Source organism: Papio anubis, chromosome X (genome assembly GCF_008728515.1).
Source record: "Papio anubis isolate 15944 chromosome X, Panubis1.0, whole genome shotgun sequence".
In the NCBI taxonomy this organism is placed as follows: Eukaryota; Metazoa; Chordata; class Mammalia; order Primates; family Cercopithecidae; genus Papio; species Papio anubis.
Genome location: NC_044996.1, coordinates 78,449,810 through 78,521,898, shown reverse-complemented (window position 1 = coordinate 78,521,898; position 72,089 = coordinate 78,449,810). Strand labels below are relative to the sequence as shown.

At 42.1% G+C, this 72,089-nt stretch overlaps 1 long non-coding RNA gene across 5 annotated transcripts; it reads left to right on the top strand.

The window, feature by feature from the left end:
- The first annotated feature begins 38,391 nt into the window (after positions 1-38,391).
- Positions 38,392-71,261, top strand: LOC100997237. Of its 5 annotated transcripts, XR_641988.4 has the most exons (9): positions 38,392-40,583; positions 50,004-50,033; positions 51,442-51,531; positions 53,826-53,889; positions 58,268-58,404; positions 60,386-60,594; positions 60,870-61,037; positions 62,420-62,583; positions 63,679-71,261. It is a non-coding gene; the product is annotated as an uncharacterized LOC100997237 (long non-coding RNA). The 5 variants fall into 5 exon arrangements; XR_641989.4 differs by lacking the exon at positions 51,442-51,531 and having other exon boundaries at positions 38,393-40,583; XR_641987.4 differs by lacking the exons at positions 38,392-40,583; positions 50,004-50,033 and adding an exon at positions 49,591-49,943.
- The last annotated feature ends 828 nt before the right edge of the window (positions 71,262-72,089 follow it).

The window sequence follows — 72,089 nt, the reverse complement described above, 5'->3', positions numbered from 1 at the left end:
CAATTGCCAGTCTATTTTTTTAATTGGGGCCTTTAGCCCATTCACATTTAAGGTTAATATTGTTATATGTGAATTTTGGCAGTCATTAAGATGCCAGTTGGTTATTCTGGCTGTTCGTTGATGCAGTTTCTTCATAGTGTCAATGGTCTTTACAATTTGGTATGTTTTTGCAGTGGCTGGTACCAGTTGTTCCTTTCCGTGTTTAGTGCTTCTTTCAGGAGCTCTTGTAAGGCAGCTCTGGTGGTGAAAAAATCCCTCAGCATTTGCTTGTCTGTCAAGGATTTTATTTCTCCTTTGCTTATGAAGCTTAGTTTGACTGGATATGAACCATTTGAAGGTGCTGCTGGAGATTTCAGCGGTACTTGGTAATTCCGCCTATAATCAGCAGGTGAGGCGGGCGGATGAGTCAGGAGATGAGACCACGAGGTGAAACCGATGTCTACTAAAAATACAAAATTGGCAGGCTGGTTGTGGGCACCTGTAGTCCCAGCTACCGGAGAGCTGAGGCAGGAAGAATGCGGGAACCCGGGAGAGTGGGCTGCAGTGAGCTGAGATCCGGCCATAGCTGAGCCGAGACTCCGTCTCAAAAATGTTGAATATTAGCCCCCACTCTCTTCACAGCGTAGGGTTTCTGTCGAGAGATCACTGTTGATCTGATGGAAGCTTCCCTTTGTGGAGTAGCCGACCTTTCTCTCCTGGCTGCCCTTAACATTTTCCTTCCATTTCAACTTTGGTGAATCTGACAATTGTGTCTTAGGGTTGCTTTCTTCCTCAGGATATCTGTGTGAATTGTTCTGTATTTCCCTGAATTGGAATGTTGTAGCCTGTCTTGCTAGGTTGGGGGAAGTTCTCCCGAAGGATGTTTTCCAGCTTGGTTCCATTCTCCTATCCACTTTCAGGTACCTGGTCGCTTGTCGTTTAGTCTTTCACATAGTCCCATATTTCTTGGAGACTTTCTTGGTTCCTTTTCATTCTTTTTTCTCTAATCTTGTCTTCTCACTTTATTTCATTAAATTGATCTTCAGTCTCTGATAGCCTTTCTTCCACTTGATCAATTTGGCTATTGATATTTGTGTATGCTTCATGAAATTCTTGTGCTGTGTTTTTCAGCTCCATCAGGTCATTTATGTTCTTCTCTAAACTGGTTATTCTAGTTAGCATTTCCTGTAACCTTTTTTCAAGGTTCTTAGCTTCCTTGCACTGGGTTAGAACATGCTCCTTTAGCTCAGAGGAGTTTGTTATTACCCACCTTCTGAAGCCTACTTCTGTCAATTTGTCAAACTCATTCTCCATCCAGTTTTGTTCCCCTGCTGGCGAGGAGCTGTGATCCTTTGGAGGAGAAGAGGCATTCTGGTTTTTGGAATTTTCAGCCTTTTTGCACTGATTTTTCCTCATCTTTGTGGATTTATCCACCTTTGGCCTTTGATGTTGGTGACCTTCAGATGGGGTTTCTGTATGGACATCCTTTTTGTTGATGTTGATGCTAATCCTTTCTGTTTGTTAGTTTTCCTTCTGGCACTCAGGCCTCTCTGCTGCAGGTCTGCTGGAGGTTGCCTGAGGTCCACTCCAGAGCCTGTTTGCCTAGGTATCACCAGCAGAGGCTGCAGAACAGCAAAGATTGCTTCCTGTTTCTTCCTCTGGAAGCTTTGTCCCAGAGGGGCACCTGCTGGATGCCAGCTGGAGCTCTCCTGTATGCGGCGTTTGGCAACCCTTGCTGGGAGGTGTCTCCCAGTCAGGACGTATGGGGGCAGGCCGTCTGTCTTTTAGCAGAGCTAGAGCGCTGTGCTGGGAGGTTTTCTGCGCTCTTCGGAGCTGGCAGGCAGGAACGTTTAAGTCTGCTGAAGCTGCTGCCACAGTCGCTCCTTCCCCCCAGGTGCTCTGTCCCAGGGAGATGGGAGTGTTATCTATAAGCCCCTAACTGAGCTGCTGTCTTTCTTTCAGAGATGCCCTGCCTAGAGAGGAGGAATCTAGACAGGCAGTCTGGCTACAATGGCTTTGCTGAGCTGTGGTGGGCTCCGCCCAGTTTGAACTTCCTGGTGGCTTTGTTTACACTGTGAGGGGAAAACCGCCTACTCAAGTCTCAGTAATGGCGGACGCCCCTCCCCCCACCAAGTTTGAGCATTTCAGGTCGACTTCAGACTGCTGTGCTGATAGCGAGAATTCCAAACCAGTGGATCTTAGCTTGCTGGGCTCTGTGGGGGCGGGACCCGCTGAGCTAGACCACTTGGCTCCCTGGCTTCAGCCCCCTTTCCAGGGGAGTGAACAGTTCTGTCTCGCTGGCATTCCAGATACCACTGGAGTATGGAAAAAAAACTCCTGAAGCTAGCTCGGTGTCTTCCCAAATGGCCACCCAGTTTTGTGCTTGAAACCCAGGGCCATGGTGGTGTAGGCACTGGAGGGAATCTCCTGGTCTGTGGGTTGCGAAGACTGTGGGAAAAGCATAGTATCTGGGCCAGAAATCAATGTTCCTCACAGCACAGTCCCTCCATGGTTTTTTTGGCTAGGAGAGGGAGTTCCTCGACCCCTTGCACTTCCCGGGTGAGGCAATGCCCCACCCTGCTTCAGCTCATACTCCATGGGCTGAACCCACTGTCTAACCAGTCCCAGTGAAATAAGCCAAGTACCTCAGTTGGAAATGCAGAAATCACCTGCCTTCTGCGTCGATCTTGCTGGGAGCTGCAGACTGGAGCTGTTTCTATTCGGCCATCTTGCCAGCCACCCCTCGGTGTGTTTGTTATATAAAGATTTCTTTTGGGTAGATATACAGTAATAAGGATGCTGGGTTTAACGGTAGCTCTACTTTTAGTTCCTTGAGATATATTTATACTGTTTTTCATAGTAGTTGAATAAATCTACATTCCCACTAGCAGTGTATAAGTATTCCCTTTTCTTTGCATATTCACCAACATCTGTTTTTTTTTTGTTGTTGTTGCCTTTTTTTTTTTTTTTTTGAGATGGAGTCTAGCTCTGTTGTGCAGGCTGGAGTGCAGTGGTGCTATCTCGGCTCACTGCAAGCACCACCTCCTGGGTTCAAGTGATTCTCCTGCTTCAGCCTCCTGAGTAGGTCGGATTACAGGCACCCACCACCATGCCTGGCTAATTTTTTATATTTTTAGTAGAGGCAGCATTTCACCACGTTGGCCAGGCTGGTCTTGAACTCCTGACCTTAGGTGATCTGCCTGCCTCGGCCTCCCAAAGTGCTGGGATTACAGGCATGAGCCACCGTGCCTGGCCTTTGTCTTTTTACTATACCTATTCTGCCTGGTGTAAGATGGTATTTCAGTGTGGTTTAAATTTGCATTTCTCTGATGATTAGTAATGTTGAGCATTTTTTTTTCATGTTTTTTTGGATACTCATAGTTCCACTTTTGAGAAATATGTTTGTGTGAATCGTCCCGTTTTTATTGGGGTTGTTTCTTTGTTCTTCAGTTATTTGAGTTTCTCGTAGATTCTGGACATGTTTCCATTGTCAGAGGCCTAATTTGCAAATACTTTTTGCTGTTTTGTAGGTTGTCTGTTTACTCTGTTTATTATTTCTTTTGTTGTGCAGAAGATTTTTAGTTAAGTCCCAGTTGTTTATTTTTTATTTTATTATATTTACTTTTGGGGTCTTCATCATAAATTTTTTGCTAGGCCAATGTCCCAGAGTTTTTCCTGTTTTCTTCTAGAATTTTTGCAGTTTCAGGTCTTACATTTAGGTCTTTACTCCATCTTAAGTTAATTTTTGTATATGGTGATAGGTAGGAGTTCACTTTCACTTTTCTGCATATGGCTAGCTAATTTTCCCAGCACTATTTATTGAATGGGGTGTTATTTCCACATTGCTTATGTTTGAGAGTTTTTTCAAAGATTAGTTGGTTGAAGGTATGTGACTTTATTTCCATATACTCTACTCTGTTCCTTTGATCAATGTATCTATTTTGGTACCAGTACCATGCTGTTTTAGTTTCTGTAGTTTTGTAGTATAATTTGAGGTCAGGCCATGTGATGCTTCTGGATTTGTTCATTTTGCTTACAATTGCTTTGGCTATTTGACCTCTTTTTTGGTTCCATATAAACTTTAGGATTGTTTTTTATAATTCAGTGAAAAAAATGACATTAGTAATTTGATGGTGATAGCATCGAATCTGTAGATTGCTTTGGTAAATATGGTCATTTTAATCATATGAATTCTTCCAATACGTGGAATATTTATCCATTTGTTTCTCATCTACAATTTCTTTCTTTTCTTTTCTTTTGTTTTTTTGACAGAGTCTCACTCTGTTGACCAGGCTGAAGTGCAGTGGCATGATCTTTGCTCACTGCAACCTCTGCCTCCCAGGTTCAAGCGATTCTCCTGCCTCAGCCTTCCGAGTAGCCAGGATTACAGGAGCCCATGACCATGCCCAGTTAATTTTTGTATTTTTACTAGAGACAAGGTTTCACCATGTTGGCCAGGCTGGTCTCAAACTCCTGACCTCAGGTGATCCACCACCTTGACCTCCCAAAGTATTGGGATTACAGGCATAAGCCACTGCACCCAGCCTACAATTTCTATTTTTTTTTTTTTTTGAGATGCAGTCTCGCACTGTTGCCCAGGCTGGAGTGCAGTGGCGTGACCTCAGCTCACTGCAAGCTCTGCCTCCCGGGTTCATGCCATTCTCCTGCCTCAGCCTCTGGAGTAGCTGGGACTACAGGTGCCTGCCACCATGCCTGGCTAATTTTTTTTTTTTTTTTTTTTAGTAGAGATGGGGTTTCACCATGTTAGGTGAAACCAGGATGGTTTCGATCTTCTGACCTCGTGATCCTTCTGCCTCAGCCTCCCAAAGTGCTGGGATTACACGCATGAGCCACCGTGCCTGGCCTACAATTTCTTAATTAGGATTTTGTAGCTGTCTTTTTAGAGATCCTTCACCTTTTTAGTTAAATGTATTCCTCAGTATTTTATTTTTTGTGACTATTGTAAATGGGATTGATTTCTTGATTTCATTCTCAGCTTGAAGATTATTGGTGTGTAGAAATGCTAGAAATCTTTGTACATAACTTTTTTTTTTTTTTTTAAGATGGAATCTTGCTCTGTCACCCAGGCTGGAGTGCAGTGGTGTGATCTCAGCTTACTACAACCTCTCCCTCCGGGATTCAAGTGATTCTCCTGCCTCAGCTTCCCAAGTAGCTGGGACTACAGGTGTCTGCCACTGCCCCTGGCTAATTTTTGTATTTTTAGTAGAGGCGGGGGTTTCATCATGTTGGCCAGGCTGGCCTCGAACTCCTGACCTCAAGTGATCCACCCATCTCGGCCTCTCAAAGTGTGGGGATTACAGGCGTGAGCATCACACCTGGCCTAAGGTGGTTTCTTTTTGTCTTTTATTTATTTATTTTTGGAGTCTTGCTCTGTCACCAAGGCTGGAGTGCAGTGGCCCGATCTCGGCTCACTGCAACCTCTGCCTCCCGGGTTTCATCAATTCTCCTGCCTCAGCCTCCTGAGTAGCTGGGATTACAGGCATGCACCACCATGCCCAGTTAATTTTTGTCTTCTTAGTAGAGACAGGGTTTCACCATGTTGGCCAGGCTGGTCTCAAACTCTTGACCTCGTGATCTGCCTGCCTTGGCCTCCCAAAGTGTTGGGATTACAGTCATGAGCCACCACACCTGGCCCATTACTTTTGTATTCTGCAAATTTATTGAAGTAGTTCATCAAGTCTAGAAGTCTTTTAGAGGAGTCAATTTATAGGTATAAAATAATGTCATCAACAAAGAGATACTTTGACTTCCTCTTTTCCAATTTGAATGCCATTTATTTCTTCCTCTTTCCTGATTTCTCTGGCTAGGACTTACAGAACCATGTTGAAAAAGAGCGATGATAGTGTAGTTCTTCTTTTTTATTTTTTTTTTTTTTTTTTTTTTTTTTTTTTTTGAGACGGAGTCTCGCTCTGTCGCCCAGGCTAGAGTGCAGTGGCCGGATCTCAGCTCACTGCAAGCTCCTCCTCCCGGGTTTACGCCATTCTCCTTTCTCAGCCTCCCGAGTAGCTGGGACTACAGGCGCCCGCCACCTTGCCCGGCTAGTTTTTTGTATTTTTTAGTAGAGGCGGGGTTTCACCGTGGTAGCCAGGATGGTCTCGATCTCCTGACCTCGTGATCCGCCCGTCTCGGCCTCCCAAAGTGCTGGGATTACAGGCTTGAGCCACCGCGCCCGGCCGATAGTGTAGATCTTCATCTTGTTCCAGATCTTAGGGGAAATGCTTTCAAATTTTCTCCATTGAATATAATATTGTCTGTGGGTTTATCATATATGGCTCTTATTGTTTTGAAGTATGTTCCTTCAATGCCTAGTTTGTTGTGGACTTTCAGCATGAAGGGATATTGGATTTTATCAAATCCTCTTTTACATCTATTGAGATGATCATCTACAGTTTTTATTCTTAGTTCTGATTATGTGGTGAATTTATTTAGTGATTTGCATATGTTGGACAGTGCTGGCATCCCTGAAACAAATCCATGGGATCATGATGAATTATCTTTTTGATGTGCTGTTGGATTTGGTTTGCTTGAATTTTGTTAAGGATTTTTGCATCTATGTTTATCAGGCGTATTGGCCTGTAGGTTTCTTTTTTTTTTTTTTTTTTTTGAGACGGAGTCTCGCTCTGTCGCCCAGGCTGGAATGCAGTGGCCGGATCTCAGCTCACTGCAAGCTCCGCCTCCCGGGTTTACGCCATTCTCCTGCCTCAACCTCCCGAGTAGCTGGGACTACAGGCGCCCGCCACCTCGCCCGGCTAAGTTTTCGTATTTTTTAGTAGAGACGGGGTTTCACCGTGTCAGCCAGGATGGTCTCAATCTCCTGACCTCGTGATCCGCCCATCTCGGCCTCCCAAAGTGCTGGGATTACAGGCTTGAGCCACCGCGCCCGGCCTTTGGTTTCTTTTTTTACTGTGACCTTGCCAGGCTTTAGTATCAGGGTGACCCTGGATTCATAGAATGAATTAGGGAGCGATCTCTTCTTTTCAAGTTGTTGATAAAATTTCATTAAGATGGGTACCAAGTATTCTTTGTATCTGGTAAAATTCAGCTGTGAATTCAGCTAACCTTGGGCTTTTGTTGTTGTTTTTGGAAGTTTTTTTTTTTTTTTTATTACTGTTTCAATTTCATTACTTGTTTTTGGTCTCTTCAGGATTTCTATTTCTTCCTGGTTCAATCTTGGGAGTCTGTATGTTTCCAGGAATGTATCCATTTCCTCTAGGTTATCTAGTTTGTATGCATAGGGGTGTTCATAGTAGTTTCTGATGATCTTTTGTATTTTTGTGCTACCAGTAATAATGTCACCTTTATCATTTCTAAATTTGCTAATTTGAATCTTCTCTCCTTTTTCCATGGTTAGCCTAGCTAATGGTCTCTCAATTTTTTAAATTCTTTCAAGGAATCAACCTCTAATTTCATTGATTCTGTGTATCGTTCTTTTTTGGCTTCAATCTCATTTAGTTTTGCTCTGATCTTTTTCATTTATTTTCTGCCAGCTTTGATCTTGATTGGTTCTTGTTTTTCCGGTTCTTTGAGGTGTAATATTACATTGTTAGTATAAGATCTTTCTAATTGTTTTATGTTTTTTTTTTGTTTGTTTTACTTTTAAGTTCAGGGGTACATGTGCAGATTTGTTACATAGGTGAAATTGTGTTATGGGGGTTTGTTGTACAGATTATTTCATCACCCAGGTATTAAGCTTAGTACCCGTTAGTTGTTTTTCCTGAACCTTTCCCTCTTCCCACCCTTCACCCTCTGATAGGCCCCAGTGTGTGTTGCTCCCCTCTATGTGTTCATGTGTTCTGATCATTTAGCTCCCACTTATAAGTGAGAACATGCAGAATTTTGTCTTCTGTTCCTGTGTTAGTTTGCTAAGGATAATGGCTTCTAGCTCCATTCATCTCCCTGCAAAGAACATGAGATGTACGTGCTTAATACTATAAACTTTCCTCCTATTACTGCTTTTGCTGCATTGCGGAAGTTTTGGTATGTTGTATCTCTATTTTTTCACTCATTTCAAAGAACTTCTTTTTATTTCTTGTTTGTTTTTATTATTTATCCAGGAGTCACTCTAAAAAAAGTTGTTTAGTTTCCATGTACTTGCATAATTTTGAACATACCTCTTGGTATTGGTTTCTAATTTTATTCCACTGTGGTCTGAGAAGATGCTTGATATAAATCTGATTTATTTGAATTTGTTGAGACTTGCTTTATAATGAGGCATGTGGTCAATCTTAGACAATGTTACATGCACAAATGAGAAGAATGTATATTCTGAAGTCATTGGCTGAAATGTTCTGTAAATGTCTATTAGGTCCATTTGGTCTATAGTTTATGTCCAGAGTTTCTTTGTTGATTTTCTTTCCTTTCCTTTTCTTTTTTTTTTTTTTGAGATGGAGTTTTGCTCTTGTTGCCCAGGCTGGAGTGCAATGGCACGATCTCAGCTCACTGCAACCTCTGCCTCCCAGCTTCAAGCAATTCTCCTGCCTCAGCCTCCCGTGTAGCTGGGATTACAGGCACATGCCACTATGCCCGGCTAATTTTTGTATTTTCAGTAGTGATGGGGTTTCATCATATTGGTCAGGCTGGTTTTGAACTCCTGACCTCAGGTGATCCACCCACCTCAGCCTGCCAAAGTGCTGAAATTACAGGCATGAGCCACCACACCTGGCCTTCTTTGTTGATTTTCTATCTTGATGATTTGTGTAGTGATGTTAGTGAGGTTTTGATGTCTCCCACTATTATTTTATTCCTATAAATCTGTTTTCTTAGGACTATTAGTATTTGCTTTGGGAATCTGGGTGCTCCAGTATTGAATGAATATATATTTGAGATTGTCCAATCTCCTTGCCATGCTGAAACCTTTAGTATTATATAATGCCCCTCTTTGTCTTTTATTTTTTACTGTTCTTGTTTTAAAGTCTCTTTTACCTGGTATGAAAATAGTTTTTCCTGCTTTCTTTTTTTTTCATTTGTGTGATATATCTTTTTCCATTTGTTTTTTTTCTTCGTGTTTTTGTTTCTTTATTTTAATTTTTTTTTTTTTTTTTTTTTTTTACTATATCTTAAGTTCTGGGGTACAGGGGCAGAATGTGCAGGTTTGTTACATAGGTATACACGTGCCATGGTGGTTTGCTGCACCCATCAACCCATCATCTACATTAGGTATTTCTCCTAATGCTATCCTTCCCCTAGCCCCTCACCCCCTGACACGCCCTGGTGTGTGATGTTCCCATCCCTGTGTCCATGTGTTCTCATTGTTCAACTCCCACTTACAAGTGAAAATATGCAGTGCTTGGTTTTCTGTTCTTGTGATAGTTTGCTGAGAATGATGGTTTCCAGCTTCATCCATGTCCCTGCAAAGGACATGAACTCATTTTTTTGAATGCTGCATAGTATTCCATGGTGTATATGTGCCACATTTTCTATATCCAGTCTATCACTGATGGACATTTGGGTTGGTTCCAAATCTTTGCTATTGTGAACAGTGCCACAATAAACATATGTGTACATACTATCATCAGAGTGAACAGGCAACCTACAGAATGGGAGAAAATTTTTGCAATCTATCCATCTGACAAAGGGCTAATATCCAGAATCTACAAAGAACTTAAACAAATTTACAAGAAAAGAACAAACAATCCCATAAAAAAGTGGGCAAACAAAATGAACAGTCACCTCTCAAAAGAATACATTACGCAGCCAACAAACATATGAAAAAAGTTCATCATCACTGTTTATTAGAGAAATGGAAATCAAGCACAATGAGATACCATCTCACACCAGTTAGAATGGTGCTCATTAAAGGGGAGGGATTGCATTGGGAGTTATACCTGATGTAAATGACGAGTTGATGGGTGCAGCACACCAACATGGCACAAGTATACATATGTAACAAACCTGCACGTTATGCACATGTACCCTACAACTTAAAATATAATAATAATAAATAAATTAAAAAAAAAAAAAAGAAGTTAGGAAACAACAGATACTGGAGAGGATGTGGAGAAATAGGAATGCTTTTACACTGCTGGTGGGACTGTAAATTAGTTCAACCATTGTGGAAGACAGTGTGGCAATTCCTCAAGGATCCAGAACTAGAAATACCATTTGACCCAGCAATCCCATTACTGGGTATATACCCAAAGGATTATAAATCATTCTACTTTTTCCATCTTTTTACTTAGAGTCTGAAGGTATCTTTGGCCAGTAAGTGGGTCTCTTTTAGGCAGAAGATAGTCGGGTCTTGTTTTATTACCCAATTTGCTACTTTGTATATATATATGCCACTGCACCCAATCCAATCTGTATATTTTAAGAGGAGCATTCAACCCTTTACATTTAAGGTTAGCATTGATATATGACATTTTGTTTTTGTCATAGTGTTGTTAGCTAGTTGTTTTGGAGTTTTAATTTTTCAGTTGTTTTATGAGATCTGTGAGCTTGTGGTTATGTGTCCTTTTATGATGGTATCATCCTTTCATTTCCACGTTTAGAACTCCTTTGAAAACTTCTTGTAGGACCAATGTAGAGGTGACAAATTCCTTTAGTGTTTGCTTTTCTGGGAAAGACTTGATTTCTCCTTCATTTGTGATGTTTAGTATGGAAGGGTATAAAATTCTTGGTTGGATTTTTATTCCTTAAGGAGGGTAAAAATAGGCCCATAGTATTTTCTGACTTGTAGATGGTCAACTGAATAGTCGGCTGATGGTATGATGGGTTTTCCTTTAAGGTGATTTGACTCTTCTCTAGTTGCCTTTAAGATTTTTTCTTGGGCTGGGCATGGTGGCCCATGCCTGTAATCCCAGCACTTTGGGAGGCTGCGGCAGGTGGATCACGAGGTCAAGAGATCGAGACCAGCCTGGCCAACATGGCGAAACCCCATCTCTACTAAAAATACAAAAATTAGCTAGGCATGGTGGTGCGTGCCTGTAATCCCAGCTACTCGGGAGGCTGAGGCAGGAGAATTGCTTGAACCCAGGAGGCAGAGGTTGCAGTGAGCCGAGATCGTGCCACTGCACTCTAGCCTTGGGCAACAAAGCAAGACTCTGTCTCAGAAAACAAACAAAAAAAACCCAAAAAAGGAGATTTTTTCTTTAGTGTTGGCCTTGGATAGTCTGATAACTATATGCCTTGCTAATGTTTCCCCTTGTATAGTATTTCATAGGTGTCCTCTGAATTTCCTGTATCTGGCTGTCTACCTCCATAGAAAGGTGAAGGAAGTTTTCTTGAATTATACATAATTCTATATTTCTCAAATGCTTTGTTTGTTTTATAAAATTACTTTTTCTTTATTTTTGTCTGATTAGGTTCATTTGAAAGACCTATCTTTTACCAGGTGTGGTGGATCATGCCTGTACTCCCAGCACTTGGGAGGCTGAGGCAGGAGTATCTCTTGGGTCCAGGAGTTTATGACTAGCCTGGGCGGCATTGTGAAATCCCATCCCTACAAAATTAAAAAAAAAAAGACCTATCTTCATCTTCTGCTTGGTCTATTGTTAAAGCTTTCAATTGCATTTTGAAATTCCTCAAATGAATTTTTCATTTTTAGAAGTTCTGTTTTTTTAAAAAATAAATTAATATCTTCCTTCCTTTTCTGGATTGCTTTCATTGTTTCTTTGTGTTGATTTCCAACCTTCTCTTGGATCTCATTGAACTTCCTTGCAAACCATGCTTTGATCTCTTTATCTGTCATTTTTGAGTTTCCACTTTCATTAATAACTGTTTCTAGAGAGCTAGAGTGATCCTTTGGTGGCATTACAACATTCAGATTTTTCATGGTGACAGAATTCTTATGCTGGTTCCTTCTCACCTAGAGAGGCTGCCACTTCTTTTTTAATTTATTTTCATTCAGGTGAGATTTTTTTCCTATATATGTGTGTGTATATATACATATATATGTGTGCGTATACACACACACATATATTTCCTCTAGAGAGTGTGACTGTAGTGTATGTTGGGTAAATTCTTTGCCTTTGTGCACTTTTGTTAGTAGGTTTTTATTGGGCTGTGCAGTTAGACCTGCAGGCCAGTAAGTGGCACTAACAAAGACCCAGCTGGGGCACAAGCAACTGTGTATGGAATCGCTCCTGGCTTGCCCATAAATACCCCAATGACAAGCAAAGGCACCAGCTCTGCCTTGCCCACTAATATCCCAATGACAAGTGAAGGCACCAGCCCCGACTGGGGTGACTGGGGGAGCTCCTGGTGAGATGCACCAAGGTCTCTGCAGGGGGTAAGGAAGCTGCACTGACTTCACACCTTAGATATGCAGGAATGTGATCTGTTTCTCCTTTACACCCCTGTCCTGGTGCTAATGACTCTCTTTTCAGATGCAGTTTTCTATCTCCAGGCCACAGTGTAGCTGAGAGCCATGGAAATTACCTGACCCAGAGTTCTCCACTGGAGTGGTTTGGGGATGGAACCTCTTCACTCAGCTCAATACAGACAGATTTATGGCTTGCCTGTTCTCTGATGGAGCAACCCTGCTGCTTCATGTAGAAAGGAGTAGTGGCTCTGCCATTTGGCCTGTGTATGTGAGTGTCAGTTGTGGTGATGTTGGCTGGTTGGGCTGGTCCAATCTCCGACCCTGGGGGTGGGGGTGGTCAGATGCCAGCAGTAGTGGACTAGGTTAGATGACTCCCCTATTGTCAGGCCCCCACATGGCCCATTGAATGGCATGTATGAGTCTGAAAGGGGCTGGACCAGGACTGTGTCAGTCAGCCCAGATTTCAGGTGCTGGCTATGAGAGAGAATGGTAGTCTGGTCCCTGGGTCACTGGCAGAACTCTCAGGCAGGGTCAGGGAGACGACAGGCCTATGGGGGCTGGGCTGCAGTTGAAGTGGTCTGGCAAGAGCAGGGTGGCTGTGCTGTTAGGCTTTCAGTGGGGAGGGCAGGCCCCCTCTTCTGAGGCAATAAAGACTGGCAGCTGTGGAGCATGTGGCCTACTTGCACTTTCCTCCACAGAAGCAGTTCTGGATTTCACTATTGGGGCCTATGAAGGTGCCTGTTGCCCTGGCCTGTGGGCAGAAGGGGCAGAAGCAGCAGTGGCAGAGGGTGCGGAGGGCCTATGGGCGGCCTCTGGGAGTTGGCAGCCTCTGGGAGTTCACCCAAAGCCACATCATTCAGGCAAGGGTGGGGTAGGTGCATGTAGGGCCTGTTACTGGTAACAGGTAAGGCAAGCCTTACCTTGCATGGAGCCATGGAAACATGGGTTTACACCGGGTGTAGTCTGCCTGCTCCTTTGCATTGTGGCTGCAGGTTGTGTCTTTCTTTTGGAAACAATATTTTATGTCTTTTTTCTGTTGTTGAGAGAATAGATCACAATAGAGAGAACAGAAGTATGGTCATAGCAGCAGTTTGTTTGGTTTCCACAGGAACATGGAGGACAGTAGGGGCAGAAACTGGTTTGAGTCACTATTCTTTTTTTTTTTTTTTTTTGAGACGGAGTCTCGCTCTGCCACCCAGGCTGGAGTGCAGTGGCCGGATCTCAGCTCACTGCAAGCTCCGCCTCCTGGGTTCACGCCATTCTCCTGCCTCAGCCTCCCGAGTAGCTGGGACTACAGGCGCCCGCCACCTCGCCCGGCTAGTTTTTTGTATTTTTTAGTAGAGACGGGGTTTCACCGTGTTAGCCAGGATGGTCTCGATCTCCTGACCTCGTGATCCGCCCGTCTCGGCCTCCCAAAGTGCTGGGATTACAGGCTTGAGCCACCGCGCCCGGCCTTGAGTCACTATTCTTATTGTAACCTCTGACCTCTTGCTGTTCCCTCCACAGTGGGGCTATACAGTCTTCCAGATCTCTAACCCTCCTCACTCACAACTCTGAATACTGACAGGCAGAGCAAAAAATGCAGGATTTGTCTCTGTTGTCTGACCAAGGGAACATGGGCAGTGAGTGAATCAAAGGACTCCTACTCTCACTCTGCCCATCCCAGTGTGTTGGCCCCAACAGAATGGGGGTCCCTCAGCCATCACCTGCCAGATACCCAACTTTATGTATAGGAGTCTGCATCCTGATGGCCTGGCTTGTAGATTGAAATCTCAGAAGCAGGGAAGGTTGGAAAGGGGTACAGTCCCAGCGCCCATGGGGTTATTGCTGAGAAGATACACAAGGGGCACATTCCCCAGGGATAGAGTAGAAGCCCTTAGCCTAAAATCACTGGGAACTCTGCAGAAGGGCAGGGTTGATGCAGACTTCTCAGTGGAACCCTCCTGGAAAAAAAAAAATGATCATGAAAGGGAGTAGCTCGCCTGAAGGCAATGGCTGGGCTCACCGGCTCCTTGCTTTGAATCTCCAATTATTAATACTAAGAGACCTTCAGGGTAGACTCATGTGAGGGTGAAATAAGGAAGCGAGTTTCTTGTAGAGGAGTGAAGAGGGTCCATGAGGAATTATAATGGCGGTGATGCAAACCTCCCCAGGTCCTAGGATAATTGGAGATTCCTGCCCATGCTCCTACCCAAACCCATCCCCCTAAATCAAGAAAATGGGTTGGTCTCTCATGGAATAAGTGAACGCCTAGAAACAGGAGATGATGGAGGCTCATGGTGGCAGGGAGGGATCAATGGTGACATGGCTCCTCTCCTGCCTGGAAAAGTGAGTCTCCACAGTTGACTAACATAATATCATCCATGAACAAGTAGCCATGAAGACCACAGTCGACAAACATGCACATACACAGACACGTAACAGGAGTTGGGCAAGACCACAGGATGCATGAGGGAGGCAAATGTTAGTTGCATCATTAGGTTGAAGAATGTTGTTAGAAGCGATAGGGATGGGCACAGGGAGATGCACAAGTTCTTGTCTTCTCCTGGGAAAATATCTGTTGCTACAGTGGCCGGTTTTCTTAAGCATCGACATTTGCATCTAAAGGTTCAAGCAGCTACCTTCTGGTTCCAGAGGCTGCCTATCTGTGGGCTGCACTTCAGATTTTTGCTATCTGGGGCTCTTTTGCATTTGCAATGATGAAGTTCTCCACCTGAGCTTCCTCATCTCCTGGATCCTGGGGCTTCTGATTGAAACTGCACTTGCATCTGTGACTTAGATGATGGAGGTTCGACTGGGCATGAGTGGCTCACGCCTGTAATCCCAGCACTTTGGGAGGCCAAGGCGGGCAGATCACTTGAGGTCAGGAGTTCAAGACCAGCTGGCCAACATGGTGAAACCCTGTCTCTTCTAAAAATACAAAAATTAGTGGGGCATGGCGGTGCATAGCTGTAATCCCAGCTACTCGGGAGGCTGAGGCACAAGAATCACTTGAACCCAGAAAGCAGTGGTTGCAGTGTGAGATCCTGCCACTGCACTCCAGCCTGGGCAACAAATCAAGACTCTATGGAGGCTCACAAGCAGGAAGAGGACCATATCATACACCAGTCCCCCAATCCTCAGGGTCTGGTAGTTATCATGAAAAGGATCTATTTCCTTCTCCTTCTTAGCTGCACTGGCCAGGACCACGGGGACCAGCAGGCTGCATACAAAGATCAGTACCACCTCCATGGCATCTGCACAGCTGGTCCCCTCCAAGACAATCCTAGGAGGACATGCTAAGTCCTGAGGAGCCTTGGTTCTGTCTTACGGGTGTTCAATAGTGCCCAACCTCCCACTCCCTCCCTGGCCTGCAGGCAGCAGGAGCAGAGGCAGCAGTGGCAGCAACTTGGAAGGGCCTAACAGTGACCTCTGGGATTTGGGCCCTCAGAGGAATGCCAAGATATAGCCATAGTGTTCAGGCAAGAGCAGGGCAGCTGTGCTGTGCTGTGCTGTGCTGGGGCACTTTCATTGAAGCAGGCATGTGATGTCTGGTGGGGAGCCATGGAGGTGAGGGATCATGCAATGTGCAGCCTGCCCACTCCTCTGCATCACGACTGGGGTGCACAAAAGTTTCCTGCCTCCTCATTTCTTCCTTGACCTGTGGGTGGCAGGGGTTAAGGCAGCAGTAGCAGAGGCTACAGAGGGCCTATCGGTGGCTTCTGGGAGCTGGGGACCTTTGGGAGTTGAACTGTGCCCGAAATGTTAAGTTGGGGGCAGGGTTGGTTTGTTGGCGTTCTGCCCCCAAAGCAGGCAAGCCCTGTTTGGCAGGGTGCAGCAGAGGTGGGAGCCATGTGGTTTGTCATGTACCCATTCCTTCTTACCATGGCCATGGTATCTGTCCTAGGAGCATGTGAAAATGCCTGACCTCCCTCCTTGGCAGTGCAGCAGCACCTGGCTTAAGGCTGCTTGGGGATCAAAAGTCTGTTGAATTCCACATGGGCTTGAGTGGTACCTCTGCTCAGTCTCCAGGTGGCTCCCTGTGATAGTCTGGAGACCTGAGGGGAGTCAAGGGGGCTCTTCCATGACTTGGATTGTAATGGTCCAGGGTGGAGATGTGGAACCCCTTGAATCTCTCACTCACTCGCCCGTCTCCCATGTTAGGAAGCCTCTCTTGGCTCCACATCCATCCTGGCTAAGCATAGTGCCCAGCTTCATTCTCCTGTGTTCTCCATGGTTCCTATTGCTTCTCTGGTGAATTTCAGCATGCTCTCTTACATGATCCACTTGAAATGTGAGTATTTACTCACTATTTTAACTCCTCTCCATGAGAGAGGTGCCCACTGGCGGCTTCCAGTCAGCCATCTTGAATCAGAACCTGATTTTCATCTTAATTTCTTTGTTGATGCAATGGCTATTCGGGAGCATTTTGTTTGATTTACATGTATTTGTATAGTTCCCAAAGTTCCTCCTGGTATTGATTTCTAGTTTTATTTCATTGTGGTCCAAGAAGATACCCAATCTGATTTCGATTTTTAAAAAATTTGTTGAGTCTTGCTTTGTGGCCTACCATATGGTCTATCCTGGAGGATGTTTTATGTGCTGATGAAAAGAATATATATTCTGCAGTTGCTAGATAGAATGTTTTGTAAACATCTGTTAGGTCAATTTGGTATAGAGTGCAGTTGAAATCCAACGCTTCTTTGTTGATATTCTGTTTAGATAATCTGTCTAATGTTGCAAATGGATTGTTTAATTTCCCCACTATTATTGTATCAGTCTATCTCTTTATGTCTAGTAATTATTTATTTATTTGTTTATTTATTTATTTATTTTGAGATGGAGTTTCACTCTTGTTGCCCAGGCTGGAGTGCAATGGTGCGATCTTGGCTCACCACAACCTCCGCCTCCCGGGTTCAAGAGATTCTCCTGCCTCAGCCTCCCGAGTAGCTGGGATTACAGGCTTGTGCCACCACCCTGGCTAATTTTGTATTTTTAGTCGAGACGGGGTTTCTCCATGTCAGGCTGGTCATGAGCTCCCGACCTCAGGTGATCTGCCCGCCTCAGCCTCCCAAAGTGCTGGGATTACAAGCGTGAGCCACCGCACCCGGCCTCAAGGTTATTTTTGATGCTCGAGGTTTTGTTCCTGTCATACTGTCAATTGTTTTCTGGCTGTTTATATATTCTTTGTTCCTTAGGTTTTCTCCTATTGCTTATTGTTGGGGTTTGGTGGATTTCTGCAATGGTATAATTTGAGGCCGCCTTCTTCCTTCTTTGTGTGATGATTACTTTACCAGTGAGTTTTATCCTTTCATGTTTTTACGATGGCAAATGTCTTTTTTTTTTTTTTCCTAGATTTAGAACTTCCTTGACAATTACTTTTAAGGTTGATCTAGTGGTAACAAGTTTCCTCAGAGATTGCTTGCTTAGGACAGGCTGTGCAGATAACATTTTGATGGCATGTACCTTTCTCCAGGAACACAAGTATGCCATTACAGTAATGACATCCTTTTTCAAGGAGATTCATCTGACACACTCAATAAGTATATATAAGTCCAATGTCATTTTTTACTTATAAATTAAAATTAACCATCACTCCTGTTAGTGCTTTCAGAAAACTTGTTCACAGCAACCTTTTTCATGCCTCCTGGAGTCTCTGGACCACTCATGATAGTCATTAGTTACTTCAGGGCTTCCAGTGCAAGAAATTCTCATGCTATGCACCATTAAAATAACACACGGCTGGCTAACTGGGCTGTCCTAGAAATAAAGGCTTTCACTTTATTTCTAATAACAAGTGTGGTGGCTCACACTTGTAATTCCAGGACTTTGGGAGGCTGAAGCAGGCAGATCACTTGAGGTCAGGAGTTCGAGATCAGCCTGGCCATCATGGTGAAACCCCATCTCTACTAAAAATACAAAAATCAGCTGGGCATGGTGGTGCACGCCTGTAGTCCCAGCAACTTGGGTGGCTGAGGCATGAGAATCACTTGAACCCAGGAGGCAGAGGTAGACATGAGCCAAGATCGAGCCTCTGAACTCCAGCCTGGGTGGCAGGGCAAGAGTGTCTCAAGAAATAAATAAACAAATAAATAATAGCTGGGCATGGTGGCTCACGCCTGTAACCTCAGCACTTTGGGAGGCTGAGGCAGGCGGATCACATGAGGTCGGGAGTTCGAGACCAGCCTGATCAACATGGAGAAACCCCATCTCTACTAAAAGAATACAATATTAGCTGGGTGTGGTGGCGCATACCTGTAATCCCAGCTACTTGGGAGGCTGAGGCAGGAGAATCACTTGAACCCAGGAGGCGAAGGTTGCAGTGAGCCGAGATCATGCCATTGCACTCCAGCCTGGGCAACAAAAGTGAAACTCAGTCTCAAATAAATAAATAAAATAAAATAAAACAAATAGAGGCTCTCATGGACCCTGAGCCTGTGACCCTGTGATCTTCCATACCCAGCTGTCCATTATCCTTTGGGTCATGGAGTGAGCACCTCACAAGCTCGGCCTGGCTACTGAGGCCTCCTTGAGACAGAATTGAGCCAAACCTGGGCCTTCTGGTATATTCCACCTGCAGAAAGGGGTGGCTTCTCCTGTCCTTTGTCCCTTGACAAATTCCGGGGTGCTAAAGGACATTATTCCTCTCCCAGACTTCTGGAGTACCTAGGAAGTCCCTTGGGATAAACTGAGTGAACAGCAATGGGAGTTCAGACTCAGCAAACAGCACTTCTAACTATCATACATGACACAGCTTAATGAAATGTTATTTTTTCTATCCCTTAGCCTGGATGTCCCTAACGAAGGACCAGGCCTAAGGAACAACACACTAAGCCAAACTTCAAGCAGTCATCTTAGCACTAGATGCCCTAATCAACAAATGATCTCATCTTCATATTTATTATAAATTATTAGGCCATTACCTAATAATTGTTCCCTTCAAGGTTCAACTCTGGGAACCTCTTGCTGCACAAACACTCAAATTATAAATCAAAATCACCCATCTTCACCTATACTAAGGCCACAATGCAAGACCTTGCTAGGACACTCCTTATTCCCTTCAGAGTTACAGACTTTAGTAATATTAACCAAAACACAAATTTTACTTGTTATACTATACCATGCTGGGCTCTTGGAAAAGGCATTAAACACTCAATTAAACTTTTATGCACTGATAGGTTCCAAATAATTGATTTAATTGGGCGACACAATGATGTCCTCAAACAATTTCTTTTCTTTTCTTTTTTTTTTTTTGAGACGGAGTTTCATTCTTGTTGCCCAGGCTGGAGTGCATTGGCATGATCTCAGCTCACTGCAACCTCCACCTCCTGGGTTCAAGTGATTCTCCTGCCTCAGCCTCCTGAGTAGCTGGGATTACAGGTGCCCGCCACCAATGCCTGGCTAGTTTTTTTTGTATTTTTAGTAGAGACGGGGTTTCACCATGTTGGTCAGGCTGGTCTCGAACTCCTGACCTTAAGCGATCCATCTGCCTCGACCTCCCAAAGTGCTGGTATTACAGGCGTGAGCCACCGCACCTGGCAACAATTTCTTTTCAAATTCCAGTCCAACAAATACACTCCTAAAGCTCTCTAATTTGCCCCAGGCCTTAGTCTATTTTTTGAAATAATTTTTTTATCTTACTCCCACCCCATAAAGGCTGGAGACCAGATCGAAGACACTCTTCTCAGACTCATTAACCATAGCTTTTCCCATAGACCAGACAGCTTCACATACGATAGGGTACCATTTGAACCTAAATTTCCACCTAAAACAAAACTCTATCAGGTGCAACTGCACACTATTCTGTTGATTGTTGGTCTTCTTACCAGTGGTTTGGGTGCTTTAATTGGTTTAGAACCAGAGGCCCAAACCCTCCAGTAGATGACTGTTTCAAGTAAACATGAAAAATGCTGAGGCCCACATCTACTTGAGTGGGTACCCACTTGTAAAGGATACCCAGTCCCATATCCTAGATGACCTTGTCTTGGCCCAAAATCTCACCTATGGAGATGACATAGCTTCAGAGGAAATTGCCCCAACTCAAAACTTTACTGCTGGGTATGACATTGCCGCAGACAGTATCACCCAACTCAAGACCTTCGTGTTGGGAATGACTCTGCCTCTGTGCTGCAGAGTACTTCCCCAATTGCACTAAACCTGCACTCTAGTGATGTCCATGGACTGCTTCTCCTAAGACACAAATGGACGTAGGACTTTTTTTGCTTAGTCCATGATTCTAGTATGTTTCTTGCTCTCTGTTACCCTCACACTCTCATACCTACAAGGGACTCTGATACATGTTACTAAAATTAATGGAGATTAATACTTTCCCCAGGAAACACCAGCCCCTATATTCGTCAACCCTTTGACACCCTAGGGGAGGATTACCCACTCCCTGATGTCTTTTTCTACTACCACCCTCCAGCTTTCCACCACGGTTTCTCACCTTGCAAATATAACCACGACAACCTCTCTTTCTCCTTAAAGTTAATATATCTTCACCATTCAACTACAGCTGCTTTAGACTTAAAATATAATGCTGAGGCACGAATGGGTGGATTGTAGAAAATTCTTAAAATTTTATGTTGCTTCAATATCCATTTTGAATATAATTTTATTTTAATATTATTATTATTTATTGAGACGGAGTCTCATTCTGTCACCCAGTCTGGACTGTAGTGGTGCAATCTCGGCTCACTGCAGCTTCCACCTCCCGGGTTCAAGCGATTCTCCTGCCTCAGTATCCTGATTAGCTGGGATTACAGGCACGCGCCACCACACTCGGCTAATTTTTGTATTTTTAGCAGAGATGGGGTTTCACCATGTTGGCCAGGCTGGTCTGGAACTCCTGACCTCAAGTGATCCACCCACCTCGGCTTCTCAAAGTGCTGGGATTGCAGGCATGAGCCACCATGCCTGGCCACCTGACCAGAATCTAAGTAAAAATCTTTGAACTTGTTTCCTACTGTGGTATGTATTGATTTTTTACCTTCCACCCGAAGAACTTGGGGCTGCTCCAGGCTGAGTTTTGCCCAGGATGCTGGCGAGAAAATCATATCTGGCTCCCAGTAGCAGAGTGATGACAAGCATGGCATAAATTGTACACAAGTCAGACAACAGTCACAGTGGTCTGGTCTCTACCAGTATAAACAAGTTTCCTGTGTGAGGGCACTCCCCTAGTTACAGGTCAGACAGCTAGGCATTAGGCTGTCAACCAGGTAAAAGAAGTATCCCACGAAAGGCACACTGTAAACACCCATGTCTAACTCCCTTTCATGTTCCCCTAGGTCAAGGTTGCTAGCCACTCTAGTACTGGAACCTTAATTTAACTGGGGGGGTCTCAAAACAATGTCCTATGTCTCCTTATTGATTTACTTTCTATAGAATGTGTTCATTGTTGACAGTGAGTTATTGAAGTTCTTTACTTTTATTATATTATAGTTTGTCTCTCTCTTCAGATCTATTAACATTTGCTTCATATATTTAAGTGCTCCAATATTAGGTGCGTGCGTGTGTGTGTGTGTGTGTGTGTATGCTTTTTTTTTTTTTTGAGACTGAGTCTCGCTCTGTCACCCAGGCTGGAGTGCGGTGGTGAGATCTCGCCTCACTGCAAATTTTGCTTCCCAGGTTCAAGCAATTCTCCTGTCTTACCCTCCCAAGTAGCTGAGATTACAGGTGTAAACCACCACACCTGGCTAATTTTTGTATTTTCGGTAGAGATGGCGTTTCACCATGTTGGCCAGGCTGGTCTCAAACTCCTGACCTCAAGTGATCTGCCTGCCCTAGGCCTCCCAAAGTGCTGGGATTACAGGCATGAGCCACCATGCCCAGCTAGTACATGTACATTTATATTTGTTATATCCTTTTAATGAACTGACCCCTTTATCATTACAGTGTGATCTCCCTTGTCTCTTTTTATAGTTTTTGACTTCAAGTCTATTTTGTCTAATATAAATACAGTGTGCTCTGCTCTCTTTTGATTCCATCTGCATAGAATATCTTTTTCCATCCCCTTACTGTGTGTGTTTTCCTACAGGTAAAGTGCATTTATTGTAGGTAGCCTATAGCTGGGGCTTTTTTTTTTTTTTTTTTTTTTTTCTTGGCTGTAAAAAAACTCATTCAGCCACTCTTTCTTTTGACTGGAGAATTTAATCCAATTACACTAGGGTAATTATTCATAGGTTAGGACTTACTACTGCCATTTTGTTAGTTATTTTCTGGTTATTTTGTAGATCCTTTGTTTCTTTCTTCTTGTCTTTTCTTCCTTTGTAATTATATGATTTTATCTATTAGCATGCTTTCATTCCTTACTATTTATTTATTTATTTATTTATTTATTTATTTATTTATTTTTTGAGACAGGGTCTTACTCTGTTTTCCAGGCTGGAGTGCAGTGGCATGCTCATGGCACACCACAGCCTCGACCTCCTGGGCTCAAGTAATCCTCCTGCCTCAGCCTCTGAGTAGCCAGGACTACAGGTATGCACTACCAAACCTGGCTAATTTTTTAAAAACATTTCTGTAGAGAGGGGGTCTTACTGTGTTACCCAGGCTGCTTTCAAACTTCTGGCATCAAGGAATACTCTACCTCAGCCTCCCAAAGTACTAGGATTAGAGATATGAGCCACTATGTCTGACTCATTTCTTACTTTTTCTATTTTGTGTATCTACTATAGGTTTTTGCTTTGTCGTTACCATGAGGCTTGCATAAAACTTCTTATAGTTATAACAGTCTCTTTTATGCTGAAAACAGCTTAACTTAGACACATAAAAATACTCTATGTTTGCCGGGTGCAGTGACTCACACCTGTAATCCTAGCACTTTGGGAGGCCGAGACGGGCGGATCACTTGAGGTCAGGTTCGAGACAAGCCTGGCCAACATGGTGAAACTCCATCTCTACCAAAAAATACAAAAACAGTTAGCCGGTCTTGGTGGCATGTGCCTGTAATCCCAGCTACTTGGGAGGCTGAGGCATGACAATCGCTTGAACCCAGGAGGTAGAGGTTGCAGTGAGCTGAGATTGCACCACTGCACTCCAGCCTGGGTGACAGAGTGAGACCTTGTCTCAAAAAAACCAAAAAACAAACAAACAAAAAAACAAAACCCAAAAACTCTACATTTTATTCTGTTTCCTCCCTCATTTAAAAATTTTTATGTCACAATTTACATATATTTATATTGTGTATCCCTTAACAAATTATTGCAGCTATTATTATTTTTATTATTTTTCAGAAAGGGTCTTACTCTGTCACCCAGGCTGCATGCAGTGGTACCATCATGGCTCACTGCTTCCTCTAACTGTTGAATTCAAGCAATCTTCCCGCCTCAACCTCCCAAGTAGCTAGGACCACAGACATGTGGCACCACTCCACCTAATTTAAAAAAAAATTTCTTTTAGAGACAAGGTCTCACTATGTTGCCCAGGCTGGTCTTGAACTCCTGAGCTCAAGCGATCCTCCCACCTCAGCCTCCCAAGGTGCTACTATTATTTTAATAGTTTTGTCTTACAACCTTCATACTAAAAATAAAAATGATTTACAAACCACCATCATTACACTATTAGAGCATTTGATCTTTCACTTACTTTTGTTTTGTTTTGTTTTTGAGATGGAGTCTCACTCTGTTGCCCAGGCTAGAGTGCAGCAGCGCAATCTTGCCTCACTGCAGCCTCTGCCTCCTAGGTTCAAGCAATTCTTGTGCCTTGGCATCCTGAGTAGCTGGGATTACAGGTGTGTGCCACCATGCCTAGCTGATTTTTTGTACTTTTAGTAGAGACGGGGTTTCACCATGTTGGCCAGGCTGGTCTGGAACTCCTGACCTCTAGTGATTTGCCCACCTTGGCCTCCTAAAGTGCTGAGATTACAGGCGTGAGCCACCGTGCCCAACCTCATCTTTATTTCTAAAGGACAGCTTTGCCAAATACAGTATTGCTGGTTGGCAGTTTTCTCTCTGCACTTTGGATATCTCATCCAAGTTTCTTCTGGTCTGTAAGGTCTCTGCTGAGAAATCTCCTGCTAGCCTTATTGGAAAAATCATTATATGTTATTTGTTTCTTTTTTCCTGCTGCTTTTAGAATTTTTTCTTTGTCTTTGATTTTTGACAGTTTCATTATAATATGTTTTGATGTAGTCTTATTATATTTGGATTGACTCTGATTGGAAACTTTTGACCTTCCTGTATTTGGATATTTACATCTTTTCCAAATTTGAATTTTTTTCTGCTATTATTTCTTTAAATAAGCTTTCTTCCCCTTTCTTCTTCTTCTTCTCCTCTTTCTTCTTCTTCTTCTTCTTCTTCTTCTTCTTCTTCTTCTTCTTCTTCTTCTTCTTCTTCTTCTTCTCCCTCTCTCTCTCTCTCTCTCTCTCTCTCTCTCTCTCTCTTTTTCATTTGAGACACAGTTTTGCTTTTGTTGCCCAGGCTGGAGTGCAATGGTGCAATCTCGGCTCATTGCAACCTCCGCCTCCTGCGTTCCAGTGATTCTCCTGACTCAGCCTCTCAAGTAGCTGGGATTACAGGCACCTGCCACCATGCCCAGCTAATTTTTGTATTTTTAGTAGAGACAGGGTTTCACCATGTTGGCCAGGCTGGTCTCGAACTCCTGACCTCGGGTGATCCACCCGCCTCAGCTTCCCAAAGTGCTGGGATTATAGGTGTGAGCCACCACACCCAGCCTGTTCTTCTCTTTAATGAACTTCCATAACTTGAATATTTGTTCTTTTGATGTTATCTCATAAATGTAGTAAGCTTTCTTCATTCCTTTCCTTCTTTAGCCTCGGATGATATATTTTCAAATTTCTAGTCTTATGAGTTCACAGATTTCCTCTTCATTTCCCGATTGCTTTTTGCTTTTCAGAAACTACAGAATTTGTTTGATTTTTTTAAAGAATTAATTTCAATCCTCAGTTAAATTTCTAATACTTTTAGTCATTGCTTTTAATTGTTTTTCTTTAAGCTGTTAGACTTTTTTTTTTTTTCTTTTTTTTTTTTTTTTTTTTGAGGCCAGGTCTCGCTCCGCCATGTGGGCTGGAGTGCAGTGGCGGATCTCAGCTCCTCTGGCTCCGCCTCCCGGTTCCCGCCACGTTCTCCTGCCTCAGCCTCCCGAGTAGCTGGGACTGTTCCTGAAACCCACAGCAGCGCCCAGCTGTTTGCATATTTTTTGAAGTAGGGCCGGGGTTTCACCGTGGTCTCGATCCTCCTGTTTCTTAGCGATCCGCCCGTCTTCGGCCTCCCCAAAGTGCACAGGATTACAGGCGTGAGCCACCCAGCGATCCAGCCTTTTTTTTTTTTTTTTTTTTTGGGGCTAGGTAGGTCTCACTCCTGTCACCAAAGGCTGGAGTGCAGTGGGTGAGATCTCAGCTCACTGCAGCCCCATCACCCTTGGGGGCTCAAAGTGATCCACACCTCAACCTCCCAAGTGGCTGGGACTGGAGTGTGCACCATTAAACCCGACTAATTTTTTTTGTATGTTTATTACAGACAGGTTCTCACCATGTTGTCCAGGCTGGTCTTGAATTCCTGAGCTAAAGCAATTGACCCCCCTCGGCCTCCCAAAGTGGTGGGATTATAAGCATGAGACACTGCGCCAGCCTGAACTTTCTTAAATAATTATTTTGAATTGTTTGCCAGGCAGTGTGTATATCTCCATTTCTTTGGGGTCAACTACTGAGAAACTATTATTATTATTATTTTTGAGATGGATTCTTCCTCTGTTGCCCAGGTTGGAGTGCGGTGGCATGATCTCGGCTCACTGCAACCTCCAACTCCCGGGTTCAAGCAATTCTCTGCCTCAGCCTCCCAAGTAGCTGGGATTACAGGCACCCGCCACCATGCCTGGCTAATTTTTGTATTTTTTTTTTTTTTAGTAGAGATGGGGTTTCACCATCTTGGCCAGGCTGGTCTTGAACTCCTGACCTCGTGATCCACCCGCCTCGGCCTTCCAAAGTGCTGAGATTATAGGCGTGAGCCACTGCCCCTGGCCTACTGAGAGATTATTGTGTTCTTTTGGTGAAGTTATGTCTCCTTGGTGTTTCATGTCTCTTGTTGCCTTCAGTTGATGTCTGTGGATTTGAACAATTTGGGCCTTGTTTCAGTTTTTATAGAATGCTTTGCCTGGGAAAGCCCTTCACCAATCAGCTCATCCAAATATTATCGGCAGGCTCTCAGGCGTGATTTGAAGAAAACCTTGCTGCTGGAGTCCTTGAACAAGCTGGCCTACGCCTGGGTCAGTAGGTAGACAGGCCTGACTCCTACACCTGTAGGGTTGAGTCTGGGCCTGCATCCACTTGGGTGAACCTGTTAATTGGGACTGCACTGTTGAGCCCAGAGCCTGGGTCCATGAGTCTGAGGCTGAGACATGTGTCTCCAGGGGCAAGCCTGAAGCCTGGTCCACAGAGGCTGACCTAGCACTTGGTAGGGTGGGGCTTAGGCCTACATCTACAGGGGCTGGGCAGGTGCTGGGATGATCCTGGAGCCTGAGTCCACAAGCACTGGCTTGGCACTGGGGCTGGCCTGGACCCTGAGTCCATGGTGCAGGTCTGGGTCCTGGGTCCACAGGGCCTGGCCTGGATCCTATGTCTGCAGATATAGTCTGGAAGCCTCAGTCCATGGGGTCTAGCCTGGCACTGGGGTCTACTGCAGTGGGCCTTGACCTTGGGTCTGTTGGAACAAGCCTGGATCTTGTGTTTTCTGGAGCCTGTTTCCACTGGGATCAACCTGGGCTAACCTGGTGCTGGGGCTGGTGTAAAGCCTAGGTTCACAGGGTCTAGTCTGAAGCCTAGGACTATGGGAACTGGCCTCGTGCCTGCAGATCCTGGGGCTGGTCTTAAGCACGGGGCTGTCAGGCTCAGTCTGGAGCTCACGTCCACTTGTCCCAGCCTGGAGGCTGGGTGTGTAGGTGCTGGCCTAGAGGCTAAGACTGTGAGGGCTGGCCTGGGTTTGGGGGACTTGAGGGTTCCTGTGACCTGGATACACTGGGGCAATCTTTAAGCTTGTGTCCGTAGGGGCAAATCCAGCACAGGGGCCTACTGGGAAAGGCCTAGACCCTGGGTCTGCTGAAGCATGAAGCCACAGGGTCCAGCTGGAGTGTGAGGTCATGGGGACTGGCCTGGTGCTGGGCAGGCCTGGAGCCTGTGTCTGTGGGTGCCCGCCTGGTGTTTGAGTCCAGCATTGCTGACATGGTGCTGGAGCAAGTCTGAAACCTGGCACCACAGGGGCTGGCCTGGAGGTGGGTTTGTAGTTGCCAGCCTGATGACTACAGTTGCAGGGAACAGCTGATTGCTGGGGTGGAACTGAAGATTGGGACTATGGGGCTGGCCTAGTGGTGAGCTGGTCTGGAGCCTGGGGCTGCTGGGATTGGCCTGGCTCACTGAGGTTTTTTTAAATGTGTAGATTAATGTGTCTTATCAAATTTGGAAAGTTTTTTTTTTTTTAACCATTATTTCTCCTTTTTAAAATTATCTTTTATTATTTTTATTTTTTTTATGCTAGTTCACTCTATCTCCACCTGAAACTTCATACTATGTATGTTGGCATCTTGATGGTGTTCCATAGGTCCCTCACATTTTGTTCATTTCTCTTAATTATTTTTATTTGTACCCCTTAGACTGAATAATTTCTTTTTTTTATTTTTTATTTTTTTTGAGACGGAGTCTCGCTCTGTCGCCCAGGCTGGAGTGCAGTGGCCGGATCTCAGCTCACTGCAAGCTCCGCCTCCCGGGTTCACGCCATTCTCCTGCCTCAGCCTCCTGAATAGCTGAGACTACAGGTGCCCGCCACCTCGCCCGGCTAGCTTTTTGTATTTTTTAGTAGAGACGGGGTTTCACCCTGTTAGCCAGGATGGTGTCGATCTCCTGACCTCGTGATCCGCCCGTCTCGGCCTCCCAAAGTGCTGGGATTACAGGCTTGAGCCACCGCGCCCGGCAACTGAATAATTTCACTTGACCTATTCAAGTTGATTCTTTCTATTGGCTGCTCAAATTTTCTGTTGATTGCCTAGAATGAATTTTTTGTTTCAGTTATTGCATTTTCAGCTCCAGAATTTCTATTTGGTTCCTTTTTATAAATGCTATTTCTAATTTATAATTTCTGTTTGTTGAGACATCATTCTCTCGGTGTTTTTTAGTTCTTTGTCTGTTGTTTCTTTTACGTCTTTGAGCATATTTGAAATACTTAATTTAAATTCCTTGTCTAGTGGAGTGAGGTCAGCATGATGTCAGCGTAGGAGATTCAGCCTTCCCCTCCCTGTGAAGAACAATTCTGCAACTATCCATGAACCAAAATATCTCTGGAAGAGGCTAGGATCCACTTAAGGTGACACAACAATACAGTAGAAGAGAAAACTCAAAAAGAGCCACACAAAAATGGTAATAAGAACAACTTCATTTTACCTCCATCACTCCATCCTCCATGCTGACACTGCTCAGCATGGAGAGGGACCTCCCTAGCTTGAGTTTGCCTTGCAAGACAAAGCAGAGCAAGGTATATAACCAGTTTTGCCGGTATTTTAGGACGCTGCCTATATGACTAGCTTCAGTTTCAGCCCACCCAGATCTCTGGTGGTAACCTGCATACCTGAGATATCTGGAGACAGCCGAGAACAAAGACAAGGGATGAGGTTTTATTTTTATTTTAATTTTTATTTATTTTTTGAGACAGAGTCTTGCTCTGTCGCCTAGGCTGGAGTGCAATGGCATCATCTCAGCTCACTGCAACCTCCACCTCCCAAGTTCAAGTGATTCTCCTGCCTCAGCCTCCCAAGTAGCTGGGATTACAGGCGCCCACCACCATGCCCGGCTAATTTGTGTATTTTTAGTAGAGACGGGGTTTCACCGTGTTGGCCAGGCTGGTCTCGAATGCCTGACCTCAGGTGATCCGCCCGCCTCGGCCTCCCAAAGTGCTGGGATTACAGGCGTGAGACACCACGCCTGGCCTGCATGAGCTCTTTTAGAATCAGTCAAAAGGTGCAAGTTATTGTGACCCTCAGTGGCCTACCTGACATGGGAAAGCAGCAGACTTCTCCACTGAGGACCCAAACAGCCCCTGGAGCTGCTGTGTAGACTCCACAGCCTTAACTGCTGAGGATTCCTCAGTGTTTGAAATTGTGGAGCCCAGCAGCTTGTCCTGCAGAGGAACATAGCAGCTTTTACTACTGAGAAAAACAAATGCCAGCACACCAGCAATAAAACCCCCTGCCACTTTTGCTACTGAAGGCCTTGCAGTTTTCTTCACATTCATAGTCTAAGGTGCTGGAGTCACCTCCCCTTCCCATTCCCAGGAGCCGTCTAGGGCAGGATTGCTATTGCTGCAGTTTCCTCAGCCTGGTGACACAACCCAGGAGCCTTGAAGTCTTTAGGTGCCTAACCAACCACGCTCCTCCCCAAAGCCACCTGAACTGCTCCTGTTGTGGTTGTCCCAGCCCAGGGTACCACTGCAGTGGCCTTCATATGCTCCAGGTGCCTAAGACAACCATGCTTTCCAAAGCCACCCCTGATGTTACTTACATGGGTGCTCTGGCCCAGAGATCCAGTGCAGCTATTGCACCTGTGCCTGCAAAGAGCCCCAAAGCCCCTCACCTCAGGAATTGACCCCACATACACTCAAGATTGATCTCTGCAGGACTATTGCATGGTGCCAGCCCTGGCTCCTATAGTGGTTCATGCATAAGCTGCTGGCCCTGCCCCATTGGTCCTGCATTTATCACTATGCTGCACATGCCTACCCACCTCCAGTTGAGCCCTGCAGTTGCCACATACACACATGCGGACAGCCTGACCCCTGTTGCCACCATGCATCTGGCCTTTGTGATCAGGCATGGGCAACCTGCAGCACCTACCACCACATCTACGCTCACATTCAGGCCCAACTTCAGCATATGACCCAAGCTCTTGCTACCATGTGTGAGGCTACAACAGGCTGCTGCAACCAGACTCCACGGTGGAGCATGTGCACACTTTCGGCTCTGGCCTCCACTGCTGCCAGCCCCAGACCCTAGCTGTTTGTCACATATACATAGCTGAGGACCCCAACAGCCCTCATAATCTTTGCGAACCTCCCACAGCTCTTGACACAAAGGACCATGCAGTTGCCAATGACTCATGCATGCCTGAGCTGACTAGACTCAGCTCCCACCCGCCGCCACACCACCAGACTTTGGTTTCCTATGGTCTAGATCCAGTGCCACAGTGCACCTAGTATGTCTCCCTTTTTCCTTCTTAGGTAAAGGACTTTCCTTGTCAAAGCCAGGCCATAATGTCTGAAAGAGGTGACTGCTGTTTCAAAAGTGCAGACACCTTTGCAAGACTACAAGGATGAGGAAGAATCAGGGAAACATGACATTGCCAGAAAAACACAATAAACTTCCAGTGAGTGACCACGAAGAATTGGAGGTACATGAATTGCCTGACAAAGTATTCAAAACAATTGTTCTAAAGAAGCTCAGCAAATTACAAAAAAACAAATAATTTTAAAAGATCAGGAAGACAGAATATGAACAAAACAAGAAGGTAGGCAGAGATTCAAAACTTGAAAAAAGAACCAGATAAATTTTCAAGCTGAAAAATATGATGACTGAAGTAAAAAATACCAAAGATACTTCAACAGCAGACTACATCAAGCAGAATAACAAATAAGTGAATGCAAATATAGATGATTGGAAATCATCCAGTCGGAGGAGAAAAAGAAAAAAAATGAAAAGGTATTAAGAAAGCCTACAGGTCTATGGGACACCACCAAGAAAATTACTATTTGCATACTGAAATTACAGATAGTGAAGAGAGCAAGAAAGAGGCAGACAGCTTATTTAAAGAAATAATTGCCAAAAAGTTCCCATCTGGGAAAAGAGAATATTGAATTACAAGAAGCTCAGGAATATGCAATTAAATTCAACCAAAAGAAGAGTTCATCAAGACACATTATAATCAAATTATCAAAATTCAAAAACTAAGAAAGAATTCTCAAAGGAGCAGAAGAAGCATATCACATACAAGGAAGCTTTAATATGGCTACCATCAGATTTCTCAGCAGAAACCTTATAGGCCAGGAGAGAGTGTGAGGATATATTCTAAGTGTTAAAGTCAAAAGTCGTCAACTAAGACTACTATAATCAGCAAAGCTGTCTTTCAGAATTAAATGAGAAATAAAGACTTTCCCAGACATAAGCTGAGGGAATTCATCAACACAAGGCCTGCCTGAGAGGAAATGCTAAATAAAGTTTTCCAATCTGAAAGAAGAAGACATTAATTAATGAAATGAAAAGATATGAAAGTATAAAACTTACCAGTAAAAGTAAACACATGGTCAAATTCAGAATACTCTTAAACTGTAATCATTGTTCCAAAGTTTTATCATATTGGTGTGGGCAATAACGTTTTAGATATGAACACAAAAGCAGAGGGAATAAAAGCGAAAATAGACAAATGGGATTACATGTAACTAAAAAACTTCTGCATAGGCAAGGAAACAATGATCAGAGTGAGAGACAACCTTTGGAATAGGAGAATATATTTGTAAACCATACATCCAGTAAGGAGTTAATATCCAGTATACAGAAGGAACTCAAAGAACTCAATATCAAGAAAACAAATAGCTCAATTAAAAAATGGGCACAGAATCTGGATAGACATTTTTCAAAATAAGACTTACAAATGGCCAACAGGCCGGGTGCGGTGGCTCATGCCTGTAATCCCAGCACTTTGGGAGGCCAAGGTGGGCGGATCCCTTGAAGTTGGAGGAGTTCGAAACCAGCCTGCAAACATGGTGAAACCCTGTCTCTGCTAAAAATACGAAAATTAGCCGGGCATGGTGGTGGGTGCCTGTAATCCCACCTACTCAGGAGGCTGAGGCAGGAGAATCCCTTGAACCTGGGAGGCAGAGGTTGCAGTAAGCCGAGATGGCACCACTGCATTATCTGTGGCCTGGGCAACAGAATGAGACTGTGTCAAGAGTCCAGAGTGCTAACCATTACACGATGGAACCTACACCTGACTGTGTCTAAAAAAATAAATAAATAAGGCCAGGCGCAGTGGCTCATGCCTGTAATCCCAGCACTTTGGGAGGCCGAGGCGGGCAGATCACCTGAGCTCAGGAGTTTGAGACCAGCCTGGCCAACATGGTGAACCCCTGTCTCTATTGAAAATACACAAAGGCCGGGCGCGGTGGCTCAAGCCTGTAATCCTAGCACTTTGGGAGGCCGAGACGGGCGGATCACGAGGTCAGGAGACCGAGACCATCCTGGCTAACACGGTGAAACCCCGTCTCTACTAAAAAATACAAAAACACTAGCAGGCTGGTGGCTGGCGCCTGTAGTCCCAGCTACTCAGGAGGGGCTGAGGCAGGAGAATAAGCATGTAAACCCGGGAGGCCGGAGCTTGCAGTGAGCCTGAGATCCATGCACTGCACTCAGTCTAGGCTGACAAGGCCAGACTCCGTCTCAAAAAAAAAAAAAAAAAAAGAAAATACACAAATTAACAGGCATGAGTGGCAGGTGCCTGTATTCCAGAAGCTACTTGGGAGGTTGAGGCCACGAGGAGTCGCTTAGAAACCAGCAAGTGGAGGTTGTAGTGAGCTGAGATCGCACCACTGCACTCCAGCCTCGGTGACAGAGAGAGACTCTGTCTCAAAAATATAAAAATTTAAAAAAAAAAATAAAGAAAAGAAAAAAAAAAAAAAAAAAAAAACAAAACAACAACAAAATAATATTGCCTCACACCTGTTAGAATGACTATTTTCAAAAAGACAAAAGTTAAGGATTGGTGACAGTGTGGAGAAAAGGGAAACTTTATACAGTGTTGGTGGAAATATAAATTAGTACAACCATTACGGAGGCTTGTGAAAACACTAAAAATACAACTACCTTATGATCCAACAATCCCACTTGTGGGTATTGTTCAAAGAAATTGAAATCAGTGTGTTGAAGAGACATTTGCCCTCCAATGTTTATTATAGCATTATTCACAATAGTCAAGCTATGAAATCAATGTAAGTCCCCATCAACAGATAAATGTATAAAGAAAATGTGATATATATACACAATGGAACACTAGTCAGCCTTAAAAAGAGGGAAAATCTGTCATTTGCAACAACATATATGAACCTGGAGGACATTATACTAAGTTAAGCCACGCACAGAAAGATGAATACTATATTATCTCACTTATATGTGTAATTTTCAAAACTTGAACTTATGGGGAGTAGACTGGTGGTTAATAATCTGAAGAGAGGATGAAAATGTGTTGATCAAAGGATAAAAATTTTAGAGAGAAGGAATAAGTTTTTGAGATATATTGCATAGCATGATGACAACAGTGATAAGGTATTGTACATTTCAAAAACTGCTGAGTAAATTTTAAGTATTCTCATCATAAAATAAGTATGTGAGTTGAGATATATAGTAAGTAGCTTGATTTAATTATTCTACAATGCATGCATATATCAAAATACCACATTTTACCCCATTAATATATACAATTATTTGTGAACTAAAAATACATTTGAAAAAGAACTACTAGAAAAACTAAAAATGAGAAAATAAATAAGCAAATTAATTAATTAAAATCTTTGTCTAGTAAGTTTAATGTTGGTACTTTCTCAGGGACCATTTTTTGTTAATTACCTTTTTTCTGTATATTCGCTATACTTTCCTGTTTTTTGTATGCCTTGTAATTTTTTAATGAAAACTGCACATTTAAATATTATAATGTGATACCTTGGGAAATAAAATTCCTCCCTCTCGCTAGTGTTTGCCGGTGAATTTTTTGTTTTTTTTTGAGATGGAGTCTTGCTCTGTTGCCAGGCTGGGCATGATCTTGGCTCACTGCAACCTCTGCCTTCTGGGTTCAAGCAATTCTCCTGCCTCAGCCTCCTGAGTAGCTGGGATTACAGGCATGTGCCACCATGCCTAGCTAATTTTTGTATTTATAGTAGAGATAGGGTTTCACCATATTGGCCAGGATGGTCTTGATTTCCTGACCTCGTGATCTGCCTGCCTCGGCCTCCCAAAGTGCTGGGATTACAGGTGTGAGCCACCACACCCAGCCACTGGTGATGTTTCTAATAGATTGTAATTTTTTTGAGGTAGTGTTTGCTTTCTCATCCAGTCTGGAGTTCAGTGGGGCAATCACAGCCCAATGTCCCCTTGAACTCCTGGGCTCAATCAATCCTCCTGCTTCATCCTCCTGAGAAGCTAGAACTACAGGTATGCACCACCACGCCTGGTTAATTTTTTTATTTTTTATTTTTGTAGAGACAGCGGTCTCGCTATTTTGCCCAGGCTGATCTCAAACTCCTGGCCTCAAAAGATCCTCCTGCCTTGGCCACCTAAAGTGCTGAGATTAAAAGTCTGAGCCAACGTACCCAGCCCATTTACAGTATTTTTAATGTTGACGTGAAGTATGTATACAATTGTTAAGAGTACACTCACTGAGCTTTAATATGTATAACCCCTTGTTCTCTTTCGATAAACTATAAAACCTTTCCCAACATCCTAATACACTCTTGAAGGATATCATAAATAGTGTGTTTGAGGGCTAGAGGAATGGCCCAAATACCGTGATGAGGTTCATAGGATTTAGGGCTATTTGGAAGACCCTTACAAGGAATATAGCACAACTTTTCTATCTGTTGATTGTCTCTGTAGCATCCTCACAAAATACACTATTGGCTTGCAGGTTTTCAGAGATTGGCATTCACCAGTTCTGGAGGTGTTACTGTTCCATCTTTGGACAGCTCAGAGTATTCAGACGTCTTTATTTATTAGAGCTACACATAACAAGACTATTCATCAACTTCCCCCATTGCAGACAGCCCTTTGAGTTGTAAAGAGTCCTTCCCCAGGTCTTTTATTTTCTTTTCCATAATATGTCCTGGTCCCTTTAACTGCTTTTCACTGGTGATGATTTGGAGGGCCCCCACCAGCCTGCTAATTAGAAGGCTTTATCAAAATCCTCTTTAAATGGCATTGCCCTCAAGCCAAGGACAGACTCCTGTTTAGTGGGGGGTGCTCTTCAAATTAGAGGGGGTTGAGCACTTTTCTTTGACCCTTTCTTCTGATATTAACCTCGTATGAATCAGACTTTCTCCCTTTTATATCAGATTCTGGTCCTGCCCGATATACGCCTTTGTCTCCTTTCCTGCAGACAGGCTCAGTGCTTCTTTGATGATTTTATGCTGCCATCTAGTGGCTAAATCGACAGTGCCAGCTTTTGTTGGGTCCTAATTTAGCAGGCGAGAGGATGTACAGATTAACATAGTGACAATCCTAGAACTGGAATAATCTGAATCTTTAAAAAGAAGACCTGATTTCTTCCTATTGCGTGCCACGTGATTGGGAGCCCCAAGAAGAGGATGCTAACACAGCTATGGCATGGCCACAGAAAATATGCCTGAAACATCCCCATCAGAGCCCAACTCTTAGTAGCTAATTGACTTTGAGCAAGTCACTTTTCCGTCTAGTGTCTCAGTTTCCATACTTCTGATTCTAACAGGTTTAGAAAATGGAGCCAAGCAGTAGTGAAGGTGAGGCCAGGTCGGGAAGGGGAGGAAATAAAGTGAGTTGAAAGCTAGTGGGGGCAGGGGCGTAAGTAAAACCTGAAGGTAATAAATGGCAGAAGAGGGCAGGACTGCTCTAGGGCAAAGGCCTAGGCAAATATTTTTCAGAAGTTCCTTTCAATGTAAACAGTTTGATTAAAAATATATTACAAATACATGGGCCCATGTGAGGTGTAGTGATTTATCAATGAAAATTTAGAATATCAGGTGGAGAAGAGATGCTTACATATTTGTTTATTCAACGGTTCACATACCAATTTTTATAATGACCTTGCACCATATCTTCCTTTTTAGGTCCAGAAATCATCTCTTTATGTTTATTGTTAAATGCACCATTCCTGGCTAATTTCATATCTCCCTCCATGAGAAAAACATGGCAACACTGTACTACTTCCATTGCAACGGCACTCTGGAACTTCTTTGTATTGAAACTATAAATTTCTTGCTTTTGCAGTTTCTTTAGCCTAAGGGTCAACAGTGGACTTAGGTAGGCCACAGCTCTGAACGTGTCCTGTGTCCAATGTGAGTGTCACCCCATAACGGCACATCAGCACCATTTTGCATGCCTAACCTTAAGAATTACCATTTAAAAAAATCCAGTGCAACCAGTGAGAGTGATCTGCTAGTGTGACTGCCCACCTGGAACCAGGGCCTGGTCACAGAAACCCAGGGCAACCAGTTTATAAATTGTCTTTTTGCCTTTTTATTTTAAAAGGTATTTTTGTGAAACAAAAGGTTTTAATTTCAGAGTCAAATTTATCAATCTTTTATAGTTGATGCTACTTGAGTCTTTAGAAAATTTTTCCCCAACCAAATTTCTTTTTTCTTTTTTTGAGATGGAGTCTTGCTCTGTCGCCTGGACTGGAGTGCAGTGGCACAATCTCAACTCACTGCAACATCCGCCTCCCAGGTTCAAGTGATTCTCCTGCCTCAGCCTCCCGAGTAGCTGGGATTATAGGTACCTGCCACCATGCCTGGCTAATTTTTGTATTTATAGTAGAGACGGGATTTCGCTCTGTTGGCCAGGCTGGTCTCAAACTTCTGACCTCAGGTGATCCACCCACCTTGGCCTCCCAAAGTGCTGGAATTACAGGCTTGAGCCACCACGCCTGGCCAACCAAATTTCTTAAAAGTATAGAACATTTCCACACCTGCAGAAACTTCTAGTAGGAAGATGTATTAGAGGTTTGGTAATCCAGTTTTTCTGATAGCTGCTTCATAGGTGTCACCGTAGGTAGTTTCGCTTTTTGTTAAGCATTGTTTTCTCAAAGGTACCATTGTATTGTACCACTTTACAATACAATAACCCTCATTTGGAATGACAAGTCAGATTACTTTTTTTGTTTGATCCAAGGACACTTAGAAGATGGAAGGTATTTCTTAAGGAAGAAAATTTGCATACTTTATTATTTATCTGGAAACTGAAGAGCAAGCTTACTTGATAGATTTGGGCTGATGGTTACACTTTCCAGTTCAGCCACTGGGAGGGTAACGTATCCTTTGACTTTCTAGAAGTTGCTCTATAATGCTTAAGTTGCCATTGTCTCCCGTCTGGTTCTCTGTTGTTTCTCGAATAATATAGAAGAGTTTATGAGATTAATTGCTTCCTATGGAAATAGCCAGGTTTCTGAAGGCAGCTTTGGCTTTTATATGAGCTTTTTTTCCTACCACTGACCAGTTACTGACAGAGGGTCAACTTCACTACTGTGCCATTGTGGTTGGTCCAGTGTTGGGTTCCTCAGATTCATGGAGGAAATAGGAAAATAGTAAAGATTAAGGAGTCATAGTTAAAAAATTACAAACAGGTCACAAACAGTAGTCTTTCTTGATTATTTAGGAACTAAATAGCCATTCTATGAAATGTCTTTCTTTCCTTTTTCTCTCTTGCTCACCAATTGACTCATAAGCACTTCTGTTCTCTTATGATTGGGAGCCATACAAGGTAGGGTGTTGGAGTAAAAAATACATTGACTCTGAATCATGGTGTGTGACCTCAGACACATGATGTAACCTCTATAGGACTCTATTATAATGTATAAAACAGGAATAATCGTTTATTACTATCTATGTAATACATATTCCATTATCTATTACATTGGATAATGGAATGGGAAGTCCCTTGAAGATGGTACTAACCTCAATGTATTACTCCTTTCTAGCTTCTTTGGTTCAAAAGTTTGGTGGAGGAGTTACAAATTCTGGTTTCAATGATACATTTGGATACTTTATCAACACATCAGAGCTGTACCTATCCCTTCCCCCAATCTCAAAACCAAACTGAATTAACATCTTCACATTTATTATGTAGTTTATGGAGGATTTTAGCATTAACTATTGCTTGATTTACTCAATGTCCCCATGTTATAGATGAGAACTGGAAAACCCATTGAAGTTGTGACTCCTGATCTAGAAATGAAGTCTACTTCCAGTTAATGTTCTTTCTGGTATGTCTTTGCTTTCTCGAAATTTCCCTTTTTTGTCGTTACTGGGTAAATTTTGAACCAACCAAATCACAAAGATGTCGGGCTTTCAATCTTCTAGGCCACGCCTCTTATGCTCTCTCCGCCCTCAGCCCCCCCTCAGTTCTTAAAGCGCTGCAATTCGCTGCTGCAGCCATATTTCTTCCTCTCTCGGGGCTGGAGGCTTCCTGACTGAAGATCTCTCTGCACTTGGGGTTCTTTCTAGAACATTTTCTAGTCCCCCAACACCCCTTATGGCGTATTTCTTTAAAAAATCACCTAAATTCCATAAAATATTTTTTAAAATTCTATACTTTCTCCTAGTGTTTTCTTGACACGTCCTCCATATTTTTTTTAAAAAAAGTATTTGGAATATTTTGAGGCAATTTTTAATTTTTAAGGAATTTTTTTTTGGAATCATTTTTGGTTGACATCTTTGATTTTGTGGATCAGTTTTCTACTCTTCCACTCTCTTTTCTATATTTTGCCCATCGGGGCTGCGGATACCTGGTTTTATTATTTTTTCTTTGCCCAACGGGGCTGTGGATACCTACCTTTTAATTCCTTTTTATTCGCCCATCGGGGCCGCGGATACCTGCTTTTAATTTTTTTTTTTTTCCTTAGCCCATCGGGGCATCGGATACCTGCTGATTCCCTTCCCCTCTGACCCCCCAACACTCTGGCCCATCGGGGTGGCGGATACCTGCTTTTTAAAAATTTTGTTTTTTTGGCCCATCGGGGCTTCGGATACCTGCTTTTATTTTTTATTTTTCCTTGCCCATCGGGGCCTCGGATACCTGCTTTAATTTTTGTTTTTCTGGCCCATCGGGGCCGCGGATACCTGCTTTGATTTTTTTTTTTTCATCGCCCGTCGGTGCTTTTTATGGATGAAAAAATGTTGGTTTTGTGGGTTGTTGCACTCTCTGGAATATCTACACTTTTTTTGCTGCTGATCATTTGGTGGTGTGTGAGTGTACCTACGGCTTTGGCAGGGAATGACTCTGCAGTTAAGCTAAGGGCGTGGAGGAAAAGTGGCCGCCATTTTAGACTTGCCGCATAACTCAGCTTAGGGCTAGTCGTTTGTGCTAAGTTTAAACTAGGGAGGCAAGATGGATGATACGTCAGGCAGAGGAAGTCATGTGCATTGCATGAGCTAAACCTATCTGAATAAGTTGATTTGGGGCTTGTTACGAGCTTTGCGTGATTATTGTATCGGGAGGCAGTAAGAATCGTCTTTTGTCAGTACAAGGCACTAGTTGAAAATGAAAGGTTAGAAAAGACTAAGGTGCAAGGCTTAAAATGGCGATTTTGACATTGTGGCATTGCTCAGCATGGCGGGCTGTGCTTTGTTAGGTTGTCCAAAATGGCGGATCCAGTTCTGTCGCAGTGTTCAAGTGGCGGGAAGGCCACATCATGATGGGCGAGGCTTTGTTAAGTGGTTAGCATGGTGGTGGACATGTGCGGTCACACAGGAAAAGATGGCGGCTGAAGGTCTTGCCGCAGTGTAAAACATGGCGGGCCTCTTTGTCTTTGCTGTGTGCTTTTCGTGTTGGGTTTTGCCGCAGGGACAATATGGCAGGCGTTGTCATGTGTATATCATGGCTTTTGTCACGTGGACATCATGGCGGGCTTTTGCTCGGTGCAATCTTGGCGGGCTTGCCGCATTGTTAAAGATGGCGGGTTTTGCCGCCTAGTGCCATGCAGAGCGGGAGAGAAAGTGGGATGGACAGTGCTGGATTGTCGCATAACCCAACCAATTAGAAATGGGGGTGGAATTGATCACAGCCAATTAGAGCAGAAGATGGAATTAGACTGATGACACACTGTCCAGCTACTCAGCGAGGACTTGGGTGAATTAGCATAGCACTTCGCAGCTGTCTTTAGCCAGTCAAGAGAAAGAAGTGGAGGGGCCACGTGTATGTCTCCCAGTGGGCGGTACACCAGGTGTTTTCAAGGTCTTTTCAAGGACATTTGGCCTTTCCGCCTCTGTCCCCTGTCATTTGTCACCTCCTGTCCAGTGCTGACTCTTGCAGTGCTGGATATCTGGCTGTGTGGTCTGACCCTCACTCCATTCCTCTGTATTGGTGCCTCACCTAAGGCTAAGTATACTTCCCCCCCCACCCCAACTGCCCCAACTCCCTACCCCCCACCGCCCCACCCCCTCTGGTCTGCCCTACACTGCACTGTGGCCATGGGCAGTGCTCCAGGCCTGCTTGGTGTGGACATGGTGGTGACCCGTGTCAAGGACCAGAATGGATCACAGATGATCGTTGGCCAACAGGTGGCAGAAGAGGAATTCCTGCCTTCCTCAAGAGGAACACCTACCCCTTGGCTAATGCTGGGGTCGGATTTTGATTTATATTTATCTTTTGGATGTCAGTCATACAGTCTGATTTTGTGGTTTGCTAGTGTTTGAATTTAAGTCTTAAGTGACTGTTATAGAAATGTATTAAGAGGCTTTATTTGTAGAATTCATTTTAATTACATTTAATGAGTTTTTATTTTGAGTTCCTTAAAATTCCTTAAAGTTTTTAGTTTATCTTTACAAATTCCTTAACCTTTTGGCAGTAGATAGTCAAAGTCAAATCATTTCTAATTTTTAAAAAATGTGCTGATTATTTTCTTTAAATTGACTTAACTACTTTCCTTTGGATTTTGAAGAGTCTGTAGCACAGACACAGTTAAAAATTTAACTTCATGATCTAATGTAAAAAAGAGTGTTTGAAGGTTTACACAGGTCCAGGCCTTGCTTTGTTCCCATCCTTGATGCTGCACTTATTGACTAATCACCTACTTACCAGGCAGGAAACTTGAATTGCTGTGGTCTGGTGTCCTCTATTCAGACTTATATTGGAGTATTAATGTCCACATTTCAATTTTTTGTTGTATCCTGCCTGCCTAGCATCCAGTTCCTCCCCAGCCCTGCTCCCAGCAAACCCCCCTAGTCTAGCCCACCCCGCCCCAGCCCTGCCCCAGCCCCTGCCCCAGCCCCAGCCCCAGCCCCGCCCCAGCCCCAGCTCCAGCCCCCTAAGCCCCCAGCCCCAGCCCCAGCCCCAGTCCCAGTCCTAGTTCCTCAGTCCCGACCAGCTTCTCTGGAAAGTCACTCTAATTTTCATTGATTCAGTGCTCAAAATAAGTTGTCCATTGCTTATCCTATTATACTGGGATATTCTGTTTACCCTTGGCATCGCTGATCTTCAGTACTGACTCCTTGACCATTTTCGGTTAATGCATACAATCCCATTTGTCTGTGATCTCAGAACAGAATTTCTTTACTCGGTAGGTTGAAGTTAGGGACTGTCAATTGAGAGCTTTCTATCAGAGCATTATTGCCCACAATTTGAGTTACTAATCATTTTCTCAATCCCCTGCCCTTAAAGGAGAAACCATTTCTCTGTCATTGCTTCTGTAGTCACAGTCCCAATTTTGAGTAGTGACCTTTTATTGTGTACTGTGTTGGCCACCTAAAACTCTTTGCATTGAGTAAAATTCTAATTGCCAATAATCCTACCCATTGGATTAGACAGCACTCTGAACCCCATTTGCATTCAGCAGGGGGTCTCAGACAACCCGTTTTTTGTTGGACAGTTAAAATGCTCAGTCCCAATTGTCATAGCTTTACGTATTAAACAAAGGCACCCTACTGCACTTTTTGCTGTGCTTCTGGAGAATCCTGCTGTTCTTGGACGATTAAAGAACAAAGTAGTAATTGCTAATTGTCTCACCCATTAATCTTGAAGGCTACCAGTCGCCCTTGCATTTGCCTTGAGGCAGCGCTGACTACCTGAGATTTAAGAGTTTCTTAAATTATTGAGTAAAATCCCAATTATCCATAGTTCTGTTAGTTACACTATGGCCTTTGCAAACATCTTTGCGTAACAGCAGAGGGACTCATTCTTAGAGCCCCTTCCCTTGGAATATTAATGGATACAATAGTAATTATTCATGGTTCTGCCTAACAAAAGAGACCCACTTATATGTATGCCCTTATCATTGCTCCTACTTAGTGTGAACTGCCTACCACCTGGCATTAATATGTAAAACACTAATTGCCTATGGTCCCACTCGTTAGTCTAGGATATCCCCTTTGCCATTGCTGCTGAGTTCTGACTACCCAAGTTTCCTTCTCTTAAACAGTTGATATGCATAATTGCATATATTCATGGTTCTGTGCAATAAAAATGGATTCCCACCCCATCCCGCCTTCTGTGGGATATTGCTAACGAGTGCAGATTATTCAATAACAGCCTTTGGACAGTTAATTTGCAGTTGCAATTGTCCAGAGTCCTGTCCATTAGAAAGGGACTCTGGACTCCGTATCCTATTTGCATGTTACAATGTGGGCTGAACACCCAAGGACTCTTCTCGTGCATTGATGTTCATAATTGTGTTTGTCCACGATCTTGTGCACTAACCCTGCCACTCCCTTTGTATTCCAGCAGGGGACCCTTACTACTTAAGACCTCTGTACTAGGACAGTTTATGTGCACAATCCTAAGTGATTAGAACTGAGTCTTTTATATCATGGTCCCTGCATCATCTTTGCTTTACATCAAGAGGGTGCTGGTTACCTAATGCCCCTCCTCCAGAAATTATTGATGTGCAAAATGCAATTTCCCTATCTGCTGTTAGTCTGGGGTCTCATCCCCTCATATTCCTTTTGTCTTACAGCAGGGGGTACTTGGGACTGTTAATGCGCATAATTGCAATTATGGTCTTTTCCATTAAATTAAGATCCCAACCCTCTTAGCATTACAGTAGAGGGTGCTAATCACAAGGACTCTTCTTTTGTACTGTTAATGTGCTACTTGCATTTGTCCCTCTTCCTGTGCACTAAAGACCCCACTTACTTCCCTTGTGCTCGGGAGTGGATGACCTCTACTCAAGACCTTTGCACTAGGATAGTTAATGTGAACCATGGCAGTTGATCACAGCAATGTCTTTCAGATCAGATCCATTGTACCCTCCTTGTTTTACAGCAAGGGATATTAATTACTCGTGTTACCTTTCCCTGGGACTATGAATGTGCAAAATTCCAATGTTCGTGGTCTCTCCCTTTAAACCAATATTCTACCCCTTTTATATTATATAAAGGGATGCTGGCAACCCAAAGTCCTTCTCTTGAGACTCTTAATGTGTATATTTCTAATTGTCCACGACTCTTAATGTGCATATTTTCAATTGTCTATGGTCCCTCCCAATAAGCTAATATCTTGACTTCTCAGTATCATAGCAGGGGGTACTGATATCCTGAAGTCTTTCTTGAACTTCCAGTGTGCAAAATTGCCCTGAAGCCGGGTGTGGTGGCTCACACCTGTAATCCCAGCACTTTGGGAGGCTGAGGTGGGAGGATTCCTTAAGGCCAGGAGTTTGAGACCAGCCTGGCCAACATTAAAGAAAAGTAAAGTAAAACAGTTGCCCTGGAATCCCATCCCCCTCACCCCTCCTTGGCATAGCAGCAGGAGTGCTAACTAGCTAGTGCTACTTCTCCTGTACTGCTTAAATGCGCATAATTAACAGTAGTTGATGTGCCCCTGTGTTAGAGTGGAATTCCCGCTTCCTTGCTCCATTTGCATTACTGCAGGAGCTTCTAACTAGCCTGAATTCATTCTCTTGGACTGTTAATGTGCATACTTATATTTGCTCCTGTACCTTTTTATCATGTAAGGACTCCACCCACTCTATTTACATCCCAGCGGGAAGTACCTACTACTTAAGACCCTTCGACTAGTAAAGTTAGCATGCATAATCTTAGTTGTTATATACACATTTTCATTTGTACACAGCTGTGCCTTTTATCAGGACTCCTGTACTTATCAAAGCAGAGAGTGCTAACCAACATTAAGTCCTTCTTCGGACTGTAGATGCATGTAATTGCAGTTGTCAATGGTCCTTCAATTAGACTTGGGTTTCTGACCTTTCACACCCTCTTTACTTTATTGCATGGGGTACTATTCACTTAAGGCCTCTTTCTCAAACTGTTAATGTGCCTAATGACAATTACATTAGGATCCTTCCTTTTGAAGGACAGCATGGTTGGTGACACCTCAGGCCCCATTTCTTGGCCTCTCAATATGTGTGACTGTATTTGTCCAGGTTGCTACGCACTAGAGAAGGAAAGTGCTCCCCTCATCCCCACTTTTCCCTTTCAGCAGGAAGTGCCCACCCCATAAGACCCTTTTATTTAGAGAGTCTAGGTGCACAATTGTAAGTGACCACAAACATGCCTCTTGGACATTAATGTGCGTAATCGCACACTGCTCATTCCATGTGAATAAGGTCCTACTCTCCGACCCCTTTTGCACTACAGAAGGGGTGCTGATAACCAAGTTCCCTTTTCTTGGCATGTTATGTGTGATTATAATTGTCTGGGATCCTATGGACTAGAAAAGGAGGGTCCTCTCCACATACCTCAATCTCACCTTTCCCTTCCAGCAGGGCGTGCCCACTCCATAAGACTCAAATTTAGACAGTCAAGATGTGTAATTGTTAAGTGAACACAACCATGCACCTTAGACATGGATGTGCGTAACTACACACAGCTCATCCTATCTGAATAAAATCCTACTCTCAGACCCCTTTTGCAGTACAGCAGGGGTGCTGATCACCAAGGCCCCCTTTCCTGGCATGGTATGCGTGCGATTATGTTTGTCTTGGTTCCTGTGTACTAGATGTGGAAGCCTCCCCCGCCACACCCCCACCCCAATCTTCCTTTCCCTCCGGCAGGGAGTCCCTGTTCCATAAGACCCTTACATTTGGACAATCAAGGTGCACAATTGTAAGTGACCACAGGCATGCACCTTGGACATTAATGTGCATAACTGCACGCGGCCCATTTCATCTGAATAAGGTCCTACTCTCAGACCCCTTTTGCAGTACAGCAGGGGTGCTGATCACCAGGGCCCCTTTTCCTGGCCTGTTACGTATGTGATTATATTTGTCTGGGTTCCTGTGTGTTAGACATGGAAGCCTCCCCTGCCACACCCCACCCCCAACCTTCATTTCCCTTCCGGCAGGGAGTGCCCCCTTCATAAGACGCTTACATTTGGGCAGTCAAGGTGCACAGTTGTAAGTGACCACAGGCACGCACCTTGGATATCAATGTGTGTAACTGCACATTGCCCATCCCATCTGAATAAGGTCCTACTCTCAGACCCCTTTTGCAGTACAGCAGGGGTGCTGATCACCAAGGCCCCTTTTCCTGGCCTGTTATGTGGGTGATTATATTTGTCTGGGTTCCTGTGTATTAGACAAGAAAGCCTTTCCCCCCCTCCGCCCCCACTCCCAGTCTTCCTTTCCCTTCCAGCAGGGAGTGCCCGCTCCATAAGACCATTACATTTGGACAATCAAGGTGCACAATTGTAAGTGACTACAGCCATGCACCTTGGACATTAATGTGCATAACTGCACACGGCCTATCTCATCTGAATAAGGTCCTACTCTCAGACCCCTTTTGCAGTACAGCAGGGGTGCTGAATCACCAGGGCCCTTTTTCCTGGCCTGTTATGTGCGATTATATTTGTCCTGGTTTCTGTGTAATAGACATGAAAGCCTCCCCTGCCACACCCCACCTCCAATCTTCGTTTCCCTTCCAGCAGGGAGTGTCCACTCCATATACCCTTACATTTGGACAATCAAGGTGCACAATTTTAAGTGACCACAGGCACGCACCTTGGACACTAATGTGCGTAACTGCACATGACCCATCCCATCTGACTAAGGTCCTACTCTTAGATCCTTTTTGCAGTACAGCAGGGGTGCTGATCACCAGGGCCCCTTTTCCTGGCCTGTTATGTGTGTGATTATATTTCTTCCAGTTCCTGTGTAATAGACATGGAAACCTCCCCTGCCACACTCCACCCCCAGTCTTCCATTACCTTCCAGCAGGGAGTGCCCGCTCCATAAGACCCTTACATTTGGACAGTCAAGGTGCACAATTGTAAGTGACCACAACCATGCACCTTGGACATAAATGTGTGTAACTGCACATGCCCCATCCCATCTGAATAAGGTCCTACTCTCAGACCCCTTTTGCAGTACAGTAGGGGTGCTGATAACCAAGGCCCATTTTCCTGGCCTGTTATGTGTGTGATTATATTTGTCCAGGTTTCTGTGTACTAGACAAGGAAGCCTCCTCTGCCCCACCCTACCTACCTGTAATCTTCCTTTTCCTACCAGCAGGGAGTGCTCACTCCATAAGACCCTTACATTTGGACAATCAAGGTGCACAATTGTAAGTGACCGCAACCATGCATCTTGGAAACTGATGTGCATAACTGCACACGGCTTATCCTATTTGAATAAAGTCCTACTCTCAGACTCCCTTTGCAGTATAGCTGGGGTGCTGATCACTAAGGCCTCTTTTCTTGGCTTGTCTGTATTCTTGTGTACTAGCTAAGGATACCTTCTCATGGACTCCCTTTGCTTTTCAAGAAGGAGTACCCACTACTTTAAGATTCTTATATTTGTCCAAAGTACATGGTTTTAATGGACCACAACAATGTCCCTTGGACGTTAATGTATATAATCACCACATGGTTCATCCTGAATAAACAAGGTCCTACCCTCTCACCCTCCATTTGCAGTATACCAGGGTTGCTGACCCCTAAGTCCCCTTTTCTTGGCTTATTGACATGCATAATTGCATTTATGTGGGTTCTTGTGCCCTAGACAAGGATGCCCCACCTCTTTTCAATAGTGGGTGCCCACTCCTTATGATCTTCACATTTGAACAGTTAATGGGAATACTTGCAGTTGTCCACAACCCTATCACTTCTAGGACCATTGCACCTCTTTTGCATTACTGTGGGATATACTGCTTGCCTGCAAGGCCCCTTCTGGTGGACTATCAACATACATAATTGAAATTTTCTTTTGTGTTTGTCAGTAGATTAAAGTCATACCCCATCACCTTTCCTTTGTAGTACAGCAGGGTGTCGCGATCAACCAAAGTCCTGTTATTTTGGACTGTTAATATGCGCAATTACATTTGCTCCTGGTCTGTGCACTAGACAAGGATCCTACCTACTTTCTTAGCGTTTTTAGCAGGTAGTGCCCACTACTCAAGACTCTTTCACTTGGAATGTTCATGTGCACAAACACAATTCTCTAAGCATGTTCCTGTACCACCTTTGCTTTAGAGCAGGGGGATGATATTCACTTAGTGCCCCTTCTCTTGGACTTAATATGCATTAATGCAATTGTCTACCTCTTCTTTTAGACTAAGACTTGATCTCCACATACTCCCCTTGCATCAGGGGCATGTTAATTATGAATGAACCCTTTTAATATTAATGTCACAATTTTATTTGTGGACCTGTGTAGTAGAAAAAGACCCTATGTTCCTTCTACTACCCTTTGGATTGCTGCTGAAAAGTGCTAACTACTCATAATCTCAGCTCTTGGACAATTAATATGCATTAATAACAATTATCAAGGGCACTGATCATTAGATAAGACTCCTGCCTCCTCATGCATACATCAGGGGTACTGAACCACTAAGGCCCCTTGTACTGTTAATGTGAATATTTGCAATTATACATGTCTCCTTCTGTTAGAGTGGGATATTATGCCTTAGTATCCCCTTTGCATTACTGCAGGGGCTGCCGACTACTCAAAACTTCTCCTGGGACTGTTAATAGGCACAATGGCAGTTATCAATGGTTTTTTCCCTCACTGATCTTGTTAAGCACCCCACCCCACTCTTAGTTTCCCATGGCATAATAAAGTATAAGCATTGGAATATTCCATGCACTTGTCCATCAAACAGTGGACCATACTCCCACCCCTTTTGCATTGCACCACTGTGTAAAGTCACAGTTAGCCATGGTGTCATGCTTTATGTACGAAGTCTTCCCTCTCTGCCCCTTGTGTGCCCTTGGCCCCTTTTTACAGACTATTGCTCACAATCTTAGGTATCCATATATCCAGATATTAGATAAGATTGTGCTCTCTCCCTCCTCCCTTCCCCCTGCCCTGCCCCATTTGCGTCTTTGCTGGGTAATCTTGACTGGACAAGACCCTTTCTCTTGGACTTAAAAAATACTCAGTTGCACTTTCCTTGGTCCCACCCATCATACATGAACCCCTCTACTTCCTTTTGCATTGCTTCTGAGTATGCTGACCACCCAAAGCCCCTTCTGTGTTCTTAATGAACACAGTACTGATTGTCCCATTTTTCAGCCCATCAGTCCAAGATCTCCCTACCACTTTGGTGTGTTTGTGCAGTGTTGACTATGAAAAGCAGGCCTGAACTAGGTGGATAAGCCTTCATTCATTTTCTTTCATTTATTAATGATCCCAGTTTCAATTATTGTCAGATTCTGGGGACAAGAACCATTCTTGCCCACCTCTGCTACTGCTTTACTGTGCAAAATACTCAAGGCAAGTCAGACCCAGGGAGCTGGATTGCTATCCTTTATTTTGTGTTTCCAGTATACACTATCAAATTGTCTCCCCAGGAAGGAAGGTTGGCACTTTCTCTGCATTCTTCTTTCCAGAGCAGATTGTCTGGTTAAGAATCTCTTGTTGTCCCCTTTGTATATTGTTATTGTAAAGTGCCAAATGCCAGGATACAGCCAGAAAAATTGCTGTTATTATTATTTAAAAAAAATTTTTAAGAAAGACATCTGGATTGTAGACTGGACTCAGTAACCTGGTCATTATTTTTTTGAAGCCAAAAAATCCGTTTATACTATGTACCTGATGACCAGTGTCTCATTTTAACTGAGGGTGGTGGGTCTGTGGATAGAACACTGACTCTTGCTATTTTAATATTATCAAAGGCGTTCTAGAGCGGAACTCTTAAGACCAGTATCTTTGTGTGGGCTTTACCAGGATTCATTTTTAGAAAAACTACCTAAATTTTATAATCCTTAAATTTCTTCATCTGGAGCACCTGCCCCTACTTATTTCAAGAAGATTGCAGTAAAACGATTAAATGAGGGAACATATGCAGTGGTGCTTTTAAAAAGCATATGCCACATTTTTTATTAATTTGTCTATTATATAAAATGAAGCATTTAATTATACTAATAATTTGAAATAGTTCGAAGTACCACACTGAGGTGAGGACTTAAAAATGATAAGACCAGCCGGGCGCGGTGGCTCACGCCTGTAATCCCAGCACTTTGGGAGGCCGAGGCGGGCGGATCACAAGGTCAGGAGATCGAGACCACGGTGAAACCCCGTCTCTACTAAAAATACAAAAAATTAGCCGGGCGCGGTTGTGGGCGCCTGTAGTCCCAGCTACTCGGGAGGCTGAGGCAGGAGAATGGCGGGAACCCGGGAGGCGGAGCTTGCAGTGAGCTGAGATCCGGCCACTGCACTCCAGCCTGGGCGACAGAGCGAGACTCCGTCTCAAAAAAAAAAAAAAATGATAAGACCAGTTTCCTATTTTATAAGAAAAATAAGCCGAAATTAAATATTCTTTTGGATATAAATTTCAACAGTGAGATAGCTGCCTAGTGGAAATGAATAATATCCCAGCCACTAGTGTACAGGGTGTTTTGTGGCAAAGGAGTATGTAACATGGAACTGCTCAAGCAAATAACTAGTCATCACAACAGCAGTTCTTTGTAATAACTGAAAAAGAATATTGTTTCTCTGAGAAGGATGTCAAAAGATCGGCCCAGCTCAGGGAGCAGTTTGCCCTACTAGCTCCTCGGACAGCTGTAAGAAGAGTCTCTGGCTCTTTAGAATACTGTAAGTACTACTTTGTAGCTATTAAGTAATCTTTTTCCTATTCTATTTTCTTTCTCTTAGATGCCACCTATAGAAAAGTCAGAGGGTCCAGTAAGTTTCTTTCCTTCTTCCCACCTCATCTGCAATATATATATGTGTATATAGATAGATAGATAGATACATACATACATAAATACACATATGTGAGTTAACCAGCAGAACTGTAGAATTAATATTGTGGACCCAGCTCTATGCTAGGTTACACTGATAACCTGGGTGGGAATGATATCATCCTATATAATTCCATTCCTGAGACGGTTTTATTGTTGAGGAGCTAATATAAGCACATTTGAAATAACTTTAGAAAATAATAATAAAGTGCTGTTTTGTGTGAATCATAAGTAGTAGTTTTAAGAAGGGAACCCACAAGGATTTGAAGTTGATAGAATAAACTTAAGGAAGTGGGTTTGCTTTTTCTCTTTAAGCCAAGATAGGATTAATATTGCAGCCGTCTGGATAGTCCAGTTGGTTTATTTTAATTTCATTCATTTTTTACCTCTTTTGGAGCCATGGAAAGAGATGAAAGGGATAGGGCATAGCCATTGTGTTTGGCTTTTTGCCAAGGTTGGCAAATTAGTGATTATTAAATCTCATAAGCTTGAGTATTTTAAAGTTCAGAGATTGAGGGTATAAGTCTAATACTTCGGCTCTTTCCACAATTTTACTACATTTCTGCCCAAGAACAAATGACCATGGATAATGCATATCATAAATACTTTTTTAGTTTGGAATCTTTTTGCCAAGAGCGTAGTGGAGAAATGAAGTCAAAACCTTGACCTTCCTTGCCTACTTTATGCTGTAGTTTATATACCCTCTTTACTCCCAGCTTTTGTAAAGCTAAAAGCAGCTTAGCCTCCTTAATGTTTTCCAGCTGAAAAAATATTGTTTAACATAACATTTGAAACTTTTTTTCTGGTGCACATTCATGCATCGCAGGAGGAGCAACGAGAACCATATAAATGAACTGGCTTCACTTATAGGCCATTTTAATTCACACCCATATTTCCTCATGGCTTGTTTCCATGCCCCCCACCCCCACTCCAGATGCTTTAACAACATTGTCTGGCTGACTGGGGGTAATATACATCATGGTCTTGAGCCTTCTTGGAAACATGGTCTGTGCCATTGTTTCTCAAACTCAAGTAATGCTTCATGATGAAATACCTAAAGGAACAGAATTTTCTGAGATCCTAAAAAAATGTGTTTTGAGGAACACTGACTTAACAAAGGTATTTGAAATGGAAATATGTTTTACAATTTCACGTTGTCTTTGTCAAAGATGTGTTTTATGTAATTTATGTAGAACTTGGGGATCCATTAGAATATATCCACAAATCCCCAGGGTTATCACCCTAATTTGAGAAATACTGGTCTATGCTTATGAAATCTTGGGTTGCTAATTAAATTGTCATTCATTGTCGACATACAATTATAATTATTACTGGAATTTGTTTTAAAGGAATGAATTTAGAGGTGATTCTGTACCTTAACTCAAGAGGAAGGATGGCTTGCTTTTAGGTGGATTGATTCTGCTAGATAGCATCCAAAGGTGAATCTTGAAGCTGTATTTAAATTCATTGCTTAAAATAATTTCTACCCTTAAGAGAAATCTCTAGCAATTGTAAAAAGGGATGCTCTGGAAATGTGGGCATCTTCAAAATAGAGATAATTATTGTGTTAATTCAGCAAATATTATTGTTCCAGGTGCTGGAATAAATAGCAAAACCAAAGACAGGATTTATATCAAGGAATTTGCTTTCTTATGGAGGATGCAGAAGGAAATCATTATGGTATTGGGCAGAAACGCTTAGACTTTAGTCCTGGCTCTGACTTGGGTTCAAATCACCATCAGTCTGACCATCTCGAGACTGCTAGTGAAATAAGATAGGGGCTTAAATCAAATACCTAAATCCCTGACATTTTGCGATTTGGAAAATTTTCAAAAGTCTAATAAAAGAAACATTTTTGTGGCATTTCTCTAAATGATTATTGTTATTTCTTTTCTGACTTTTCCCTTTATAAAACCTTAACATGTAGGATTGGGGGAAGTTTACCATTTTCTCATATCCTCTTTCAGCTTTATCTTTCTGTAACTTCCATTTCTCTAGCCACCTCCTTAAATTACAGAAGACTATGAGACCCAGGGCTGCTGTGATTAGGCATTCATAATTTCTTTTCAGGGTGTTTGTGCCCTAATTATCAAATGTACAGCTTGGAGGGAGTTCGTGTCTTAAAGTAATGAATTAAGAGTTGACTTTTGTTGACTGCTAAAATATTCTTATATGTGAAAACATCCTGTAGAAATGTGTTACCAGCTTAAAGAGAAACTAATGATTATATCTGAACTGAGCTAATGCCTCTTCTGTTCCCCCAAACCTTATAAGTTTGGATGGCAAAGAGTAATGATATGTCTGGTTAAACAGAGCTAATGCCTTCCTTTGCCTTGTCTTAAAGACTGGATTGGGAGAAAATTGATATTCTCACTACCATATGTTGGGGTGTAGGCAAGTAGCATTTTACACAGGTTTCCTTCAAAATCCAACTGAAGTTGGAGCTCATGTATTTAAGACATAGCTGGCCTGCTGAATTTAACAAGTTAAACTTCAGTGGCCATGTGCAGTTATATGTCACTATATATATGTGTATTAGACTGTTGAGTTGGATATGTTTTTGTTGGTGACTTGGGCTTTATTTGATAGTTCTTACTTGACTTTTCCAAATTGAGTACTGATACATGGAACCTGGGCTCCTTTTGCATCTTATACAAATGAGTTTGGTAAAGAAGCCTCTCCTTTACTGTTTTGATGTTTGTATTGGAAATAACTTTTGTTTTTTTTTCATGTTAGGATGAGAGACTGAAACAAAATATAAATTTGAACAGTGCTAGACTTCTTAAATTATGAGTAGACTTAAAGTATTATTTTCCTTAACCAGTTAGAATGCTATTCTTCTAGTGTCCCCAGAAACATGAGAGGTTATGCAGTAGACCCAAGTAATACTCTCTTATTACATAATCTAATCAAGTGTATATAAGAATTTAAAAATAGGGATGTGACTGGAACATCACTGTACTTTACCAGGTCCCATTATAAAATTATCTATGTTACTTTACCCATAGCTTTGAAAACTATTTGCACATACTATAAAACTATTTTATAGTATGCTGTTAGTGTGATTGGCATTGAACAGTGATGGGATATAATCACTCTACAATCTATATATCATTAAAGTTTTCCAGCCTTATAGATCTCCCTTGACTGAAAATGAGCTACTAACTCACTGACTTACTTTTTACAGCAGATTGACTAGGTCTTTCCAGGAAATCTGTTGATGTACAAAAACAAAGTTTAATTGCTAATGTTTTTTAAAAAATAACTTTTTGATATTATGGATACCTGGTTATTTGGGCCTTGTATATTTTAACATCAAAATTACCTATTATAAATCCATATAAACAGAAAAGAAAGAGAGTAAGTCTTTAGGTCAGATCTGCAAACAATGATGGTACCTACTGTAGCAAAATCTGGAACATAGACTTACCAGTTCTCAGGTTCCGTTTTGCTTGCTTTTTAAAAACTGTATCTTATAAGTCTTCAGCATCTGATTGGGAGATTTTTTAGAAAAAAATACCCTTTTAATGTTAGAACAGTGTAGAGATTTACAGAATGATTCTGAAGATAGAGCTTTTGTGTACTTCACACCCAGTTTTTCCCAATGTTAACATTTTAAACTAGTTTGGTACATTTATCACAACAAACCAATATTGATACATTATTATTAACTAAAGTCCATATTTTATTCAGATTTCCTTAGTTTTTCCTTAATGTTCTTTTTGTGTTCCAGGATTCCACTGAAGATACCATGCTGCATGTGTCCTTAGTAGTCATGTCTCCTTAGGCTCCTCTTGGTAATGACAGTTTCTCAGACTCTTTGTTTTTGATGAACTTCACAGTTTTGAGGACTAATGGTCCAGTATTCTATAGAATGTCTCTCTATTGGAATTTGTCGATGTTCTTCTCATGACTAGATTGGGTTTATGAGTGTTTAGGAGGAAGACCACAAAGGTAGAGTGCCATTCTTATCATTTATCAAGGGTACATACTATCAACATGACTTATAACTGTTTATGTTATCCTTAATCACCTGTCTGAGGTACTATTAGTCAGGTTTCTCCAGCATAAAATTAGTCTTTATTTCTCCATTTCCATACTGTACTGTTCACATAGAAAGTCACTATGTGCAGCTGGCACTAAGGAATGGGAAATTATCTTCCACTTTGTTGAGGGCAGAGTATTTACATAAATTATTTGGAATTCTTTTGCATGGGATGTCTTTTCTCCACAATGTACTGTGTTTATTCAGTCATTTATATTAGTATGATCTCAGGGATATTTTATACTTTGGGTTATAATACAGTATTACTTTATTCTGTTGTTCAAATTGTTCCAGCTTTGGCCATTGGGAGTTCTTTCAGTTGGCTTTGATGTAACCCCATGAATGTGGGTTTTTTGTTTGAGCACTTTCTTATTTTTGGCACGACAAGATGCTTCAGGCTCATTTGCATATCTCCTGCCTGGACCTAGAATGATATATTTCTCCAAGGAGCCTTGATACTTTTTATTGGAGAGTAATATTAGATATCAAGAAGTGAGTGCTAGGTGCGCTCATTGCTACTGGAGTGTCATTCCTTCCAGACCTTTTCAGTTGACAAGAGCAAGGAGATACATGTTTGCATTCTAACTTGTGTATATGCACATATCTATAAATATATATAACCATCTGTATCTATATTAAACTAAATGTGTTTATACCTACATCTCCAACTCTAATCATTGCCACATGGATCATTATAGTCTCACCTCCTTGCTTATCTGTTACCTCCCATTTCTACAGTGAGAAACCTGGCTTGGTTGGGAAATTTTTCTGTTGATATTAGGGTAGTGAGTATTTGACATTTGCTTCTATGGTTAAGTTTAGGGAGAGTTTAGCTGTAGGGTATTCTTGAAACTAGAAATGACCTTTTTGCCCTAAATGTTTCTGCCAATTTTGAAACGTAAAATAGGTTGCAGAAACAAACTTTTATCTTAAGAACCAGAATTTACTTCAATCCACATTTTGACATTGATTTTCAGATTAAATTATTCTGATATCGCCAGGTAAGCTGTTCCTTGGGTATGCATTTCTGCATTTCTTCTTTCAGTTTTTTTCTAAGAGCTAAAGGACCCTGAGAACATTGGAGGTGAGAAAGGAGGGGAAAGGCATGTTCACATGTGGCTAGGAAAGGTTCATTTACTGACCTCCAGCTAGCCTTCCAAAGTGCCTATTTAAGACCCCAGGAGTAGATGTCTTCCTTGGCAATTGTAACTCAAATGTAATTTTTAACCTTTCAGTTTTAGTCAAGAAAGTTGGTGTGCTGTTACAAAAACTGCCCTGATTAACAGCATTGCCATGTGCCTTGCATATTAATCAGCAATTTAAAATAACACGAAATTGTGTTGAGTATAATTTTAATATTTTATATTAGATATTAGTTTGAGACAGTGTTTCTCAAGTCTGTATAATAAGTTTGATAGTACGGAGGTTTTCTCTCAAGAAAAGAATTATTCAGGCCGGGCGCGGTGGCTCAAGCCTGTAATCCCAGCACTTTGGGAGGCCGAGACGGGCGGATCACGAGGTCAGGAGATCGAGACCATCCTGGCTAACACAGTGAAACCCCGTCTCTACTAAAAATACAAAAAAATTAGCCGGGCGTGGTGGCGGCGCCTGTAGTCCCAGCTACTCGGGAGGCTGAGGCAGGAGAATGGCGTAAACCCGGGAGGCGGAGCTTGCAGTGAGCCGAGATCGCGCCACTGCACTCCAGCCTGGGCGACAGAGCGAGACTCCGCCTCAAAAAAAAAAAAAAAGAAAAGAATTATTCAGTGTGCACCTACATAATCCATCGCTTAGATTCTACAATTAATATTTTGCTATATTTGATTAAACTTTTTCTGTAGAAGAAAAATATTATTATGTACTCTTTAGGTTTATGGGAATAATTGTTAAGTTAAAGTGTATGAACAAACCTGGGATGAAATCTGTTTGTCTACATCTATAATACAACTATAAAACATAGCAGATGTACAAATTAGTAGTTAATAGATAACTAAAATGCAAATATGGTACTACTATTATAGTATTATAGTTTCTTTTGAGTGGTGTGTCTGTACTATCACATGCTGTGTTGATGCACTTCACCAAACTGCTGTTTTCAAACTGCTTTAAATCCTGCTGTTATAGCACATAGCAATGCTATTTGGCTTTCATTTGGCACAAAACACATTTATATATTGTTTGCTTCTGTTCTTTTCTATTATCCCCAGGCAACAAAACTAGAACATTTGCCACTAATTTGGCAATGTGGTCCTATATTATGAGATAGTCATATAGCTGATCTAGACTATCCTTACAGTGGAATGAGAGTATTGTAAAAGTTTTGTAGAAAGCTCCCATACATCCTGAGAATCCATGCACAAACCCCAGAGTTAAAAGATCTTTGAATTGAGGGAAGACATGGGTTTAAGTATCACTTGGCCACCTGCTATTTGTGTAACATTGAGGTAGTTTCATCTTCTGAGTTCCCAGTTTCCTTAGAGAATGAAAATGTTGAATTATGTTAATTAAAAAAAAAATTTTTTTTTTGAGATGGAGTTTCGCTCTTTTGCCCAGGCTGGAGTAAAGTGGCACAATCTCGACTCACTGCAACCTCCTTTACCCAGGATCAAGCAATTCTCCTGCCTCAGCCTCCCAAGTAGCTGGGATTACAGGCGCCCGCCACCATGCCCAGCTAATGTTTGTATTTTTGGTAGAGACGAGGTTTCCCCGTGTTGGCCAGGCTGTCTCGAACTTCTGACCTCAGGTGATCCACTCACCTTGGCCTCCCAAAGTGCTAGGATTACAGGCATGAGCCACTGCACCAGGCGTATGTGATTATTAATATCACTTCTATCTGTGACAATTCTGTCTGATGCTGGAGTATTTGAACCAGATGGCTGCCTATGCCACTTGGCTATTCTCTCCGTAATACTTTGATATTTCGTTGGTCTGCAATATGACAGATTCTCAAAATTCTTGTCCGTGAATATTGAACCCTAGTGAAATGTATGGTTCTGTATCAGTTCCAAAATGTAACTACTTTCTCTAGCCTTAGATTCCCAGTTCCAAAATGTAACCATTTTCTCTAGCCTTAGATTCCCATTAAGGGAAAGGGAATGCTCCTTGAGTATGTCATCACCATAGTGACAGGCAAAACTAGAGGGCTTTGATGCTAAAGCAAGATACTCCATAAATATGGTTAAGAAGACTTGGGGAGACTGGAATAGTTGTTTCCTTTTAGATGCCAGTGTATAAATGAATTTGAGCTAGGATCCATTGATTTAAAATTTCTTTAGGTCAGTTTGCTTGCACATGGAGTGCACATTTACTCTTCATTAATGGAGTTTCAGGAAGCAGTAGAGTAAATGCATAAACATGTATGAACCTCCATGTTTAACTGGAAGCCTGCATTTGGAAGTGAAGTATCTAATCTTAGATTAAATTAGGATAGGGAAGGATGTTGGCAAGAGATTTTGAAGCTTGTTCTGCTCATATTGAGAACATCATAGAACAGTTTGGCCTTTTTAAAGCTAGAGAATAGAGTTGAATACGGGATCTTCCATACATTCCTGTTTGACATTGACATAAAGGTTTTGTCATGATACAATAATCCCTAATCAGGAATCTGAAAGCCTGTATTCATTTAAGGTCCTCGGGTTTAACATACTGGGTGCTTCTCACACCATACCATACCATGCAAAATGCTTTCAAGGCTGCAAGTTTGGCTTAGATCCGCTTTAGTGAGCTCCTGTGCTACAGTAAAGGTAGATAGCCAATTATTAAAAACAATCAAGACAATGGCACCTCTAAGCAGTAGTAGCAATTGCCACACTACCTTGAATCTTGAAGTATTTTCAGCAACAGGATGACCATTAGCCACAAATTTAGCGTCAGCCCTTAAGGTCGGTATTAGTTTGACCCATATTTTCATGTAGTTCTTTTTCTTCACTTGTCTAATCCTCCCATGATACCGCCAGGGCTTGTTATTAGAAGACTTTAGGGAAACCAAACAGGCTAGAAAGTAGAGACAGGAAATGCCTATGTCTAATGCTTCAGGTTATACTTCCTAGGTTTTTCTCGTTGGGGTTTTTGTAACTCTTTTGGTATCCTACCGATGCTTTGGTAGCCTACTGAACCCTGTCTTTCTTCTCAAGGACATTCTGAGCATGTGAGACCCGAGGACTGCAAACAGCTGCAAGAGGCTTCAAATTCAGCATATCGTTCCTTTTGAGAATCTGGCCAAGCTCCAGCAAATCTACTTGGATGGGTTGCCAGCCACCTGGAGAAGAAGGTAGTTCAGGGAATTTATTGTTGTAGGGCTTCTGTCTTTGGCTTTAACTTCCTATAACTCTCCTTTTTAAAGCAGAACACAGCTGGGCACGGTGGCTCCTGCTTTTAATCCCAGGGTTTTGGGAGGCTGAGGTGGGGGGATCACTTTAGGCCAGGAGTTCAAGACCCATGTCTCTACAATAAAATAAAATAAAATTAGTCGGGCATGGTGGTGTGTGCCTGTAGTCCTACCTACTCTGGAGGCTGAGACAGCAGGATTGCTTGAGCCCAGAAGTTCAAGGCTGCAGCGAGCCATGATTAGCCACTGCACTCCAGCCTAGGTGGCAGAGCAGGACCCAGTCTCTTAAAATGAAAGAAAAGCAGATCATGAGCCAGTTTTCATCAATTCCTATACTTTTTCTTTTGCATATACACATACATTTTAACCTTTCATAATGAGTTTGGCCTGTTTCATTTATCCCTCAGAGCTGGGCTCCAGTGAGGTCTGTAAGGGCAAGCATACTTGATCCCCATTTCATAAATGAAGAATGAGAGATGCAAAGCAATAAGTTATTTCCTTTCTCACCACATAGTTAGCAAGAGAGATACAATGAACTTAACATCTTTTGATTAGTGGGCTTTTAAATTATTCCCACTTTCCTTTGGCAGATGGATATTAAGTTCTCAGGATTTGTTTACAAATAAGACCAACTTCATCTGTATTAGCTCAGTTTTGGTAGGCCTAATTCCATTATCACTGCCATTTTCTTGTTTTAAGAAATTGAAAGTTTCTTAGCTTGAAAAACAATTGAAATTTTTAAAAAGTAGAATAGGAGAGCCCTGGGGGGGGAGGCTGTGTAAGGAATTTACTGAATCTCTAGTCTTCTGTACCTTGTTTTTCCTTCTGCATAGATTTGCTTAACTGTTTCTGTGGTGTTTTTTTTTTTCGGGATGCAGTTTCGCTCTTGTTGCCCAGGCTGCAGTGCAATGGTGCAGTCTTGGCTCACTGCAACTTCCGTCTCCCGGGTTCAAGCTATTCTCCTGCCTCAGCCTCCCGAGTAGCTGGGATTACAGGCATGCGTGACCATGCCAGGCTAATTTTGTATTTTTAGTAGAGACGGGGTTTCTCCGTGTTGGTCAGGCTGGTCTCGAACTCCCGACCTCAGGTGATTCACCTGCCTCGACCTCCCAAAGTGCTGGAATTACAGGCGTGAGCCACTGCGCCTGACCAGCTGTTGTTATAACTGGAGTTCTGTATGCTTGTGACCATTCTTGGTTTCTCTGAATATCCTAGAACTTTGGTGGCTCCTTATTACACAGGTTGTTGAAGAAATGTTACCGTGTGGATTGAGTAGAAAACAGCTCTCTTTATCTTGGCCATATTATGGCGTGGCACTACTTAAAGTACAAATTAAAAGAGGGGAATGCTACAAAACTAGCTGACAGGCACTTTGATTGAGGTGGATTGCTCAGTTCTTAAAATAGCGCTTTATAAAAGAAGCCAGAGGCATTGTGGAGGAGAATTCTTACAGAATTCGTAGGGTTAGACCACATTGGACCTTTTCTGTGTGGCTTCATGGCTCTCTTGGTTGAGAAAGCATTAGCTTCTCCTTCCATTAGTTTCAACCTTTTGATTTCTTGATCCCTCTACTATATTTTGTGCTGAGAACACAAGGGCATTAACAACCCACATTCTAGAAGATCGCTCATTAATAAAGACTGGAGAAGAAAATGCAGCATGGGGATATTGGCAATTATTCAGTTCTAAATTTCTCTTGGAAATGAGGGAAAACATACAGAATAGAGCTGGGACAAATAGGACAATTTTTTTTTTTGTTAGGTTGGTAGCCAGAATATAACAGCTCCACACAACTGTAAATGTCCACTCTTCAATCCACATGAAGAAAAGGGTAAACATGGTTGAACTCAACCACTAGTTGCCCATTAGGAGAGACTTTCCCAGTGTACTCCATTTCAATACTTTTCTTTTATCTCTTTTTCAGATCTTCCTCAGAAGAATAGGCTTGTTGCTTTACAGTGTTAGTGATCCATTCCCTTTGACGATCCCTAGGTGGAGATGGGGCATGAGGATCCTCCAGGGGAAAAGCTCACTACCACTGGGCAACAACCCTAGGTCAGGAGGTTCTGTCAGGATACTTTCCTGGTCCCAGATAGGAAGATAAAGTCTCAAAAACAACCACCACACGTCAAGGTGCGTAAGCTGTCACTAAAAGCGTAATAAGTAGTCTTAATTTTGATTTTGTTTTCTAGTATACATTGCACTTAGCGTTTCACTGAGGTTGTATTCATCATTATTCTGCGTATGATTTGGTAAAGACAGCTTCCTAATTTACCTGGGAAGCAAGTGGGTGTGAGATTGGTTAAATTGATGATGTAAAGAGGGTAGCAGGTTGCATGTGTTCAGGTGTTTAGAGTGGGACTATAACGTGTGGCAGAGGCTTACAGCTAAATTGTTCTTTCTTTTAGGAGAACATGGACAACTGTCACATCAGTGACATTGATCACATGGGCAAATCATTCTGTTCCATCTGGTCCCCAAAGTCTCTCTTAAAGCCTTACAGAAGAACTTTGCCAATCATTTACATACTTCGGGATGGCTTGGGATGCCATGGGATATAATACGACAAGTGAGAGGTGTGTCTTTTTATGCTATGGTTGCTGATTGATGGAAGCTGCATAAATACAAATGGACTAAAAATGGCACAAAGTTATCTGTCATCAGGCAGGAGCTAAAGAACCAGGACCCTACATTCTCTAGGTCGGTGTTGGGAGAGGCTGATTAGCGAGTGAGGATTGGCAGATAAAGGTGACCATTCAGTGCAATAAATCCTGATCGTATAGGCTTTGCCCAGCATTCTTCATAAATAGTGGGTACCTATAAATTTCATGAAATATTTTCATGGGTAAGAACTCTCAAAATGTTATAATTGACTAGAAAGCTCTGTAGATTTAGAAATAGAGAAAGTTACTAACAGAAATTGTTAGAAAGCCTAGGAACTAGAAAGCTAAGTTGAGAGTTATCTAGGAAGATCTATCTATTGTACTCAGAATCTTTAGATAAATTCTCCTAGGGCCAGTAGCCTATGTAAATTTTCTTTTTCTTTTTTTTTTTTTTTTTTTTTTTTTTTTTTTTGGTATTTTAGCTGCAATATTAAACAACCTATGTGAATTTTCTTACTGTGAGAATATTTGCCTTCCAGAGTGACTCACCTTTATCTCAAAGAGCAGTATTACGAGTTTTGGAAATGCTGCTCTGTGGCTGTGTTTTGTTAGTCCTGAGCCAGGAGACTTAAATAAAGCAAACTTGAGGTGGTCCTAAAACATTGAAGTGAGCCTTAAACATTGGAAATACCTTATGTTTTTTCCTCTCATATCTATTATTTTTGTGATCTCAGTTACTAATCATTTAAAGGGACTCCTAGCTGATTGGCACTTAAAACAGGATCGTAGTTTTTTTTTTTGAGATGGAGTTTTGCTCTGGTTGCCCAGCCTGGAGTGCAGTGGTGCAATCTCAGCTCACTGCAACCTCTGCCTCCCGAGTTCAAGCGATTCTCCTGCCTCAGCCTCCTAAGTAGCTGGGATTACAGGCATGCGCCACCACACTGGGCTAATTTTGTATTTTTATTAGAGACAGTGTTTCTCCATGTTGGTCAGGCTGGTCTCAAACTCCTGACCTCAGGTGATCTGCCCACCTCAACCTCCCAAAGTGCTGGGATTATAGGTGTGAGCCACCGCGCTCGGCAGTTCTAGTCTTTAAGGTATAAGGCTATGACTGGTGGTGGTGTCTCTAGTGACTCATCAAGTGATATTTGGCAAGACATTTTCCCATTTATTCCAGTTTCCTGTTCTGTTGAATGAGGAAATTTTCTCTCTAAAGACCTTAAAGTTTTGACTTTGTAGGTTTCAAAGTTCTGTGGAAACGTTTTCTATTGCTTATTAATTTCAATCTTACATAACTCTAGCACAGGACTCAATACTTACGGCATTTACATGGTTTATCTCATGTGTTTTTATAGCTCTTCATTGTTCCTATCTGCCAAATCATTACACTTCCTACAAGCAGTGCAGAGAACTGAGTCTTCAGCAGGTCCAAGAAATTTGAACACATTGAAGGAGGTCAGCCTTCCTACCTGAAGATCAACATGCTTGGCACTCTAGCACTTTAGGATAGCCGAATGAAGTAAGTTGTTGGTGTTGCAGTCCTGTGAGGATCACTTCAGAACTATTAATAACAGCTGTTTTTTGGGAGCTGGTGTTGGATGCGGTGTGTTGGTCTAATGTGAAGTGGGGCTAAATGTGAGATGGAAAGATGACCTGTCTTCCATATTACTAAGTTCACTGAAGCAACTCAAAGACATTATGGTCTTCTTACCAGTTGTATCATAGAAGAATCTAGCCTTTGCTTGTGTGTTCTGTGTCTTCACTGTATACGTCCTCTGTCATTCTTAGAGCCTTAAACATTGAGAAGCTTAAAACACCATTTCTGCTTTCTGCTGAAAGGGTAACCCTTTCTCATCTCCATTTGTGAGAGACTCTGTCGTCAGTTAAGATTAGTGTAAAAAGAAGACGAAACTCTGAAGTAGCCATTATAAAAGTGTGAGAATGAAGTCAGTTTTCCAAAGAGTTGGGGAAAGGTGATGCTAAAGGAGGGGATTGAGCAAGTCCTATCAAAGAGCCCTTTATGAAAATATTTAGTCATCTGTGACATCCCATTTGGCTCTTCCAGAAATCCTAGTGAATAGTTGTAACAGAATGTTAAGAGGCACACATTGTGTGTTTTAAATCCTCTGCTACTCATTAGGTATATGACCTTTGGCAACTTAAAGTCTCTGATTAGACTTGCCTGTTTGTGAGGGTTAAATGAAATCATGTATGTAAAGTGCTCACCTATTGCAGTGCCTGGCACATGGCAAGTAAAAGGTAAGCCAAGAAGACTCATAAGTTCATTTCCCACAATATAAGTGACCACTAGCACTATCAGGTAGCAGGCAGAGTTGGCATGCTTTGGTTCTACATAAGAAATCCCTAAGGTAAAAGTTTGTAAATAGAAGAGCATCTGTGTTGGTGTTGGTGGTTGTTATAATTATTATTATTTTAGTAGTATAAATAGTATTGGTAGTAACAATAGTTTAATATAATTACTAATGACACTTTTTGATTTTTTTTTTATCTTTCTGTGATGCTTTTCATGCCTCTTGTGCCCCTCACTGTATCTTGTCTCTTCTGCTACTTACTTTCTCTGAATGTCTGCCTTTGCTTATCTCTTGCACTCAAGTGTGTATTTCTTTGTCTCTTTCTTCCTTGTCTTTGCTCTTTGTTCTCTATCTAAAGTGTGTCTTACCCATTTCCATCTTTCTCTTGCTAATTTCTTTCGTGTGTGCCTTTGCCTCATTTTCTCTTCTTGTTCACAAGACTGGTCTGTGCCTTATCTTAGACGTGTCTCTCATTTTTCCTTTTGTTGCTGTTTCTCTTTGCTCTCCTAGATGTGGCTCTTCTTTCATGCTTTATTTCATGTCTCCTTTTTGGGTCACATGTGTGTGCTTTTTGTCCTTCTTTTGTTCTGTCTACTTCTCCTTTCTCTGCCTACCTCTCTTTTCTCTTTGTGAACTGTGATTATTTGTTACCCCTTCCCCTTCTTGTTCGTTTTAAATTTCACCTTTTTTCTGAGTCTGGCCTCCTTTCTGCTGTTTCTACTTTTTATCTCACGTTTCTCATTTCTACATTTCCTTTCTGCCTCTCTTGGGCTATTTTCTCTCTTTTTCCTCCCCTGTGTGCCTCAGCATCTCTTGCTGTTTGTGATTTTCTATTTCAGTATTAATCTCTGTTGGCTTGTGTTTCTTCTCTGCTTCTTCCCTTTCTACTCACCTTTGAGTATTTCAGCCTCTTCATGAATCTATCTCCCTCTCTTTGATTTCATGTAATCTTCTCTCCTTAAATATTTCTTTGCATATGTGGGCATGTGTACGTGTGTGTGGCATGTGTGGCAGAGGGGCTTCTTAACCCCTGCCTGATAGGTGCAGAACGTCGGCTATCAGAATGAGCATTGTGGAGTGGTTCCTTATGCCAGGCTGCCATGTGAGATGATCCAAGACCAAAACAAGGCCCTAGAGTCTAGACTGCAGTAAAACCCAATACTCAAGTAGGACAGAAGGTGGAAGGCTCATATGGATAAAAGGCCCAAAGTAGAAGACAGATGGTTTGAGACTCGAGACCCGAGGACTAAGATGGAAAGCCCATGTTCCAAGATAGATAGAAGCCTCAGGCCTGAAACGAACAAAAGCCTCAAGAGCCAAGAAAACAGAGTGGTCTGAATTGGACAGAAGGCCTGAGTTGGGTGGAAGTCTCAAGTCTTGAGTTTGAAGTCTTAAGACCTGGGACAGGACACATGGAAGGCCTAAGAACTGAGACTTGTGACACAAGGCCAAAGACCTAAGATTAGCCCAGGGTTGTAGTTGGAAGACCTACAACCCAAGGATGGAAGGCCTCTGTCACAAACCCTACCTATATGGATAGAGGACCCTAGTGAAACAGATATCTCAAGACTAAAGGCCGGAATCTGGAGGTCCATGACCTAGAACCCAGGAAGGATGGAAGCTTGAAGACCTGGGGAAATCCCAAGATGAGAACCCTAAACCCCACCTCTTTTCTATTGTTTACACTTCTTACTCTTATATATTTCCAGTTCTCCTGTTTCTCTTTAAGCCTGATTCTTTTGAGATGTACTTTTTGATGTTGCCAGTTACCTTAAAGGAACATATCTTTAGATTGACAGTATTATGCCTGGGCCAGTCTTGAGCCAGCTTTAAATCACAGCTTTTACCTATTTGTTAGGCTTTAGTGTTTTGTAAACTTCTGTTTCTATTCACATCTACTCCACTTGAGAGAGACACCAGAATCCAGTCAGTATCAAATCTGGATTTTGTTATTCCCCTCAGGAGCAAACATTCATATAGGTGATACTGTATTTCAGTCCTCTCTTTTAACCCCAGAATCCCTAGACTGAGAAGATAAAATGGTCAGGTTGTTGGGGAAAAAAAAGTGCCAGGCCCTCTAGAGAAAAATGTGAAGAGATGCTGCAGGCCAATGAGAAGAATTAGACAAGAAATACACAGATGTGCCAGACTTCTGAGAAGCACCTGCCAGCAACAGCTTCCTTCTTTGAGCTTAGGTGAGCAGGATTCTGGGGTTTGGGATTTCTAGTGATGGTTATGGAAAGGATGACTGGGCCTGGGACAAAGTGAGTTCCCAAGGGGACAGCCTGAACTCCCTGCTCATAGTAGTGGCCAAATAATTTGGTGGACTATGCCAACCCTAGTCCTGGGTTTAATACCCATCTCTAGGCTTAAAGACGAGAGAACCTGGGACTATTGAGCACATTTAATACTTTCCTTGATTTTTTTTCCTTCCTGTTTATGTGGGAAGTTGATTTAAATGACTGATAATGTATATGAAAGCACTGTAAAACGTAAGAGAAAAACCAAGGCGTGCTCCTTAATAGTGCATTGGCAATCATGCATAGTTAACATTTGAAAGTGCATTGTAAATTGTGAAGCATTATGTAAATCGGGGTCCACAGTTTTTCTGTAAGGGGTCAAAATCATAAATACTTTAGACTGTGGGCCATACGGTTTCTGTTACATATTTGTTTTTTAAACAACCTTTTTATAAGGTCAAAATCATTCTTAGTTTTTGAGCCAATTGGATTTGGCCTGCTGTTCATAGCTTACCACCCCCTAATGTATTATTCGTTATTCAGAGAAAATGTCTGAATACTACTAATTTCCTTTTCTGTGCCTGTCCCTGTGCTAGGCACTCAAAATGCAACGATGATTCACATGTAGGTGACCTGAAGAAAAATAGTGAATGTGCTTTGTAAACTATAAAGCACTTGTATTCTACTGTGATAAACATTGTGGATACAAAGAAAGGAGCAAGCATAAAAAAGTGCTCTTTCAAAAGGATATAGTACTATGCAGACACAAAGAATTGTTTGATAAATGAATAAATTATATGTGTATTTGAGGCCAATTTGTGTTTGCTGCTCTGGTAATTTTGAGTAAAAATGCAGTATTCCAGGTATCAGAAATGAAAACACATGGAAACTGCTTTTAAACTTTAAAGTATACTGAATACATAAGGGACGCAGCTTATTGTGGTCACCTATAATGTGCCAGATACCATGCTGGGCACTAGAGCTACCAAAGGGGAAAAAAATACTCTCACAGAACAAAAAATTTCAGAAAGGTGCATATTAAAGTGCTTTGTAAACTAAAGCACAATACAAATGTCAATGGGCTACATATTTATGAATGAATGAATGAATGAATGAAATTAACTGCCTCTCACATATCAGCTATTGTTTTGGGTATTGTGAAATACAAGATTAATTCTCCTATAATAAGAGGAAAGTTTATCCTCTAGACTATTCAGATGTAAGGAATGAGATATTGCTTAATTTTAAACAATCAAGACTTTACTGGTGAGGTTAAGTTAAATTACTACCGGTACATTTTCCCGGGTAACCGGGAAGGAGATAGTATAGGAAATGAAGTAATAGAAGTGAGGTCCAGACCAAAAGTCACTTAATTAAGTTTGCGAATGTGCTTTCTAAATTATAAAGCATTTGTAAATGTGAAAAATTCGATGCTTTCTATATGAATAAAACTTTCTGTAAGATAGGTACTGTCTCTACAAAATTCTCATTGTATACTTAAACCACAATGAGAAGGGTTCTATACGTAGTTATACAAACCAAGGGTTTAAATACCTGTTAAATGGATCAATTTTGATTGCCTACTATGTGAACTCATTGTTAAAGGCACTGAAAATTTATCATATTTCATTTACCCACAGCCAAAAATAAGGCAATACCTATGTTAGCATTTTGTGAACTCTAAGGCACCATATAAATGTAACTGTTGATTTTCTTACTTGGTGCTGAGCACTAGGTTTATACAATTGTATGATAGTTATTATATTGTGCAAATAAAGTAGGAAAATTTGAGTAACAATGATTAACTTTTGAATATGCATATGCAAGGGATTGGTTGTCTGAAGAATGCCACTATAGTAGTTATCTATTGTGTGCCAATCTCATTGCTAGGCATTGGGGATGCAAAGATAAACCATCTTTATTGTGTCCTGGGTAGCAGAAGAAAATATGTGTAAAATCAATTTATAATTTCTAAACTGCCACCCATATATAAGCAGTATCTGCTGAATGATCATTGATTACTCATATCCTTAGAGATAACAACTGGGGGCACAAACATATATTATCATATTGAACCTACAACAGAGACCTTTGTGTAGATTTACAAAGCCTACAGTTCTATACAAATAGGAATGAACTATTGGCTTACTGAATGGTGATTACGTTCTGATTTACAAAGCCTACAGTTCTATACAGATAGGAATGAACTATTGGCTTACTGAATGGTGATTACGTTCTGATTTACAAAGCCTACAGTTCTATACAGATAGGAATGAACTATTGGCTTACTGAATGGTGATTACTTTCTGTGGGGCTCGGAACTACATGCCCTAGGATATAAAAAAATGATGTCATCATTATAGAGTGCTCACAGAAGGAAATGAAGTAATAGGTGTGAGATCCAGACCAAAAGTCACTTAAGTTTATTCAATGATGAAAACATGGGACAAATGGACTAGTATAAGGCAGTATACTAAGCTAAGTAGAGAGATAAAGTCCTGTCCAGAAGATATGTGCTCCCTGGCCTGATTGAAGAGACGGAAAATTTTTGCAAAAAACAAGGTGTTGTGGTCTTCTATTCAGTTTCTTAAGTGCTGATGATAGAAGTGAATTAGACCCACCTTGGTCTGGCTTACAGACAGTAAAGGAGTAAATAAATACAGACAGTAAATAAATGCCTCAGGTTTACAGACAGTAAATTTACAGACAGTAAATAAATGCCTCAGGTTTGCTTTTTGATTCATTTGATAAACAAAGCATCTTTTATGTGGAATGTACCATTCTGGGTCCTGAGGATGAGAGAGGTGAGGGCATTAGACCATTGACAGCTGAAGTTAGAAGAACATCTTTAGTTTGATTGTGTAAATAATATTTCAGTGCCTATTCTCTGCAAGGTACTATGCTTGGCAAATTAGTAAATTAAATCGGTCTGGTCCAGAAGACACACTCAATTGCCTTTGAGATTTAAAAATAAAGAAAAAAGAAAGAAAAAGGCAAGTTTCTTTCAAAATAGAGACATTTTTCCTAGTTTCAGGAATCCCCCAAATCACTTGCTCATTGGCTTAGTTTGAAGCCAGGAGACTGATAAAAGGGCTCAGGGTTTGTTCTTTAATTTATTAAGCAAACATTCTGCTTTTATTACAGTTACATGGTTCAAGATGAAACAACTAGTTTTAAAGGTATTTGCTCATTGGTCTGGCTTAGAGACAGGAAGACATTTGAGCAATACAAAAAATTCTTTCCCATTTACCATATTTAGTAAAAATTTATTAAAACTGAATAAAGTGCTGTTCTTAAGTGCTTGAAAGACCTAAACCAAAGTGCACTTTATCTCATTTATCTTATGGTGGAAACACAGGAACACATTCTCTAAGAGACTGTGTTTCTTTAGTTGAGAGGAAACTTCATTGAGTAGCTGTGATATGTTCGATACTAAGGAAAAACTAAATAGATCACCTTTGACATGCTCTGTAGAGTGGGAATAAGAGAGGGCTTTTTATTTTTTCATTCATATGAATATTGATGAAGGTGATACTAAATGCTAAATGAAATATATCTGCTCCAAAAGTCATTTATTTTGACTTGGAGATGCAACAAAAACACAATAAATGGAATGAAGTGATACTCTTCATCAAACAGAAGTGACTGTTATATCAACCATTGTGTTAAATCCTAGACAGAAAACAAAAAAGATCATGACTAAAAGACACTTGCTTATTAACTGGCTTGGAAAGTAGAATATAGGAGAAAGGTTACTGGTTTTTTTTTTTTTTTTTCATGTGTTCATTCATTCTACAAATATATTTGGGTGCCAGTAGGTACTTGGTATAAGGTTTTTGGCCCCAGAGACATGGGAAAAAAAATGCATGCCTTCCCAGAGAATGCCTAATACTTTCCTTTTGGCTTGTTTTCTTGTTAGGGGCATGGCTTAGTCCCTAAATAACATTGTGTGGTTTACTTCCTACTCCATATCTCTTCTACCACTCTGGCCACTACAATAAGCAGGTAGCTGGGTTTTGTAGTGAGCTTGCTCCTTTAAGTTGCAGGAACTCTCCTTATAATAGACACTTCATTTTCCTAGCCCATCCCTCATGAAAAATGACTGACCACTGCTGGGCAGCAGGAGGGATGATGACTAATTCCCAAACCCCAGTCTCATTGGTACCAGCCTTGGGGAACTACCCATACTTGAGCCACAATTGGTTTTGAAGTGCATTTACGAGGTTTGTCTATTTTCAGTTATTTACTTTTTACGTGCTGACACATACATACACTGCCTAAATAGATCTCTTTCAGAAACAATCCTCAGCTAACGCATAGCAAAATGGAGATGGAGACATGATTTCTCATGCAACAGCTTCTCAATTTATACCTTAGAAATGTCCTCCTTTTTATCAAATCTACTCAAGAGGGGCTTTTTATAGTAGAATAATATCAGTGGATGAAAACAGCTTAACATTTTACCATGCTTAAGTTTTAAGAATAAAATAAAAATTGGAAATAATTGGCCAAAATTGAAAGGAAATTTTTTTTTAAAAAAAATTTCTCTAAATGTAGGCCTGGCTGGGCATTGACCTTTTCCATTTTAAATCACTCACAGAGGGTGGGACAGGAGGAAGAGTGAAGGAAAAGGTCAAACCTGTTTTAAGGGCAGCCTGCCTTTGTTCTGAATTGGCCTTAAGAACATTACCAGCTCCAGGTGTAAAGTGTTTAGTTTCATGCAGTTCCAATAACTGATCATTGTTGAGATGAGGACAAAATCCTTTGTCCTCACTAGTTTGCTTTATATTTTTGAAAAGTAATTATTTTTGTCCAAGTGCTTATCAACTAAACCTTGTGTTAGGTAAGAATGGAATTTATTAAGTGAATCAGTGTGACCCCTCTTGTCATAAGATTATCTTAAAGCTGAAGCCAAAATATGCTTCAAAAGAAGAGGACTTTATTGTTCATTATAGTTCATACATACTTTCAAAGCATCTAAACTGTAGTTTCCATGGCAAGTCAATTGCATCCATAAGTGGAGAAGGAAATAGATAAATGTCAAAGTATGATTGGTCGAGGGAGCAAGGTTGAAGATAATCTGGGGTTGAAATTTTCTAGCTTTCATTCTGTACATTTTTAGTTAGACATCAGATTTGAAATATTAATGTTTGTCTTTTAATGTGTGGTATCAGCTGGACTCAGTAACACCCCTTTCTTCAGGTGGGGATGGGGAATGCATTATTGGAAAATGGAAAGAAGAAAGTAACTAAAAGCCTTCCTTTCACAGTTTCTGGCGTCACTACCACTACTGATTAAACAAGAATAAGAGAACATTTTATCATCATCTGCTTTATTCACATAAATGAAGTGATGAATAAATCTGCTTTTATGCAGACACAAGGAATTAAGTGGCTTCGTCATTGCCCTTCTACCTCAAAGAGAATTTATCCCAAAATGCTAAGATAAATGGAAGACTCTTGAACTTGTGAACTGATGTGAAATGCAGAATCTCTTTTGAGTCTTTGCTGTTTTGAAGATTGAAAAATATTGTTCAGCATGGGTGACCACCAAAAAGTAATCTTAAGCCATCTAGATGTCACAATTGAAACAAACTGGGGAGTTGGGTTGCTATTGTAAAATAAAATATACTGCTTTGAAAACTTTGTATTTTGATGTGACAATTTCTAACTCACTGTCCCTAACCACACTAATTACCCTAAGTTCTTCATTTCTTTTTTCTTTCTTTTTTTTTTGAAGATGGAGTCTCGCTTTGTTGCCCAGGCTGGAGTGCAGTGGTGCCATCTTGGCACACTGTAACCTCTGCCTCCTGGGTTCAAGCAGTTCTGCCTCAGCCTCACCAGTAGCTGGGATTACAGTTCTGAGCCACTATGCCTGGCTAATTGTTGTATTTTTAGTAGAGACGGGGTTTCGCCATCTTGGCCAGGCTGGTCACGAATTCCTGACTTCAAGTGATCCACCTGCCTCGGCCTCCCAAAGTTCTGGGATTACAGGTGGGAGCCACCGTGCCCAGCCTCATTTCTTTCTTTTTTAAAACTACCTTAACCACCCAGTGTGGGTAAATGATTTGAAGTCTCATTTCTTACAGCGTCTGTTTTGGTCAAGGCTACTGAGAAGCAGAAACCCAATAAAAAATGTGAGAAGCAAAAAACTATTGAGGACCAAAAGTGGGAGAGGAGCAGGGTATAAATAAACTGTAAGTCTGTGGGAATTAAGCATTTATGAAAGAGGCCCATACCCTGAGTAGGTGAAAGGATCCTCAGTGTTTCTAGAATTCGGAATGATCAAATACCCAAACATTAGATTGGTGACTTTATAGGCAAATGAACCAGCACAGTATTATTACTATCTTTTTGAGACGGAGTCTGTCTCACTCCAGGCTGGAGTGCGGTGGCGTGATCAGCTCAATGCAACCTCTGCCACCCGGATTCAAGCAATTCTGCCTCAGCCTCCTGAATATCTGGGATTACAGG